Source organism: Myotis lucifugus, unplaced genomic scaffold (genome assembly GCF_000147115.1).
Source record: "Myotis lucifugus unplaced genomic scaffold, Myoluc2.0 scaffold_108, whole genome shotgun sequence".
Classification (NCBI taxonomy): domain Eukaryota; kingdom Metazoa; phylum Chordata; class Mammalia; order Chiroptera; family Vespertilionidae; genus Myotis; species Myotis lucifugus.
Window position 1 is genome coordinate 670,843 of NW_005871156.1, and position 71,069 is coordinate 741,911.

At 44.7% G+C, this 71,069-nt stretch overlaps 3 protein-coding genes across 11 annotated transcripts; 1 reads left to right on the forward strand and 2 right to left on the reverse strand.

Moving 5' to 3' along the window:
• Positions 1-8,512: 8,512 nt before the first annotated feature.
• On the forward strand, positions 8,513-10,323 carry ASPRV1 (aspartic peptidase retroviral like 1). Its single transcript, XM_023757433.1, is given in 2 exon segments — positions 8,513-8,824; positions 8,827-10,323. Coding segments are annotated over 2 exon segments (1,110 nt in total). The 5' UTR covers positions 8,513-8,650; the 3' UTR covers positions 9,763-10,323.
• Positions 10,324-24,660: 14,337 nt separating this feature from the next.
• Positions 24,661-49,653, reverse strand: MXD1 (MAX dimerization protein 1). Of its 2 annotated transcripts, none has more exons than XM_006092966.3 (6): positions 49,369-49,653; positions 48,574-48,673; positions 43,980-44,009; positions 31,381-31,495; positions 29,435-29,594; positions 24,661-29,194 (listed from the first exon to the last, which is right to left on the reverse strand). In XM_006092966.3, exons 1-6 carry the CDS (start codon positions 49,439-49,441, stop codon positions 29,007-29,009), a joined length of 666 nt encoding a protein of 221 aa, XP_006093028.1. In that variant the 5' UTR covers positions 49,442-49,653; the 3' UTR covers positions 24,661-29,006. The 2 variants fall into 2 exon arrangements, with proteins under 2 accessions (XP_006093028.1, XP_023613202.1); XM_023757434.1 differs by having other exon boundaries at positions 48,574-48,770.
• Positions 49,654-58,213: 8,560 nt separating this feature from the next.
• On the reverse strand, positions 58,214-66,285 carry SNRNP27 (small nuclear ribonucleoprotein U4/U6.U5 subunit 27). Of its 8 annotated transcripts, none has more exons than XR_001349105.2 (8): positions 66,150-66,285; positions 65,072-65,192; positions 63,688-63,791; positions 62,110-62,189; positions 61,083-61,182; positions 59,886-59,950; positions 58,462-58,637; positions 58,214-58,375 (listed from the first exon to the last, which is right to left on the reverse strand). XR_001349105.2 is itself a non-coding variant. In XM_023757437.1 (7 exons), exons 1-6 carry the CDS (start codon positions 66,181-66,183, stop codon positions 59,926-59,928), a joined length of 378 nt encoding a protein of 125 aa, XP_023613205.1. In that variant the 5' UTR covers positions 66,184-66,285; the 3' UTR covers positions 58,382-58,637; positions 59,886-59,925. The 8 variants fall into 8 exon arrangements, 4 of the variants coding, with proteins under 4 accessions (XP_014314871.1, XP_023613205.1, XP_023613206.1 ...); XR_002830319.1 differs by lacking the exon at positions 58,214-58,375 and adding an exon at positions 60,040-60,139 and having other exon boundaries at positions 58,571-58,637; XR_001349106.2 differs by lacking the exon at positions 61,083-61,182.
• Positions 66,286-71,069: the final 4,784 nt, after the last annotated feature.

The following is a 71,069-nucleotide window of genomic DNA, read 5'->3' on the forward strand; positions in this document are numbered from 1 at the left end:
GAACAGAGGAGCGGGGCTGGGCCAGGGAGACAGATGAGAGAAAGCCCATGAAAGACTGAGGGAAGTGGTCTTTCTATTTTTTAATTTTAAAAATTGTATTTTTCAGTTACAGTGCACATTCATTACTATTTTGTGTTAGTTTCAGGTGTACAGCATAGTGGTTAGACAGTCACGTACTTTACAGAGTGACCCCCGCCCCCGTCCCCCCGATATTTCCAGGACCCACCTGGCACCATACATAAGTGTTACATTATTAACTCTATTCCCTGTGCTGTACTTTATATCCCCATGACTATTTCGTATATCGATTATGCTTCTTAATCCCTTCACAAGATCCAGAAACTTGGGTCACAGGAGCCAAGGGGGCAGAAAAGACCTAGGAGGAAACACAGCGATGCAGATGCTTCAGAAAATCAAATTCCTGAAGGGGCCATGGGATGTGGCCGTGGGAGGACACAGGTGCCCTGGGCAAGGGTGCGTGGAGGGTGTGTGGCAGGAGCCGGGGCTTTGGCAGTGAGTGGAGATGTCACACTGAGGCGGAGAGAGCGGGGCTCATGTAGACCATATGGTGCCTTTGTGCGAGTTAGAAAGGGACACGCCTTCCTCCAGGCAGATCAAACCCTCTTGCCAGCACTCGGGCTCGGTGAGAGGGGTGCAGGCTGGATTTCAGCCCCCACAGGCCCCACAGTGGAGCACCCATGCGTGCCGTGGCCCTGCAGATGTACACCAGCCCTTCTAGAAAACTGACTGGAAAAGGGAGCGAAGTAGTCCTTGACCGAGTGGGGATGCTGGACCATGCGAAGGGGTTAGTTTTTAAGCTGTGAGAGATTGGTGCATGCTGACTCGGGTGAGAGAGGGGAGCCCGTGAAGAAAAAGAGGGTACGGGTCAGGGAGACCTGCAATGGGAAGCTGGGTGGCAGCCCAGGCAGGCGGGGCGGTCCATGGTGCGCCGTGTGCAGGGTCGGGGCTGGTGCTGCGGCCATGGTTGAGGGTTGGGTGCCCACCTGGAGCCCGGGGCCAGTGTGCAGGCCGGTGCTGCAGCTGAGTTCGCTGAGAATCTCTGTGATGGGGCAAGGGAGCGGACGCCGAGCAGGGACACTGAGACATGGCTGAGGCGGCCTGTCCTGATATGTGGGTGAGTCTAGAGCAGTTCTGGGGCTCTGGAGAGGTGACATGCAGCAGGCCTAGAACTGGGCAGGCCAGGCAGGGTCTTGGCACAGAGTTTTGTTTACTTATTATTTTACTTTTTGTTGTGGAAAAATTTCAAACACACCCAAGAGCTGTGGGAAATGCAAATGGACATCCCTCTTATACCTATCATTTAGCTTCAGTGATTATTACTATTGTTAATGTTATTTAATGACACCCCCTTTAAGTACCTGTTTACTATTTTATTTATCTATTTTAAGTACCTTTTTAAAAACTTAAAAACATTTTTTAACAGTCTTCATTTTTTAGATCAGTTTTAGGTTCAGAGAAAAATTGAGCGGAAGATACAGTGATTACCCACTTACCTATAACTTTAAGCTTACAGAAAATTGCAGGAACAATTTTTAAATATTTTTAAATGCTGTTTTCTTTTTAATTTTTAAATGCTGTTTTCTTTTTAAAGAATATATTCTCAAAATGTATATAGAAGAAAATTTAGTACTGTCACTGTTTTGGGGTATTTCCTCCCAGTTTATTTCCCTACACTTATACACATATATTTTTTAAAATATATTTTTATTTTATTTATTTACTTATTTATTTATTTATTTAAACGTATTTTTATTGATTTCAGAGAGTAAGGAAGAGGGAGAGAGAGATAGAAACATCAATGATGAGAGAGAATCATTGATCAGCTGCCTCCTGCACACCCCTTACTGGGGATCAAGCCCACAACCCAGGCATGTGCCCTTGACTGGAATTGAACCCAGGACCCTTCAGTCCACAGGCCGACACTCTCTCCACTGAGCCATACCAGCCAGGGCTTATACACATATTCTTAACTGGACTATTTTATCCAGAGAATAACCCCACCCCTCAGCTCCCTCCTTTCAGTGTGTCCACACCAGTGGCTCAGTGCCATGGCCTTCACCCCCAAATCCCTCCACAGAGAGTCTGCTTCATGAGCAACAATGGAGCCACATTTGTGGCTTGTGGTGCCCTGTCTCCCCGAGTTCAGTGCTAATGCAGGCCTCCCCTTTAACATTGGTTTCATGGTTCTTCTTAGCTAACATTGGCTGACTTCTGGTGGGACAAGTTGCTCAATGCTCCTTGGGCCCCCATCTTGCCCACGTCCCATACTCATCTCTGTATCTGATCCTATCACCCCACTCACCTGAGCGCTATGTGAGGGTGGGGCTCAGGGCTGACTCACCGCGCTACATGAGGCAGAGTTGGCCTTAAGAAATATGTATGGAATTGAATCAACCCACTTGTTTGGCATTGCCCATCCTCATCTGTGCTGCAGATTCTCAGAGTGCCTTATACTAATTTACAGCCTCCAGCATGGTGTCTGGCACGTAGTAGGTACTCAATAAATGTTTATTACTGCTGCTACCAATGACCTGGAGATTTCCATGCATGGTAGCTGTTTTTTCCTTCTGCCCATTCCTGCCTCCCCCTACTTCTCCTGGGTGGTGAAGAAGGGAGGCAGCTGTGACATGCCAGAGGGAGCGGCCCTGCTTTGTCCCCCATCTTCTATAAGTTAGGAGCAAAGCTAAGTTGGCAATGGATTCAAAAGAAGCAGTTCTTCATGTTGAGGTTATTTTATATGTTTGCATTGCTCACAATACCAGTTATCATTAGCAGCAATTAAACTATTTCAGGATTAGTTCAAAGCTGCCTTTGAGGTATTTTAAGTTGGACAAAAGTCTCCCATGTGTCTAGCTCTGAGCCAAGTTCCCTAGTGTCATTAGAAGCCCTCTTGTATCTAGAGAATACCCAGTCTGTATATTTTGATTGTCTGGACATTTCATAAATTTCAGGAGTGTTTGTTGGAAGTGGGTTAATGTCTCCAGAGCTGTTTGGTCTGTGTTACAAGTCCCACTTCCAACCTTAAGTGGAGGAGGGGCTCTGCAGAGGGTCTTCCCTTAGAGACAGTTCCACTGGCCACGCAGAACCCTGGGCATCCGTGGCCCGGGGGGAGCATGGCAGAAACCAGAGCAGGAAGGGATGAGGGCTTGTTCTAGGGTGGGGGCATCAGGAATTGGGAAGAAGGCAGAAACCTAATTTACAGGGCTGGGCTGTGAGGAGGGGAGTGGGGCGGCCTTCAGAACACCTTAAGTAATCTTCAGATTTGATTGAAAGATAAAAACAGGGAAAGAACCGGTTTTGGCGTATTGGTCTGCTAGGGAGTAGTCAGCACCTTGCTCTGACCCACTCTCAGTTGGCCCTGGCCCTGGCCCTGGGCCTGGAGGGCTGGCTGTGGCATTGAGGCCCAGGACCACTATTGCCTAAACACTCCAGCACCCTCCAGGGCCACGATTGGCACCAAGCATCTCGCTGGCTGCTGACACGGGGTGCCGTTGATGGGCTGAGCTGGGCTGCTTTGGATGGGAGTTCTGAAATGGGTGGCAACCCAAATGGGAGGAAGAGCCTCTGGAACAATGGAGAACGGGGAAGGCCCTGCCAGCAGGCGGCCTGTGTCAGCGAGGCTGTGGCAGGGACCAAGAAAGGGACCAGTTAAGACAAAGCTGTCTTTGCCCAAGTGCGCTGGGCCGTTTGGCCGTGTGGCCGTGACCGACGTGACCGCTGGGTCGTTCCTGCTGGGGAACAGCGGCGCTGGTCGTCCGGGTTTGTGGTTGGGGAATAAAGGACCTGCTGCTGCTTTGGGTTTCCCACACGCCTTGCCTTGGTCCGAGCCACCAGACTTCACTGGGCTCCGATATGCACTCCTGGGATTTTTGTGCAGAAGTCACCCCATTGCTCCTCCTTTCAGCTTGAGGACCCGAGGCCATAACTGCTGACACAGAATGCTGGGAGCCGCTGTGGCCCTGCTCCTAGGACACCGACACAGTCACACCAACCCGGGGCTGGGGCGTCGGAGGGCTGGGCGGGAGCTGTGCAGACAAGTGGGACCTCTCGCGTGGCAGCAAGTGCCCAGAGGTGGCAACCACGGAGGGATCCTGTCCTTGGCCCACACCGTGGGAGGGCAGATGGCAGGATGACCCACTTTCAAAGCGGCGTGGCTGTGATGGGGCTGCTTCAAGTGGCCGACCTGCACATACATGTTGGTCTTAAACTCTTCAAAACTGGGCGGTTAAACATCTGAATCCTGTTTTCATTGGCTTGTAAGCCATGGTGATGGGGACCTACCTAGTCTTCTGAGCCAGCAAGTGTGCCCAGAGGCTAATAAACAGCAGGTGCCTCCAATAAATATGATTTTAATGCTCAATGTAAATGTGTGCAAATAGATATGTAAAATGAAATGTGGGAGCTGAACCTATATGCAGGTTACACAGTTTCTCAGCTGTTTTGAACTGTGAACTGTAGTGACTGTGTTTTACATGTGCCCAGTGTATAGTGGTGGGGAGTGTGTTTTTTTAGACAGTGTATATGTGTGTGGTAATGAGTGTTTGTGTGGTGTGTGTATGTGCGTTTGTATTGTGGTGTGTGTGTGTGTGTGTGTGTGTGTGTGTGAAGGGAAGTCCCCATTAGGTTGGTTGGAGACAACACCAGCCACATAATTTACAGTGTCTGGTGCAAAACAAAAGTGTGGGCCCCTTATTCAAAATTATTGGGAATTTTACCCCAGCCGGTTTGGCTTAATGGATAGAGCAATTGGCCTGTAGACTGCAGGGTCCCGGGTTTGATTGTGGTCAAGGGCACATGCCTCGGTTGCAGGCTCAATCCCCGGCCTTGGTTCAGACACCTGTGGGAAGCAACCAATTGGTGTGTTTCTCTCACATCGATGTTTCTTTCTCTCTGTGTCTCTCCCTCACTTCCACTCTCTCTAAAAATCAATGGGAAAATATCCTCTGGTGAGGATTAACAAAAAAATAAAATAAATAAAAATAAATTATTGGGAATTTCAAGATAGCAACAGCAGAGCAGCAGACCAAGCTTAGACCTTTCTGAGTGAGAGCCTGTGTGACTTCACAGGTCAAACGGAGACTGTGCACTCTGGTCTCCTTTGCTGTCTTGAGTCCTTGAATCCCCCTTCCCTCTCCCCCATCCCCCTCATGAGCCTGGAGAGGAGCAGCAGCGCCTGTGCCCTGTGGGGCTTGCTGCACCTTTCCCGACCCTCCCGCTGTTCCAGTCTGGGCCTCACCGGGCCACCCAAATCCATAAGGTCTCTCAGCTCTTTGCTAGAAAAGATGTCCTGAGAATGTCCAGGTGCCCTCCCAGCCCACCCTGCATCACTGGGCCCTGCCTCCACCCTCAGGACTTGAAGGCTCAGGCTCCTGCCAGCACCATGCCCTCTGTGCTCTCAGAAATCGTCAGGCAGCAGAAACAGCACAGAGAAGGCGGCCCATGGTTTCCAGTTGCGTCCTCATTGCCCACCAAGTGCTTCAATTCTCAGGGGCCCTAATGGGCCCTGTCCTGGGTGGGATGGGGTGGGGGTGGGGGGAGAAGCGGCAAAGGGGTGCTGGGAAGCTGGGGCCACATGGTGCAGGCAGAGTTCGCAGCCTTGAGATGTCAGTGAGGGTGTGGAGGTGGGGACTCCCTCAGTCCTTCCTGTTTACTGTCCTGATTTGCCTCCTCTCGGGTTAAGTGCCCGGTGCCTGCTTCAGAACATGCTCAGGAAATGCTAATGGGTAATAATGAGGGTGTTCCCGCCCCAATACCTATACTTGTCAATAATTAGCCACGATTTCTGAGGTTCTGGGAGGAGACACCTGGTTTGCCCCAGCTGGTTTAGCTCATCAGTGTAGCAATAGCATGGCAATTTTGAGGTCCCTGAGTGGTTTTGGGGTGTTGCACTGGCGGGCATCTCCCAAAGGACTTGAGAACTTACTTCACCCTGTTTCTGACCCTAGCCAGAGACTAGTCCCTAAACTCAGCCCATCCAGGCTCTCCTGGTAACCACCAGTTCCATGTGCTTCTGTCTTAGGGATCCCAGATGGGACTGTGTGAACAGCCAGCCTGGGGAGCTCCCTGCGGAAGGCCCCTGCCTCAAGCCAAGGGACCCAAAAGTGTAAAGTTTGTGAGTAACATGGGGCAAGCTAGGCTAGAGAGGGGATTTCAATAAGTGGCCAGGCATGAGAGGAGATTACTATAAACTTGTCAGGCACTGGCCATGGGGCTTTGTCTGCCAGGGAGAGTGGGAGGCAGGGCGGGGGGAGAGAGGGAAAACAAGTTCTTCCTCATGCAGGGGTGTGATGATAAATTGGATTCCCAGAGGGGGGGAAAGTCTTACTCTAGAATTTGCCAATTTCTGTGGTGTAAATACTTCCACAAAGCTACCAGTTGGTTTAACAACTGGCTTATGAAATTCTTGACTCCACAATCAGCTCTTGCTTACTGCTCATTAGATCTTTGTCCCCATCAGAGGCCATCAACAGCACAAGCCCCCAGGCCCTAGCTGCACACCTCCCTGAGCCCAGCACGCTCACTTCCCAGATTTTATTTACAGAATGCCCTTCTCCATGCACTGGGCATCTTGGGTCCTGAAGCGAGCCATCCAGATATTCAAGCTCCCTGTGCTTCAGACCCTAGAGGAGGGTGGGCTGGTCTCCTCACAGATTGTTATGAAGTTCAATGAGGCGATGGATAGGAAATGACTTTGCCAAACCCAGTCAAGTGAAGTGCCATGACCCAAGTTCCATGGCTGCCTCCTTCTAGTCCAGAGCACCGGGGAGGTCTGACTTCAGTGTGGTGTGAAGAGCCACAGTTGGGGCATCTAGCAGCTCTAATTCGCCCGCTGATTAGCCACCTGCCTCTCACCCCATTCTCACTGCCAAGGGACCAGGTGTGTGTGTGGGTGACAAATACCAGGGAGCCAGGAGGCCACTAGGTCAGGTCCCTGGGCCACAGAACAACGCCCATTCCAGGGGCTGGGCGTCTGTCCACAGAAGTCCGCCTGCAGAAGGGGCTTCCTGGTCCTGCGGGTGGCCTGGGCATTTCTCTGGGTGCGGGATTATTTATTATGCAATCTCTCAGAGACCCACCTGCCCTTGACACCTTCCAGTGACTTCATTCCCCCTCCCCTGGGCTCCTGGAATGGCCCCACCTTAGCTTGGCAGCTGTGATGAGAGGTGTTGACCCAGCTGCCTATCTGCTGGCTCACTGTGTCAGGTGGAAGGGGTGAAGACAGTGACAGGGATGAGGGTCTTTCCGCACCGTCAGGAACCTGGACTGTCTCCAGGCAGGATTGGGGCCAGGAGTACCCATAGTACCTGGGATTCAGCCAGGTACTATGATGGTGGTGAATGGTACAGGAAGCCAGTGAGGAATAGGCCACGGGCCAGGAAAACAGCCCAGGGCCACAGGTATGCCACTGGTTCTTGCTCCTCTCCTGTCCTAGTCTCTCCTGTTTGGTGAGAGCACTCGGCCAGGCCTGGAGCCCAGCAGAGAGCACCTGCTGACCTCAGAATAAGTTTCTGTGGGGGCTGGAGACAGTCACACCTGCCTGATATGTGTGAGCCTCACACCCCGGTTCATCGAAGGAGACAGTCTGGTGAATAAACCAGCACAACACACTGCAACACACTCGACTGGGAGTGGGCACCCGTGCAAGGGACAGGGTAGAAGGCTCCATGGAGGAGGTGTCATTTGAAGGGGTCACAAGAGTGCCCCCCCCAACAGCCCCAATCTCCCTGCACAGGCCCAAGTCAGGCTGCAGCCCTGGGGCCCACAGATTCACCTTCTGGGCATCCATGGGGTGACCCTGCACCCCCCCCCCACCTCCCAGCAGGAGGTTATACAGCTCAACCTCCTCCAGCCAAAGCTTCACCAACATGGCAGACTTCCCCCTTCTGGGAACAGATGGGAGTAAAATTCCCTGGTTGCTCTTTTTATAAATGATCAGGTGGGGGGCGGGGGGAAGGGGCTCTTGGGAGGTTCCGGGAAGGTGAGAGGGGCCATCGGGAGGAGACGACACACGTGGCACGCCCAGAGCTGGAGCTGGAGCTGGATCCCGCTTTGGCTTCCGGTGGCTTCACTCCCAGAGTTCAAGGTCTGCACCAGCCCACTTCAGGGACTTAGTGAGGGCACAGGGCTAAGGCCAGCCTGGAAGAGTTCTGACTCTGAATTGGATGTGATCAACGAGGGAAAATTACTGTAGCAATCGAGTTCATGGAAAATGCTGTGTGTGTCCCATCATTTAAAAACTATGTCTGTGCATTCTTGATTCTGGGACCCTCTTCTCTCTCCCTCTCTGGGGAATCTTATGGGATTCCACACTTGGTTCAGAAGGTATAAGAAAACACCTACCCCATGCGCACACATAGTAGAAGTGCAGTTAATGTAAGGTCCCTTCCTTTAACCACTCACAGTGGTCACTTGGGGCTGAGGGCAAAGGGTTCCCCCATTCTAAAGGTTGATGGGCCTCTGATCCCTGCCTCCCCCTTCCTTCTCCAGCTGATGACAAACACCTGGATGTCATAACGTCTTCTGTGTCCTCATGTGTTATTCTGGGGCACAGTCTGGGGAGGGTACCTGAGTGGCCCCCCTCTGACTGAGGCTGGCAACGTGGGCTGGCCTGTGCCAGTCTCATGGATGGATGCAGAAGGGCGAGGCACTGATCCTGCTCGTTGGGCAGGATGCTGGCAGAAGGGCAGGACAAGCAGGGGCGGAGCTTCTAGAACAAAGAAGAAGGGGAGCCCTGGGGGCCAGGCTAGGCATCAAAAAGGCTCTGCAGAGTGAGCATGCCACAGTAGCCACCTCTGCACCCAGCAGTTCGTCAGACAACCCTCACCTGGTGCCTTCTGCCTGCCCCAGGCCGGGCACCTCAGCAACACTAAAGAGGACTTGTTCTCCAGCGTGATTGCGCCGGCACTGCTCTGTGGCTTTCTCTACTTGGCGTGGGTTGCTGCTGCCGTTCCAGTCAAGAGCAGAGGGATGGCCGGTAGCGGAGCCAGGAGCCAGGGAGGCCGTCGGGAGCATGCCTTCATCCCGGAGCCTTTCAATGGAGCCAATATAGCCCCCCACCTCTGGCTGCACCGCTTTGAGGTCATCAACGACCTCAACCATTGGGACCATGCCACCCAGCTAAGGTTCCTGAAAGAGTCCCTCAGGGGAGATGCCCTGAAGGCCTACGATGGACTCAGTCCCGAGGACCAGGGGGACTACGAGGCTGTGAAAGACGCCCTGCTGAAGACCTTCGGGGGGCCCACAGCCGCCCGCAGCCACCTGCCCAAGGAGATCGTCTTTGCCAACAGCATGGGTAAGGGCTACTACCTCAAGGGGAAAATTGGCAAAGTGCCCGTGAGGTTCCTGGTGGACTCCGGGGCCCAGGTCTCCGTGGTCCACCCGAACTTGTGGGAGGAGGTCACGGATGGGGACTTGGACACCCTTCGGCCCTTTGAGAATGTGGTCAAAGTGGCCAATGGGGCAGAAATGAAGATCCTGGGCATCTGGGATACGGTGGTGTCGCTGGGCAAACTGAAGCTCAAGGCAGAGTTCCTGGTGGCCAACGCCAGTGCTGAAGAAGCCATCATCGGCACCGATGTGCTCCAGGACCACAACGCCGTCCTGGACTTCGAGCATCGCACGTGCACCCTGAAAGGGAAGAAGTTCCGCCTCCTGCCTGTTGGAGGGTCCCTGGAAGATGAGTTTGACCTGGAGCTCATAGAGGAGGACCCCTCAGAGGAGGGGCAGCAGCCCTCCTGCTGAAAAGCCCCCATTTCCTTACCCCCCGAATACTGGTGGAAGACCCCCCACAGCGGAGCGGAAGGGCAGGTCCTCAGGGGATCCCTGGGCTTGGCCAACCCTCTAAAACCAACTCTTTCCCTCCTCTACTCATCCCCTCCTCCCTCTGCAGGGACCTAATCTGCCCTGGTGGGGGAGGCTTCCCTGGGAACCGCACGGGTGTGGGAGAGCAGGCGGGCTTTCTTAGAGGGAGAGCGGGTCCTCACGGTTGCCAAGCTGCTATTGGTGGCAAAGACTCAAAGGCTGGAAGAAGGTTCCATGAAGGCTAGAAGTGATTGTCTTTGAGAGAGGACTAGAGGACCTCTTAGACCCCTGAGACATGGCTGCTTCTCCCCAGGTCTGTGCAGCCTGAATCCGCTGGGCTGGCTGCAGGGTCCTCACAGCTCCTCGGGGACTCCTCCCTGTCGGGCCTTCCCACCTGTGTGATGTATATTTCCTTCTGTCATTTACTTTGAAACCCATGGAGTCCTGTGCCAATAACTCATTACTTCCAAACCCAATAAAGATTGACTCATGGCAAAACCACATCATGTGTTGATTGGGGACGAATGGGATGGATGTGAGAGGGTGAGGAAAACAGGGTGTAAACGTCAAAGAGAAGGAAGATTCCAGTATTTACTGAGTGCCTACCCTGGATATAGGAGAATACATAGACGGTGACTGTGTATCTTGGATTTTATGACAGCCTCAATTTCAAATATTTTGACTTATTTTCTCCATAATTCCTACCATCATTTCTAATGGAGTCATAATTCCTCTAATCATTTCAAACTATAATATTGTAGCATCAGAATTGCCCCTTATACCCTAAAGTTATTTGTGAGGTGTGTTGGTCGGGGATTGGAACATTACAGTGCGTGTTAACAGATGGGAAAGGATCTGCCTGGCAAGTAGGTTCCTATAGCCGCCCGGGAGCCAGGATTGGGGCCGAACACAAGGCCAGGGACAAGTGCTGGCCTGCATGGGCCACCCAGGGGAGTTCTGGGAGACGGGGATGTGGCGACGCCAGGGTGGCCCGGGTGGTGGGAGGACAGCTTCTTGCTGGAAGGACTTGGAATGAGCCTCAAACTGGAGAGGCAGGATGGAGTGGGGGGAGGGGTTCCCAGATCTGGGAATGGGGTGTCCATCTCTTTTAGGGTCTACCTCATAATTTGCTTCCAAATGCCTGCCCGCCTCTCTGGAATGAGCAGGGCCAAGAATCTGAAAATCCCAACCAAAAGGGGACTGCGGTACAAAGCTTTGAGAGCTTTCAATGGGAGGTGGGAAGGGCCTCGTCCCCTCCCTCCTGATTGTTCGATAAGCCTGTCCTGAGGTTTCCCCTGGGACACCCCGAGACAAGCAGCCTGCCCGGAGGGTGAGTATGACTTGCCCCTGGACTTCTGGAAGCTAGTCTGAGCTGAGAGCCGCTGCTCCCCCTCGAATTCCAGCTGATTATCTGTAAACCGAGGCACCTGCTCAGCCCCTGGGCAGCCAAACATCGTCAGGGGAATTAGCTCGTCAGCCCCAAGGAACTTTGGGTGATGGGCGGGTCTGCTTCAGGGGGAAGTCTTCTCCCAGGAAAGCGAGGCCTGGAGGAGGGTGGGCCCAGCGAGGAGCCGTGAAGTGGAGACAGAACCAGAGAAGGAGGTAGGAGAACGGGGAAGGAGGCCCTCTCCTGTCCCCCACCTCCCAGGTCTCCCTTCTTAGGTTTGGTTTTAACTTCTAACAGAAGCTGCTTGTCTACTAGGCCAACCCCTCCCCTGAGGGGACAGCCCAGGTGGCACCTCCCTGTAACCTATTTCCTCTAGGTCCTTCAGCTCCTAGCCACAGGCTGGGCTGAGGCGGGGAGGTTGTGGAGTGGCGGGTGGGGAAGCGGGCAGGGGTGCGGGCACAGGGAATGGGTGCCAGGCCAGAATTCCAGGCAGCACCTCGTGTCAGCCTTCTCCCTGCCCTTCCCTGTGCACAGCCGGCTGGTGGACCTGTGTCCCAGCTGCAGGGACCTCTCCTCCCTGCTCTGAGCCACCGGTTCTCCTGGGGGAGCATGAGGGCCCAGCTGGGGCCCGCGTGCGGAGGGGGCCCCATGGAGGAAGGAACGAGGTGGTGGTTCTTACTAGAGCGCCGTTTGTCTCACCCCGAGTGAGACTTAAGATGGGTACAGTGCGTGTGTGCGGGGGTTACCAGTGCCACCCACCCCCCAATGTGTGAAGGTGAAACCTGGGCTGTGGGTGCTGAATGCCGCTCTCCTAGGAGCAGAGTATCAGGGGGAGCCCTGGAGAGCAGCCAGGGAGTGGGTCGGCCACGTCGCCGAGGGCTGATGCCTGGACGAGGAGTTGGGGCTGGCTTTGCAAGGAGTGTTTGAATGGTGGAGGACAAGAAAGATCTGGCTTCTAGGTGTAGGTTGGAGTAAAAGAGCAGCAAAGAATCTAGCTTGAAAGCCGTGGCAGTATTCAGACTTAGGGCCTGCGCTTGAGATGATGGAAAGGAGGAGACAGGCAGGCGTCAGTGTGAAGCTCTAACCTTGGCTGCATTGGAATCGCCTGGGAAGAGCAATTAAAGCTGGTTCAACAGATGGGCCCAATGCGCCCGGCCTAAAGCTCAGGTGTATCCACCTCCTTTGGTCCTGGGACCAGCAGGAAGGTGCCTGAGCACCAGCTGGGAGCTGGTTAGAAATGCAGCATCTCATCCTCGCCCAGGCCGGCACCTGCCTCGGACCAGATCTCCAGGTGACTCGCATGCACACGAAAGCCCTGGCCTAGAACATTCTGATCCCACTAGGGAAGGGGCAACTCACGGCCCCACAAGACCCCTCTTTTCTAACAGTGACCACCACAAAACTAAGTGCCTCCCAATTCTCAACGGTGCTAGGTAATTTCTCGTGCTTTCATCCAGCAAACATTTATTTTTAAGCTTGTGTTTATATGCAGGCTTACAGAAAATTTGCAGAGTAGTACAAAGAATTTCCATATATGTTTAACCTAATTTCCCCCAATATTAACATTTTACCAATTAACATTATCATTCAATCTCTCTCTATCTATATGTATATGAACTGTTTGAAAATTGCAAATATGATACACATTTACTCCTCAACACGTTAGTGTTTATTTCCTATAGAAGGAAGGAATCCTCTTATGTAACCACAATAGAATGATCAAAATCAGGACATTGACATTGGTATAATCCTGTTATCATCTGCAGAGCGTATCACATTTCCCCAATTATCCCATTAATGATCTTTATAGCAAAAGGAACCAATTGTTTTCTGGTCCAGGATCCAATCCAGCCACACAATGCATTTTAGTCATCACATCGCTTTAGTCTCCTTTAATCTGAACAGATCCTCAATCTGTCTTGTCTTTCATGACCTTGACATTTGTGAAGAGACCTGGTCACTTACTATGTAGAATATGAACCTTCATTTTCTCATGATCAGATTCAGGCTGTACATTTTTGGCAGGAAAACCCAGAAGCGCATCATGTCAGGAGGCACGGGATTTGATAACGGAATAAATGCTTATTCATTTCATTACTGGTGATTCAACTTTAATCAGTTGGTCAAAGTGGTGTCTGTCAGGTTCCTCCATTGTAACGTAACTTTCCTGTGTAGCTACTGAGTGTCTTCTGGGTTGGTACTCTGAGAAATGTATGTTATAGGTAAAATATATAAATAGCCTGTTTCTCGTCGGACTGTCCCCCACCGGGCCCACTGCTGGGCCTTGCCTGCCATGTGACCTTTCAGTTCTGCCCCTCTCCATTTGCTAGCTGGCCCTCAACTCTAAAGAAAAGCTTTCCCTTCTGTCTACTTCTTTACTCTCTGTGTGTACCATTGTGGACTCACAGGCTTATTTTATTCCATCAGTTGTACTCTGTTACTGTCGTTGTTTATTTTGATGCTCAAATGTCTTCAGATTTGACCTCAGGAGCCTTTTCACACTGGCTCCTGACTTCTTGGGACGAGTCCCCATCATCATCTGAGCCCTTCCTTATTTTCTGTCACAAGATGTTCCAGGTTCATCCTGTACCTTCCTTGCACCAGCCCTGGAATCAGCTGTTTCTCTGAAGAGCCCTGGTTCTTTTTTTTTTTAAATTGATTTCAGAGAGGAAAGGAGAGGGAGAGAGAGATAGAAACATCAATGATGAGAGAGAGTCATTGATCGGCTGCCTCCTGCACGCCCCACATTGAGGATCAAGCCTGCAACTGGATCATGTGGCCTTGACTGGAATCGAACCTGGGACCACAGGCCGATGCTCTATTCACTGAGCCAAACCGGCTAGGGTGAGCCCTGGTTCTTTTTGGTAGAGCCTGGTATGCAGAAAACAGGGTCTGGGTGTTAGGTGTGCTCATTGCTACTGAGTGTCATGACCTCTTAAGTCTCTCAGTGGTCAGAGCTGAGATAAAAATGCTCTATAATGTAATTATAAATGTACATTATAAATGTAATATTTTTTGGAGATGAGTACATCTGTATATGCTTCTATTATCTGTCATTCTCTATATTAAAAATCTGAGCTCATACTGACACCTCCAATTCTAGCCCAGCACCATAGGGTCTCTCTTAACCTTCCCCCTTTCCTTGTTTGTAACTTCTTTTCCCAACAATGAGAAACCTGGCTCCTGAAAGTAGTTTCAGAATACTAACCCATATATCTGTGAAAAACACACCTAGAAGCAACCAGTTGTTAAACACCTCCTCAGTGCCAGATGTGGGTGGTCCTTGGCAGCAAATAAGACAAATTATGCCATCAGACTGCGGTCACCTTAAGAAATGCTGAGGCTCACAGCTGTGCATGGCTTTAGGTGCCAGTCTAAAGGGACAACTTTATCTTGAGGACGCAATGTGCCCATCAGGAGGCCAGCTGGAGTCAGAGACCAAAGGCCACAAGTCGTCCCGTGGCGATGCCGAGGGAGTGGCCCGTCTCCATGCCCCAGAGAGGTGACCTGGCCTGCCCACCTGGTCCTCAGCCACCGAGGCAGCTGCCAGCTGACGCCACCGCACATTCCAGTCCTATCAGTCACCGGCCTCTCCAGAGTCCCCTGTTGCCAAGCAACCCAGGGTAATAAATGTGGCTTCCCTGGCTGGGCTGCAAGGAGGGCAAACTCTGGTCAGGCCACTCTGAGCATCGACTCCACCCAGCTGGTCTGTGCCTCACTGTGGGTTCGTGCATTCGTTCTCAAGTTCTGACTGCTCAGATACGGCAGGCAGGCCTTCCCCAGGCCTGGACGGGCCACTTCTCCAAGGCACGTGGGGCCAACCTCGTCCTGCTCTGCCTCTCTGGGTTCCCGTTAGAGCCTCTTGGTGCCTGGGAAGTGCGTGAGGTGGGCCCTGGCCTCTAGGGATTTGTCCCCTCCCATCTGTGCAGGACTCAGGGACAGGCACATGTGGGGTTGGAAGGCTCCACAGAGGAGATCTTTAAGCTGAGTCTTGAAAGACAAGTGGATATTTCCCAAGAAGAGGTGGGAGAGAGGGAGGAAAGTTAGGAAAGGGAGCAAGGAAGAGCGGGGCCGGTGCAGGTGCAGGTGCAGGCTAACGGGGGCCTGGGGAGGGGCACAGGCTGGTGTGGAGGATCCTGAAGGCCTTTTGAGGAAACCCCAGGCCCGGGATAGCCGGTGCTGCGTTTCTTCAGCTCTAAGATGCACTCCATTAAAACGTACATTATAAATGTAATATTTTTTGGAGGAAGAAAAAATAAACCCTGTAACATAAATATACATCCCAACGGTCCACCCTGGTTTAAGGAGCAGTAAAATGTGCGTGGGAGTGGTGATGGTGGGAGTGGCTCCTAACGTCCAGAAAATGATTGACTTCAGCTCCATGCAGCGGCCTGGTGGGTGGTGCTGAAAAGGATTCTGGGACTGTGTTCAGACGCAGCCAGAAAGATGCCATGATTGATTAGTGATGTCTGCCCTGGGAACAAGCGTGGAGAGTGAGCCCTGCTGCTCTGCTGTGTCGTCAGGGCCTTCAGCCTCAGGTGGGAGCCGGGAAGGGTTGTAGGCAGGGATGTGACATGCTGACATCTTGTTTGTGACGCCTCTGAGCCTCAGTTCACAAACTCAGTGAGGTGGGAGGAATGTCATTTTTAAATGATTTTCCAGAATTAAAGCTAATTATGTCCCACTCTCAGCCAGCCTGCAGACAGCCACTCTCAGTCTTCCCGGGCACTCCCTCCTTGCTCGGACTGGGGAAGGAAGGTCCCGGAGTCTTATGCAGCATTGAAAGGGGGGGGGGCCTACAGATGCCCTCTCACACGGAGAGCCCCGAGCTCCTGTCCACGAGATCCCTTCAGGCCTTGCGGCTGTGCTGCTTCCGGTGGGGAGATTAGAAGCCCCGGTCCCAGGTCCTGCCTTCCCAGGACACCCGCAGCCCCTCCCTGTGAGGTCCTGCCACTTCCTTAGACTGAGCCGCTGGGTGACGTGTGGGTGCCTGTTCTCTCTAAGACTGACCACCATCCATTTGGTCCAGCCCGACTGTCTTCCTCATCTCCTCTTACGCACCCCAAGGCCACCCCAACTCCCCGACCAGGGCCCTTGAACATATTCTCGTCCGTGGGGTTAGGCAGAGAGAAAGGATGGGGAAGAAAAGTGTCATATCTTACAGGCAACACTGGCTCAGTGACTAAGAGAGTCCCAAAAAGCCCGCTCCTTACTGAGATGGAAGAATCAGAGCAAAAGCACACATTAGTATTGTCCTGTCCCTCAGCCTGGGGAGGGGACCGGCAAGGAGACTGGATGGAGGGAGTGGGTTGAGGATCTGACCTGGCCCCGGGCAGGCTGAGGAGGCTCCGTGAGGAAGGGCACGGATTCTGGAGGTGAAAGGAGGAGGAACCAGCAGGACCTGGGGCATCAGTTATGGGAGGTGAGAGAGGGACAAGCCTACGGCAGCAGTTCTCCCTGGGGACAGCTTTGCCCCCAGGGCACATTTAGCAACGTCTGGAGACAGATGTTGTCACAACTTGGGAGGCCTCGCTGCTGGCATCTGTGGTATCAGGGATGCTGCTGACCCTCCCACAATGCACAGGGTGCCCCTGCAGCTCCCCCACTGGCAACACAGAATTCTCCAGCCCCAAACGTCCATGGTGCAGAGGCCCAGAAACTGGCCTGCAGTGACATGCAGGTTGCCGATTGGGCAATTTCTGAGTCTCACAAACCCCCTCAACATCGGTTTTGTCCCCATTGGACAGATGGGGACACTGAAACCAGGGGAGGTTAGTCTGCCCAACGGTCAGTTGCTCAGATGGTCAGTGCTGAACCAAGGCTGGAGTTGAAGCCGACCTGACTCACAGTGTTCAGTTCATCTGCTGGAGCAGCTGGACAAAGGCTCCGTCCAAACTAAGGTTGTTTCATCCGTCATGAACAGAGCAGGGCAGGACAGAGTGGGGGACATGAATTTGAAAGGCTTAAGTATCTAACAAATAGATCTTGTTAACTGAACAGTGTATAAGGTATTTATAAACCTCACAAACATGGAGACATTCATTGTTATTTGATCAATATATGAAAATAAAAAGTTCATCAAAATCATCAGCCAGGCAGAGGAGACATAGCTGGGAGAAAAGACTCCTGAAACTTCCACAGAATCAGACCCTGCTCTTCGATGGTTACTTACCGTCACATGGTTAATTTCTTCATCGTTTAAATTCCTTTTTGTGTGTTTTTTGTTTTGTTGTTCTTTCTAAAAAAAAGCAGTGAGTGCCCATTTATAGAAAAACCGGAAAATGAGGTCACTCCAATTACATACACAAATAAACTCCACGGGGAGCGCGGCACCCGCTCTCCCTCCGTAGGTCAGACGTGGCGTGTTTTTCCAGGCCTTTCTCTTTAGACATTCATACGGATGTATTCTTCTTCTTCTTTCGTTTTCTCTCACTCTCTCATTCTTTTTCCTTCTTAGCAAAAGTGGGATTATGTAATACTCTCTATTTGGTAAACACCCAGATTTGATTAAACCAATCCCCCGCTTTTTGGACATTTCGCTGTTAGAAACCTCACAGAACAGTAGTGAAAGGAAAGGACTGCAATCACGTACAACACACCTCTCACAGCCGGACACAGGCTCGCACAGCAGGAGTCCGTTTGTATGCGATTCTAAAACAAATAGGCCAAACCGAACCATGGTGCACAGAAATGCAGGCTCAGGAGGCACAATTACAAGGCGAGAAAGGGCGTGATGGCGGCAGAAGGGCCTGCAGTGTCTCCCTTCCTGCCTGGCTGTTCTCCGTGTGATAACTCACCAAGCGGCACATTCGCCTTCTCTGCACCTTTATGACACTGCACAGTGCATTTTAAGAAATGAACAGGAGTGAAATAGTTGGCTGAAATATTAACTGGAAACTTAAAGCAGAGGGTAAAATTGATTTAAGCCAACCACTTGAAGAGGTGCAAAAGGATGCACTCCACCTCCGTGCTACATAAAAACCCCAATTAAAAAAAGAATAACGTGGAGTATAGTTTTAGACCAAATTGTCCTTTGGGCTGAATTGTCTCCCCCCCACCCCCACCCCGCCCCATGTTCTCAACCAGATTGTTTTCTATCAGGTAGCTCTTGCTTTCGAGCAGTCATCTGGATTATGCGAGAGCCTAGGATTTCCCGGGCCCTCACTGTGGTGCTTTCCCCTGATGCTGATCAAGTCCTTGATTTGCAGTGAAACCTCACTCACTTTGTTTTACCATCTTCCCTTGGGGCATGTGACATGGAGAGCACTGGTCTGCCTTAGCCCTGAGACTGAAGTTTGTCTCTGTCTCTCACCCACCCACCCACAAGTGTGTCTCACTGAGCATGCCCCCCCCCCCCAATGTACGGGTGCTGTTCTAGGTGCTGGGACAGCCACAGTGGCAAGTTGTCCCTGCTCTGGCTCAGCCCCATTTTTACATCAAACAGACACAAACATTAATGTGTCATGTGGTAATGAGAATGGAACCAGGGCCAGGGGGATAGCAGGCAGAAGTGATGAGGGATGTACAATGTTATGCAGAGGGACCCAGAGGGCCTTGTGGATAAGGGGACATTATGCAGAGACCTGAGTGTAGTGAGGGAACAGCCAGGTGTCATGGGGAAGGCATTCCAGGTGGAAGGAGTAACATGTGCAAAGGCCCTGGGTGTCTGGGAAGAGCGCACAGGCCAGGGCTGGTGGGGTGGAGTGTGTGGGGGAGGGTAGTCAGGAGGGGACTTGCCACTGGAGAGACTCAGATGTTCTGCTGAGCGGATGGAGCTCCATAGGAGGGTTTTGTGTCAAGGAGGCTGGGACCTGATGTCTGTTTTCAAAGGATCTAGGCTTTGGGGAGAGCCTGGGAGGGGGGGCGCAGAACCAGGGAGGAAGCAGGGAGACCAGCTCAGGCTATGCCAAGGCCCAGGGCTGCCCCGATCTGGGCCGGTGGCCCCTCTTTCACTCTGATTTGCTCTCCAGCCTCTGCATGTGGCACAGAAGGTCTTCCCTCTGCGATGGTCCCTTCACTCTGAGACTCAGCGTTGAGCCCTTTTCTCTTTGACCCTCTGGCTGTAAACAGCTTCCCTTTGTCCATCCGTGGCCAAGTGCAGGAGCCTCACTTATCTCTGTCCAAGGGGCACCCTCCCCATCAATCTGGCAGCTGTCTCGGGGTCGTCCTAGCTGTGGGAATGTGCCGTCCATATCGGACTCCAAATTACTGTATTCATGTCACATGGACGGGGCTGGGGACAGTGGCCCAGTCACGCCACTGGATGCCTTCTTGCAGATCAACCAGCGCCCACTAATTTAATGTTGGTGGGGTCACGAGTAATTTGTTAATAAAATGCTGAAATTTGCAAGTCACTTTCTTTTTTAAAATATGCAACAGAGCAGAGTCCAGGCAAGTCCTGTAAAAATGTCATTCTCGTTTATTTGCCATCCAGCACACTTTCTCGAACTGGGAGAAAGGGTGGTGCTCCTTCCGCTCAGACAGGTGACTCAGACCCAGGTCAGCTCTGCTGCTGCCTCCAGCCTCTGTGGAAACTCCTAGAGCCCCGGTTCCTCTAGACCAGCGGTTCTCAACCTGTGGGTCGCGACCCCTTTGGCGGTCAAACGACCCTTTCACAGGGGTCGCCTAAGACCATCCTGCATATCAGATATTTACATTACCATTCATAACAGTAGCAACATTACAGTTATGAAGTAGCAACGAAAATAATTTTATGGTTGGGTCACAACATGAGGAACTGTATTTAAAGGGCCAGAAGGTTGAGAACCACTGCTCTAGACAGTGAGTGGGGATTGCCTTCAGCCCGAGGCAGCTCCCTTCTAGTCTGGCAAGTTTGCTTCCAGTACTTAAAACACACACACACACACACACACACACAAACCTAAAAAAAACCCCACACACCTTTCCTCTCCACTCTCTCAACTCCAATAAACTCACTCCTGCTTAGTCAGGCTCACTTCCCTCTGCGTGCAAAAGAAAAGACCAGAGCATTATTTATCTTATACAAACATGCCTTCCTGTTCTCTACAAAGGTGGATTTGAGATGTCTTCCAAGATTACATGCATTAACACTGGAAAAAATTTAAATAAAAATCAAGGTCAGAGAATTTCAGACAAAAATATACAAATCAGGGTGTCTCACATCATTACTAAAGGTGAGGTGTGAATTTGGCTCTGAGCTTCCTGGCAGCCAAAGCAAGAAGAGGAAAAGGGTGCATTTAATGATTCACTGTTTCCCGGAGGAAACACACACCCGTTCTTCAGGGAAAGCGATGGGATTCCTGGACTGAGTTCTGAAAGGTGGTTTTGCCCAACATTAGTGTGATGGAGCGAAAGCAGTGCCTCATCGGGTCCCACCTGATCCTCCATTTCCACGGATGCCCCTTCTGGGCTCCGAGGCTCCGAGTTGTTCCGTGCCCGGTGCTGGTCTGGGCGTGGCTGGCAGCTGCTTTGACCAAAGCTTTTGACTGCAATGTCACGACGTCTGCAGTAACTTGGAGTTCACACTTAAGTGCGGTGTCTTTCTTGCTGTCTGGCTAGAGCTCCAGCTACTGTTGTTCTGAGTTGCCTTTCTGTTGGGAAGGTGCATGCAAACGCTGGGGCTTCGGGCATCTGCCATGTTGCAGATGAAACACTTGCAGCATGTCGGCATTTTAGCCAGGGCCTCTCGCTGAGCCACCCCGGGTCTTCCTCTTTGAGAGTCTGAGCTGCCCTGCAGGGCTGGAGGGGTCTTAGGGCTTATGCCTTTCTGAACAGCACCTAGATGAGGTGCCACCTGGAAAAGGCCCCGACCCACTGTGGGCTGCCTGTCCCTGAGTCACCCTCTTCTCCGCTCCCCCTTTCAGCTTAACCACTTCCTGCCCACGACTTGTCGTCTGAATAGCACAGTCAGAATGACATATTTGAACACTCCCCTACCATCTGGTGTCATTTCCCCTTAAGGCTGATTACCTGTCCGAGTGTCAGAATTTTGTCTTCTGGAAATCTGTAGTCCTGCCAGCGCTCCGACTCTTCTCCTTGTCAGTATAATCACCGCCATTGCTCCCATGTCCTGGATGCTTCCTGACGCCAGGCCCTGGGCTCGGCTCTCTTTCATCCCTTTCCTCTCGAGTCCCCCTCCCCCAAAGCCCTGGGAAGTACAGTTAGCCTTCTCCATGCACAGGTTTTACATCCGTGAATTTAACAACCAATGTGAAAATATTCTTAAAAAGAAATCCCAGAAAGTTCTGAAAAGCAACCCTTGAATTTGCCACGTGCCGAGCACTTGCTCCGAGCCCACCTGGATGAAGCGATGTGTAGGCACACCTGCTCAGCCCACCTGCCAATGCAGGTTCTATGCAAATACCACGCCATGTGATATAAGGGGCCGGAGCATTCTTGGAATTTGGTGTCGGAGGGGGAGGGTGTCCAGGAACCAATCCGCTTGGATGCTAAGGGACGACTGGACCGTCCTCACTTCACGGACAAGGAGAGCAGAGCCCAGGACAGCTGCCCAGGTCACCGAGTGTAAAGGGTGGAGTTGCCACTGGCCCTTAGATCCATCCGACTAGTCTGTGTGCTTGACCAGCACCCAGGACCCCTTCCCAGGTAACTACAGGGTGTGGCAGCCGTGGCACCCCTCCCTCCAGAGCCTCTCGTTCTGCTTGGCCAGCTCGCTCACGTTTGATCATAATGAGCTCCAGTGCTTACGATAACAGCATTTTCTACCTTCTGGGTTGGGACTATTGGCAAGGCAAGAGTTTGTCCAACACTCTGACTTTAACCAGGTGACCATTTTAGCAGGTGGATATTGGGTCTTCCATCCCCACTGGCCACTCTGTGGGGCTGGGGGTGGCCCCTAGGTGTTACCCAGCCTGGCCATCCGGGTGGCCAGTAGGGTTGGTGAGCTGGTGTGTTTCTCCCTTTCCTCCGTCCCATTGGCCTTCCCGGGTCTTTTCTCTCCCAGGCCCATGGATTCCTTAAAGGTAGACACATTCTGACCCAGAGCTTTCCGCCTTGAGTCACATTGCTTTATTCCCCTCTGGACGATACACTCACCCCGAGGCAGCAGTCGGCAGCCCCATCCACCTTGACTGGTCTCAAGGCAGAGTGGGCAGGTATCTTACCACCCAGTTAGTGCCAAGCCCTGAGCAATGCTTCCTGTACAGTCCCTGCCTGGGGGGCCCTTGGTCATTGGAGCCGAATGTCCCTAATTGATGGGAAGGCCCAAGAAAGCAATAACGAGGAAGTGCTATTCCAGAGACTCTTGGCAGAGAGCCTTGATGTCCCTCCTCCTCTAGGTCACAGTGACGTCGGAGAGGCAGACCAAAGAGGGACTCCAGGCCTCCGGGGAAGTTGTGTTTAGTAAGTCCTGGTTGGATAAGTACGGTGATGTCATGGGGTCCACAACCAGAAAGATGTGGTGTAGAAAGAATGTCTTCAATCCGGACAGGATGTCTTCGCCCAGGAGCATGCTGGGTGATTGCACAAGACGCCCCAGGAGGTTCAGGAGTCCGCGTTATTCCTCACGATCGGCAGGGAGGGAGTTAGAAAGAGGGAAGCGTGATGACTTAGCAATGAGAATCCACAGTTGTCTTGTGCACTCACAATTTCTGCCCCATTAACTGAAACCTGAGGCCGCTCTATGGTACATGAATAGCTGCATTCAAAGGCTTAGAAAAGGAAAGTTGCTTTACTTGGAAAATTGATTACAGTTGGACATCGCTTTTGCAGGAACGGAGGCAAAGGAATGGGGCTCTGGAGTCAGAGCTCGCTGGCTCTGTGGATTGAGCAATGCCTCACCTCTCTCCCTGCTTCGCGGGCTATGAAATGGGGTCATGATGGCACTCCCCCACCCCCACCCAGGGCTGTGTGAGAGGTCATGGAGGCACCGAGCACTCAGGAGATGTGGGTTAAACAATATTGTGACATGGGCCGTATAATATAACGAAGGACACTCTTCATCAGGCAGCTGTGGACAAAGTCAGGAAACCTTGGATAAGATTTGTCATCGTGTGGGGAGGCGCTCTATACGTGAGAGCTGTCTGCCCAGTTATCTGTGGTGCAGAGCTTCCTCTCCTCGGCCGGGTGAGCAGGGCCCCCGGGAGAAGACAGTTTTCTCCCATGTTCACTCCTACAGGTCACTCTTTCGTGGGTTCAATTTGGAGCCTGTCCAGAGGGGGACCCTAGAATCGCATCCTAGACAGGCCCTGCACGTGGCTGCTCAGTTTTGGAGAAAGTGGAAGAGCCAGGCCACTTTCCCCAAGTAGAACTCGCAGGAAGATCCTTTCTCATAAGACCCGCAGGCTGCAGGCCACAGAGTTAACTCCGAGGGTGCCATGAAACCTTTCCAAAGTTTTAAGCGGGCCCAGCTGGTGTGGCCCAGTGGTTGAGCATCCACCTATGAATCAGGAGGTCACGGTTCAATTCCTGGTCAGGACACATGCCTGAGTTGCGGGCTTGATCCCAGTGTGGGACATGCAGGAGGCAGCCGATCGATGATTCTCTCTCATCATTGATGTTTCTCTCTCCCTCTCCCTTCCTCTCTGAAATCAATAAAAATGTATCAGGTGGTTTTTAGAATAAGTCACTGGTCACGGAGAAAGACACCCTTTTCCTTCCTCTTGACTCTAAGCTTGTGCTCTCTTGGGGGAGCCAGAGGAGTCGGGTCAGCAGACTTGCCAGGCCGAGGAAGGAGCTCCGTGCCAGGCAGTCCCTGGAGGCCGGCTCCAGGGGGCAGGGTTTCGTGGTGTGTGCTTCCGTGTGTCTTCCGCTGTGACGGAGCCCAGCACAGAGCGGGCGTTCAGTCCCTCTTGCTAAAGGAATTAACACACTAAAATGAACCGAAGGGGTTAATACGTAAAAGAACCTGCTCCGCTGGGTTCCTTCCTCCTCTCAGTGAGTGGTGTCAGACACGAGGTCTTTCACAATGTGGTGTCCTCCCTGCACGTGTCCCATCGCTCACCACACGCTCTCGGCCTCCAGGCCGCCCCTGAACACCTGCCTCTTCCTTCTCGGCACGTCTCCTTTCCTGTGAATACCCCCCCTTTCTCGGGGGCCCGACTCGGATGCCACCACCCGATTTCTCACAGCATGTCCCTGCCCAAGTTTATTCCACAACTAACTACCCTGGTGTTCTTCCCCGTCAGACCACGGGCTGCTGGGAAGACAGGAAGTCTTGCTGTCGCATGCTGCCTGTATGGGAGGTGTCACAATGACGAGGGAGCCAAGAGGAGTGCAAGAGCAGGGGACATGGGTAAGTGGAGCAGCCGGTGCTGTTACTAATTCTGATCAACAAACAGGCTCAGCTGAAGCCACACAATTGAAACTCTCAGCACAGGATTCAAGGGCTGAAAACTTTTGGCCAATGGATTTTTCCATGAAATGAAAAGAAAAAAGAAATCTTATTAACTCAGTTTTGTAAGTAAAAAGCATGAGAGGTTAAATTGGGGTACAAAACATCAAGACCCAGATTTCTTTAATAATGAAATAATTTATTATTTTTAATGGTTGAACAATACAGACGTTTACATATACACAGCAAAGGTTCTCTAAAACATGTAGTCCTTCTAAAAACGCATGTGCTAACTGTAATAAAAAGCACCATTCTCTATGTCTTGACACAGGATTTACATTGGCGTCGTATTTACATAAAGAAACATCTGGAAACAGAATTGCATACTGTCATCTCCCTGTTTAGTGTGTGTTTACCATGAGGAAAATGGCCCCCAACACTTGATGGTTAACAGCAACATTCCCAGAGCACCAAGTCTAGGGACAAGGGGGAAGGCAAGTTTGGTAAAATCAAGAATGCCCCCTCCTCCCCCCAGCCCTCTAGAGAGAATAAGAAATCAAAATAAAAGATCTGGATCAACGTTAGAATTGGGTGTCTTACTAATTCTCATTTTATGATTTTTGTGTAAAGACAAAGATACTCGATTTCTTCAGCCATTCAATAGCTGAGTAGCAGTGCCAGGCAATTATTTCTTCTTTCAGAAGAATGTAAGAAAATCGCCCATGTAATATTAATGAAAAATCATGATAAATCACATATTGCAGCCCTCCCCACAACCCCCAGGTATCTTCAAAAACAAAGAGATCTGATCAAGTAGAATGAGAAATACCAACTCATCTAACAGGGCCTTTGGGTCATCTTCTCCCAGAAGAATTTTTAAAATCATGAGTAGCCAGCTACCTAAACATACTGCATCCAAGAGTTAGACATAGAAAAAATAATAGATTGCCATGCAGGAAATGCCTTGCAGCCTTTGGCTTCCTGGTGCCAGGGCAGGTAAAGGGGAAGACAAAAAAAAAAAACCACTTGGGAAAACAAGGACGGAGAATTGGGGAAATAGATTATAAAGCACAATGAAAGCGATATTCTTGCCAATACCTTATGGTATAGAAATCTAAATGATAATGTGTATGTATATTCTTTGCAAAAATAAGTTTTCTCTTTAAATGATGGGGAGAGGCAAGAAGAAAAAAAACCCACAAAAATCCATTAGCAAGCCCCCAAATATTGCTAGTCATTTTGAACATCAGAATCCTACCTAGTTTACACTTTTTTTTCTCCCCACACCCTAGGATTTGCTCTTGGCCACGTGAGGGATGAAGAAGAGAGGCCCATTGGGAACCCAGGTAAGGTTCCTTTGTTTCTTTTTTAAAAAAGTAGAGGTTAAAGGAAAATGGCCACCTTAAAAAAACACACCAAAAAACACTCACGTGGCCAACTGCAGGGTCAGGACCTGCTTAGACTTAAGTATTCAATTTTGAATGGAAACTGAAATTATTCTAGTCTTGGGTTGACAGGGAGAAGAATCCAGGTCCTGAACCAGTCACTAGAGGAAGGTGCCAGCAGTCGCTGTCAGCACCTTGAAGGCTTCGCATCCCTGCTTAGCAACAGAAAACACACAAAATGCCCGGGGGCTCTGCCGCCGTCCTAAGCCAGAAGGCACGGGCAGTTGTGTTTCCTGGATGCTAACAGAAGCATACACATCTACCTCCTCACAGCATAAAACGAAACTGGACGACACACTCTTATTCCCCATTTGCATTGCAATGGTTTCCGTAAGAATGTAGTTGAGATTTCCTTTCAGTTTTTTAAAATCAATTTTCACATAAAAATATGCATGTGCCTATAGTTATACACAGATCTGTTTACGTACAGTTGTCAAAATCTTAAAGGCTGGGGTTTATCTCTTTGCTCATCCCCTCCCCCCAACAACCCGAATAGAAAGGTTTTTCATTTTGCTTAAAAAACTCAAAACAACCAAGAGGACTGTATAGTTCTCAACAGTCAAGCTGGTGGATCAGTGAATGAGAGGACAGACTGGCAAACCGTGCTGCCCATCAGCCGTGTGGGGAAGGGGATTAGCTGCCGTGGGCTGAGTTTGCTGGTCCTGAAGGTTACAGTTTTGGTCAGAGAGAAGCCCATCTAGCTTGCCGATTCCGTTTACCTCGAGTTTAGAAAGTAACATCTAACCCTGGTGTCAGTTAATCTAGCAAGTTCCACATTTCTATGCAGTCAGATTGAAAAGGACCAGACAAACAGTGCAAAGGTCAAATAATTACTGTTTTATATCGGGACAGTACATTTCATATTTCAACCAAAAGACAAAAAATGCAGTTTAACTCAAAGGCACAACAATTAAAACACAGAAAATAATGGCATCTCTGAGATGCCTTATTTCTAAATTAACAAATACACAAATTTTGTTCCCTTCCCTCCCCCAATGCAAGCCCACAAGCTTCTCCCAGAGTCTTGAGTTTCTGATGCCATCCAGCATCGTGGACTTGTGAGGCGCTTGAACATAGCTATTAAACAAAATGCTTGTGAGGTCTAGCGAATGGCATTCAAAAAGGACCTCAAAGTGCAGACATATCTTTTCAAACACGTTACAGGCTGAGCTGGTTCTCTGAACACTATCACGCTGCTTAAACTCAGGAAGCAGGCTTTAAAAATGCAGAAGGCATACAAATTGTATTTCAGTGCAAATCTTCAGCTGGTAATTGGAAAAGATTCCAACAATAAAAAAATCCTTTGTGTCACCTGCCCCGCCCCCACCCAAAGCTGAAATGAAGGAAAAACCAGAACAAAATAAACACAGGAGAGTTATACATGACTTTGGGATCATTTAGCAATCCACTGCTTCCAATTAAAAAATTTTTTAATCATTAATTGAGAAAACACAAAAGTAATCTTGCTCTGTTTACATTGCTCTCATGTCTAGAATGAGCTGCTGTGCAGAGTGTGTTTGAACACTTGGTTGTGTGGAGGTGGAGTGGTGAGGCTGTGGCACGCTAGAGACCGCAGGCCAGCGCGGGCACGGCTGGCCCCGCGCTGGTTCAGCTGTTGAGCCCTTAGGTTGCAGTGCGTCTGTGGGTTTTAGGAATGTTCTTATCACTTTGTGACATACACTCTGTTTCAGCGTCACAGACTTTACAAATGGTTTAAATTCAATGGAAAAGATTCGCCAGAGGCTGAAAATATCAAGACCTCAAAAATATGAATGCAAAAATATTAAGGGGAATGAACCAATTTGTAGATACCTACATACAAAGTTTCTAGGACATCTATAAAAGCACAAAGTCATAAGAATTTATTTTCCATTACATTAGTTTATATAAAATGAATAAATAGTCTTTATAGATTTAATGTGTCTTATGTACATATACATGTGCTCTGTTTTAGCTTAAATAAAAATGCTACAAAGTGGGAGACCACGTAAGGGAGAAATCATAACCAAGAAGAAAAAATCAGCCTTTTAAACTATCAACCCAAAAGCCTTCATGAAGAAGTTCCGGGTGAGTCCAAAAATAACGAGGGATTCTAGTAACACGTACCAGCCCCTCCTGTTCCCCTGCAACACAGAGCAGAAACGTGGACTTTCCTTTCACTGGTGGTAGGCACTAGCTCAGCTAGTGTCAAAGCTCAGTTATTGCTGAAAGTTAAATAGGAAAATAGATTAGAATTGGACCAAATGTCACTTATTCTGGGGGGAAAGAGGCATAATCACTTTGTGTTAAGTGGGAAATGGAGATCTAATTTATCTCTGAGGTAGGAAAAAAAAATGTTCCAGAGACAAGTAGCATAACAAACTTGGAGAAGAATGCGCATTGGGGATAGCAGTACACAGCGCAGCCCCAAAAACATCACAAAAATAGACGGTGCTATTTTGTTTGTGAGAACAAACAATATTGGAACTTTGATGAGCTGTGCAACCCCAAAGCCATACTCTCCAGGTGTCCACTTCAGAGAGACAGACGCCCATCCGCACGGGGTTCTGGGACTGAGCACGGGGTGCGGGTGTCCCCTGGAGGTATTCCTGCCTCCTCCCTGGGGAGAGGTCTGTGGGTAAGTGCTCTTAAATGCCACTGTCAAAGCCGACTTTGGAGTTCTGAGGTCAGGCTCTCAACTTTGAAGCTTGTTTCCTTCAATTCCTAAGCACAAGACACAGTCATACATTTCTGCTAGGCAAGTAACACAGTAAGCCAGAAAACGTTAAGCAAGGTCTGGTAGGCTACGTGGGGACAGTAAATAAGAGGGGAAACTGCTGAGATGTGAAAATTGCTTATTCGGTCTAAGAATTCTTGGGTGCTTCAAATTGATTGGAATGTACAGTCTCTCAGACAAATTTTTGTGGAGAGAAAGAGAAGCTAGTGGATGAAATCCTAAGCACTCCTTGCAAACGTTTACAGAGCTGATGTGGTGAAGGTGGTACACGGAAGTTGACGTGCAAGGGAACCGTGGGCAGGTCCAGTACACTACCTACTCGGAGCCGACAGGAGACCAGGGGCAGCCGCAGCGACCTCTCTCTTATAGCCCGAGGCACGTCTTGCGATTGTCCTGGAGCTTTATTCTCTTGATGCTGGCGCTGGAGTAGCCCTCGTCACTGCCGAGGCTCTGCATGCTTCCCCGCTCGTCAGAATCACTCACGCTGCTGCTGCTCCAGTCCAACTCGCCCGTGAGATCGTCTGTGCTTTCAACATCCACATCGATTTCTTCTGTGGGAGGACAAGGGAGACAGGGGTAAAGGCACCCTTCAGAGAACTCAGGCGGAAAACCCCAGCGACTCCAGGCCGAGCCCTCTGGACTCTGGGGCCTAACTGCTAAAAGGAGAGAGGGACTCGCTACTGACGGTCAGCTCAGCTTCCCTACATCACAAGCAGGTTCTTAGTTCCCTGTCCTGCCTCTGGCCGGTGGTAGAGGGGGAGGGGGGTGAGGGCACAGGGATCGGGGCTCACCCCTGTCGGAGTCGGAGCGCTCGGATGAGACCGTGGAGCCGATGCTGTCCATTCGTATCCTCTCGATGCCCAGCTTCTCCAGCTGCCTCTTCAGGTGCCGCTGCTCTCGCTGAAGCTTGTCTATTTGGTGAATGGCTTTCCTGTCACAATCTTCAAGTTTCTGCAAGTCAAAGGGGTAGTGAGAGTCCACAGGCAGATTTCACAGTTGGCAATGACCCTGCATCTTCCTCTCTAGCATCGGCTTCTGAAAAAATTGGCAGATTTCCTTCGGTGTGTGAGTAGCTTCGCACAGAGACAGGAAGTTGACTGGCTTGGGGACTCCTGTTTTCGCCTGACACCTTCGGCACTGACAATGCTGTGCCTGTGCTGTCACGAGGACTCTAGGGGGGAGCTCTGAGACTAGCCTCCTGGTGCCCCTCACTTTTGATACGGAAAAGACTGCAGGCAGGAACCCCCAACCTGGCCTCCCGTGCCTGCAGCGACACCCTGAACACCTAATCTCCGAACTAGAGCAGTGCATGTGGTGGGAGCTTAGGAAACAGACTTCTATTTAAATGTGTGTTTATTCAAGTGCATGGCCCAATTACATAAGCACTTTTTGCATCATGCCAAATCTCAATTAACTTCTGTTTGTTAGGAGGAAATAATAGTCCCTTTTGAAGTCCTGATTCCAAATTGTCCAACATAAGAGCTTTGAAAACACATTTCCGTAGACCACTTGTTTTTACAAATATGTCCTCTAGCTTCTCATATTCTTCAGATAATTAAGAAGATTGTTTAATTGTGATTGTTTTGCTCTAAACAGAGATTCTTCCCCCGCCACCCAAGAAATGTCATGAATGTAGGCTACTAACCATAATTAAAGTGACATTTTCCAATCCTATATAATAAAAGGGTAATATGCAAACTGTCCCCTAGACCGGTAGTTTGGCTGGAGTTCAACAGGGGGAGGGGCCAGCCAGACCCCAGCCGTGCATGAATTCATGCACCGCGCCTCTAGTCATGACTAGAAACACATGCTGCAAGAGCCTGAACAGAACTCACTCCCCCTTTGCTATCCCAGCTCCGTACTAAGGCTACCTCTGTGCCAGCCCTCTCGGAAGTCCTGGGGATACAAGGTGACCACAGAGACCTGGTCCCCTCCCTGGGGAGTCTATATTCTAAGGATGGAGACAACCAAATAGTCACACAAACCCCTGCTGCAATGCCAACTGTGACAAGTGCTAAGAGAATCACCCGGTAATAGGACCACCTGTCACAGAAGAAAGTAACCAGGTCAGGGAAGGTTTCCCTGAGCTAGTGGTATCTGTGCTGAGATATGAAGAATGACAAGAAGTTAAGTAGGTAAAGAGGGGAAAGCATCCAAACAGAGGGAACAGCATGTACAAAGGCCCTGTGGTCTGAGAACATGACAAGTGCTAGGGACTGAAAGGAGGTCTGGGGCAGAGAGGGTGATGCTGCACACAGGTGAGGGGCAGGCCTGGTGGCAGAGTATGTCCTGAACCACAGAAGAATTCTAAACAGGGTGACAGAACTTGAGCTCAGGACGGATTGTTCTTGGGAAGCACAGAGATCAGCTCAGAGGAAGGCACTGCAGGATTTATTACAGTAGATGATGGGGTGGAAAGGGAAGGAGACAGGCTGTGAAATATCTAGGTCTTGGAGACAACTTAGATATATGGCTAAGAAGCAAGAGCTAACAAGGATTGCCCCGAGTTTCTGGCTTGTATAATCCGATGGGCAGTTGGATGGACCACTTAACTTCTGGTGCCTAAGGGTAAGAAACACGCAGATGGGTCTGGACGGGTTGCGTTTGGGGTGCCTGTGATTCATCCAAAAGGCGGGAAGGAAGCGCTCAGAGGTCCTGCAGATATACATTTGCTGTCCTCGTAACAAACCCTTACTGCTCAGACAAAGATAAACAGGCATCTCAAGGATACACTTACCTTTATGTGCAATTTGGCTGTTGTTAATAAACTCAATGTAGTGTGTCGATTTGATTCAGGCCCGAGCGGCACTAGCCCCTTCAACTTCTCCAGGCACAAGCGAAGTTGGGCCCGTCTATAAAAACAAGATCACAGTAGCATTTCAGAATTTCATGGCAGGCCAAGAGGTACGCCTCAAGAACAAGTTCTGAAAGAGTATGAAGTTGCCCAGGCCCAGTGATGTCCAAGACCACCAATGACCTCTTGCCCAATATATACCTCTGGTGAAAACCAAGGAGAAGCAAAATCCAGGGTTTTCTACAGTTAAATCTATTTGAAATACCTGTGTTGGAATAGGGACTAATATCTACTGTTCACCAGGCATATTTATCAGGTTATCTCCAGGTTTCTGAATAGAGACTATCCAAATTCAGAAAATAATGATATGCCAGGTGAGAATCCTTTTAAACCATACTTATCTTTACCCATTCAGGACCACTAAGTCACTATAATTACATCATTGCTGTAGACAGTATTTATACATGTGAATGACATATTATTCATTAAGTTTTATCTGAAATAGCAAAGACAGAAACAACCCCAATGATCATCAATAGGGAGTAAATAACTAGGGTATATCCATGTAGTGGAGTACTATGCAGCTATGAAAAGAGGATATGTTCTATGTGCTATTAGGAAAGAACTCTCAGGTATATTAAGTGAAGAAAAGCAAACTGCATATAACATGCTATCTTTGGTAAAAATGGAGGAAATATCTGTGTCTTCTTGTATGGACATAAAATCTAGAATGATACATAAACTAGTAACAGTAGTTGGGCAGAGAGAAGTCAGGGAACAGTCAGACTGGGATGAAGAAAGGGGGATAATTTTCACTGAATAAAGTGTTATACCTTTTGGTTTTTCAACCATGTAAACTACTGCTATTCAAAAGTTAAATATATTTTTTAAAAATAATGAAAAAGTACCACTGGTAATGCTACATGAACAAGCATGCTGAACAGCTGGAGAGAACCACGTGTATGTCGGAGAGTGGCAGAATGGAGCCATGGGACAGAGCGGAAGAGGAGAGAGGCTGGATGAGGCAGAAGCCACAGCAACACACGGAAGAGAGGGCCTTTCGTCAAAGACTGACCAGAAGCCCAAAAGTTCCTGCATTTTTGGAAATTAATACTTCATTGAAATCTTGGTTTGGGTTTTATTCTAGAACAGGGGTGAGGAACGGCTGGCTCGCGAAATCATTGGGTCTGGCCCTGCCAAGGCATTAGGGGTGAGTTAATTAAATGTTTGACCAAATACAGCAGGCTAATTTTTAATGATGTTATAAACGGCCTTGGGCAGGAAAAAAGTTCCCCACCCCTGTTCTAGAACATGGCAGATTCTATGAACATGGCCAAGATTCAGAGTTTTTCTTTCAGCTGCCACCTCCTAAAGCCTTCGCAAGCCTTCCAGCCCATGAGATTCCGTTCTCTGAGTACTTCGTTGTTCATGCTGTGCACTGGGAGTTGACTGTGCTGATGTGGTGTTTGGCATTGTGACTGAACCATTCATTGCAAGCTCCTCAGAAAGTGGGGACTGCAGCTTCATCACTGCTGTTGCCACAGTGCCTCCCCCTCCCACAGGCTTAATAAATGTTTGCCGATCGGAGGATGCCATCTAGTTAACTAGACTTCAAGCCCCTCGAGGAGAGGCCACTTCTCCCTTCTCTGCGCCTTCAGCAGTGCTCAGGGTACTGGGGTGTCAGACACAGGCCATTCCCTACACACAATGACCTGAGCAGAGCTCCTAGGAGCCTGGGAGCCTCCTTGCAGCTGAACTTGAAGAAAACCTTAAAGCTTAGTTTGCCCTTTTCCTCCCTCTTAAAAACTTTACTGTATTAATGGAAGCTGGGAATGCAGACCAAAAGGAGAAAACCGTCAGAAAGCTCTACGATAGGTCAGTATGCAAGGAAGTCAGTTCACACCCTTCATATCAAGACTTCAGGTGACACCCCAAGGCAGATCTGACCAGGGGTGCACTCGACAGCCTTTTGAGCCCCTGCCTCATCTGCTTCTGAGCCTCCTTCCTCGTCTGGATCTTAAAGGAGCTGTTCTACATTCTCCAAGGGCCCTCTAAGCCTTAATAAGCTCGAGAAGAACCGCACTCATTCCTGAGCCAGGAAGACTGAATGGGACAAATGCCTAACTATATTATAAGACTTCCACTTGCTCTGAAAACCTGTCCATTTGTTATGGTCACAAGCAAAGACTCACATTAGAGGTCTGTTCCTCCTTCTGCATGGGGGCGGGGGAGCAGAACCTGTGTAAAATGTACTTGTTCACCGTGGATAATAATATTCTTCAAAAAGAGCAGTGAAAATCGATCGTTACTAGAAACACCATAAGAAAGTATACTCAGTCACATACTTATGCATACAGTTATCCAACTTATTTCTTACTACGAAGTTTATAGACTAATTGTTGAGTTAGGAAAAAAAGCTCAAATTAAAAAGAGTTGGACATTTTTCAGTTGGCTTGTTATTTGCAAAGACGGCATGATTCAGAACAGAGTCACATTAGTCTTTATGATGTAGGTTTATCTACAGATGAGTATGTAAATTTTTTAGGAAGTTTGTCTACTGATAAAAATATAATAATAAAGTCATCTTTCCATGCACCGTCATTCTAGTTACACAGGGAGTCTAGCCCAGAAAGTATTTTCACTACCCAAATGTGGGTTTCCAAAGAACACTCCCAGTTGTGAAACTAGAAATAAGCAATTTGACTAATTTGAGCTGAAGGTAATACATGTTCACTCGGTGTCTTCTGGTCTCGTTCTATGAAAATAGGACCGAAGTGCTTTCTGGCACGTTCCTAGCACCTCACTGCTCCAGCCTGAGGGCCACCGTGCCCACCTGCCACCTGCCTGCAGACACACCCCTGGTTGGTGCCTGGCTCAGTTCCGTCACAGAGCAGTGATATTCAATTCCTGAACCAGATAACAAAATTCTACAGACATCTCTGTAACAACTCCCCCTGAGGATCCTCAACCCTGAGACACAGACAGACACACAGACACACCCTCCACCCTGGGACCTGGACTCCTGCAGCCAGCCCTGAGCACCATGGAGCTCCCAGATCCAAAGCAAGCAGAACAAGCCCTTGTCTCAGCTCTCCCCTCAGTCCTGACAGCCTCCTGCCCAGGGATCTGGTTTTGCAGGAGGGGCCTGGTGACCACTTTTGAACCAGGTCCAACTCCCCTTTGGGGAACTGGCAGGGGGTCTGCCACATATCCTCAACAGGAAGCCATTAGACACCTCGCCGTGACCCCTCCGTGCAGCTCCTCCCATCACATCTTCAGACAGTCTCGCCTTCTGCTGCCAAGAGCTGCCTCCCCACTCCCCACCCCCAGCAGAAGAGGGTTTTGCCAAATCCTGGCTCCTTTTGGCCCCAGACTGCCTCTTCCTTTTGCCATGATCCAACTGCTCTGTACCAAGGTCATGAACTTTGACAACTTCACCTGCTGACTCTTCAGAAATGTTGCTTTAATTATTCTGAATGGGCTGATACACCTTTGGTCTATAGTAGCATAAAGAAACCAATCTTTGATCTGAGCTATAATCAGTAACACTCGGAATAAAGTGTGGCCTATAACTAAATTAGATATAAACTATAGTTTCTTGTCAGTAAGTTTTTAATATCTCAAATTTTATTTACTTTTGTTTTTAATTATTTTAAAATCTGAATCTGTCAATCTCTGTAAAACCAAATATTAGTATAGTGATGAAGAGTCAAGTTTTGGGACCCTGACTCTGCCCCTTCCTCCCTGTGTGACCTTGAGCAAGTTTCTTTACTCCATGGAGCCCTCATTTCCTCAGCAGAAGGGTGGCAATGCCCACCTGAGGGCCGTGTGATAACTGAGACAAGGCAGGGAAGCCCCTGGGCCAGCTCTGACATGGAGTACTCCATTTCTGGTAGCAGTTATTCTTTCAATCCTCGCTTCCTCTGTAGAAGAGTAATTACTGGGAGCAAACCCATAATCATAGCTCTATATTATTTCTTTAAAATCAGTAGGGAACTCCGTGTCTCACTAGGTAGGTAGAGGCTAGCTGATAAAATCCAATCACTAAACTCGTCCTTAAAGAAAATAGATCTCTTCTGCCATTAAAAGATGGACAGTCTTAGCCATTTTCTATGGAAACACAGATCTTGCTTATGCTAAAAGCACTTTTGTTTTACATTATAAAATTAGCACAGAGTTTATAAAGCTATTGCATGCGAAAGAAGAAGATTCCTTCAGGCCACCCACATCACGTAGAGGCAGGGGAAGGAGGGACTCAAAGGAGGGAGGGCACGTCCGAAATGCTTGGCCTCCCTCTCACACCTCTACTGCGATGGCCAAAGGAAAGGAAAGATAGGGGCAAAGTGCTGATCTTGGAACTTCAAGCACATCTCTACGTGTGTTTTCAAATCCAGAGACCCTAAAACACCTAGCACAATAGCAAGAAGAAAGGATGGCATGTTCCAGAACAAACTTAAAACAGTCTGGGAAGGATCTCTGGAAAGAAAATGACCAAACTTTGCTGAGAGACATAAGAAAATATGAATAAATGGAAAAAACAGCAAATTCCCAGATATGAATCCTCAAAGTAAAAATGTCAATCTTACCAAGTTTATCTATAAATTTAACATAATTCCAAGAAAAAAATCCCAACAGTATTCTTTATAATACTGGGAAATTAGTTTTAACTTCATCTAGAAGAATAAATGTGTGAGAGAAAGACTGCCAAAATTTTTTAAAAAGAAGAATGAGGAGGAAATGTGATATTGAATTGTATTATAAAGCTTCAATAATTAAAAACAGTATATACTAATACAGGACTAGACAGACAAATCAAGTGAACAGAATAAAAAATTCCCAGGAACAGACCCAAGAATAGATATGAATTTAGCATTTAGTGGGAATAGCACTGCAAATCCTTGGGGGAGGGGGAATGGATTAGTCCGAAAATGGCAGGGAAGTGGGGAGACTAACATCAAAATAAATTCCAAATATATTAAAGATTTAAATATAAAATGCATCTGGATGCCATGCAGTTCCGTTGTTAGTTTTCCTTAACTATTGTCAGCATGAGTCTGAGAAAATAAACAAGCAAGTGAAGGAAGCCACTAATGACGAGGCTCGGGCTCTGAGGCAGTCATCCCGAGCTCTGGCACTGGCGAAGGCACCAGGCTGACCAGCGTGCTCTTAGACGAGCCTGAACGCTGCTCTTTTTATTTCTGCCTCCACACTCTAGCTTCCTTGATTCTACCCATGTGTGTCTCAGGCCAGCAGGTTTGGTAAGCTAGGGAACAGGTGCAACAAAAGGAGTAAGAATCTAGGTAGATGGTGCAATCTGCAGAGAGTGCTTATGTATTTGCTGTGTCAACCCTAAAGCTCTTCCTCACGTGGACAGAGAGACTGGGAATGGTCTCAGGTCTGTTCCGAGTGCATGCCGTGCTTCTCTGTTGTGAGGGAGGCATTGTTATCAGAGATTAGTCTTTTTTATTGAAGGTGTGACTGAGCTCTCTCCCTTAGATTTTCACAGTAAAGTGAAAATGATACAAAAAAGAATTATAAGGTCAAGGCAGAGCAAACAACATGGAAGCCAGTGAGTGAAGAGGGTAGGTAAGTAGGTTTATAGGTGGGAATCTTGAAACACACACTGAGCTCTTTCATGCATTTACTCCACTAGTATTTCTCAAAGGACAGTAGTCTATGCACTGCTGCCTTCCTAGGTGCAGGGGGGTGTAATGTTGAGTAAGACCAAGTCCCTGCCTTGGAGGCACTTAAAATCTAGTTGGAGTTGTCAGACACGTCAACAAATTATTGCAAGATTACTTATCTGAGGGACCTTCAGACCATGACCAATACCAGCTCCCACCGAAAATTCCAGAATGGACCCACTTTGCCCTCTACCAAACATATTTCTTCATTTTCCTCAATCATATCTTGTTTGACTTCTCCATAAAGGTTTTTAAGCTTTTAGAGCTTATCATAAGTTTTTTTTCAAATAAATCATATTCCTTTATTCACATGCTACAGACCTCCTATGTATCCAACTTGTTCTGTTTCTTTCGTTACCAAATAATGGAAGAGACCAAGTCTTCTAATTTATATTAAATAGAAATAACAATGTGTCTGCAGATATTGACCTAAGAGTAGAATCTGCTATCTTCGGTAATTCATATCCCTTCTCTTTGAAGAAAGCCTTACTTAACAAACATGATACACTGAGTACTAGTTTTCATTAAAGCTGGGCCTAAGATTATTAACCAAAGAAGAAGAAAAAGTTATATAAACAATAGTCTATTTAACGCCAAGGTTTCACCATTTTATCTCCTACTTTTGTGTGGACACAGAGTTAGTCAATTAAATAGCCTTATAAATCTTAAAGGATAATTGGAGAGGAATAAAAATAATTTCAGATGTAGGTATATAGTAAGAAAAAGAGGTTATTTAGTATAAAGTAAGAAGAAACAAATCTTAAGGGGTCAAAAATTACTCCCTAAAAGTGATGATAGGGCCTAACCTTCTCCAGAGTTTGGTTTTAGAACAAAACCTTACTGGGTTAAACAAAAAACCCTGATGAAGGCTACATACAAGTCATGCTTTGAGGAAAAAAAAGGACTTTCTTCCTTTTTCTAAAATGATCCCTTTATAAAAAATTGCCAAACACTTCATTATTACCACCTTAATTAAAGCTTTGGAAGGTCTTGGAGATTTTTCAGAATTGTGATAGTAATCTTTGTAAAAATTTACAAAGGTAGTTATATATGCTAGCTGTACAGGAACTTGGCACTCAGTGAACAGTGAATGTATAAATAGCAATTCATGGTGGCTACATTTAAGTTATAAAATCACTTCTCTAATAAAAGTATGAAATACATAAGTATGCCTCATTAATATTTCCTTTCTAAAGCCCAAATTAAATATATATATATATATATACATAAACTAGTACTTGCTTGCTCTATCTCACACTTTGACTATCAATGCCTATGACAAAAAGTCAGGGAAGCCCCCGTGTTCCGGGTAGGGGATTGGAAACTGATTGAATGACCAGCATGTATCTCTTCTCCAAGTTCTTCCAAGGGCAGATCCCACCTACCCAAGAGGAAAGATGGATTCTAGTGGTACACATCGGAGTGCTCCTCCACACCATCAAATACGGCACACGGATACCTATATACTTCCTGTGTAATAACCAGGTCGCGCCCTTAGCCTCATGTGGCAACAAAGCAATGTGGATGTGTTACAACATCCTACAGTGAGATCTGAATGTACTTGAGGGAGTTCAGGAGCAGTAAGAGTGGTGCAATACATACCACAACTCAGACCCCATGCAAAGTCAGTCCTCTATCCCTTTGATTGAAGGAGCTTAGCTATTTGAAAAGCCAAAATGCGAAAGTAACAACTACAGGGACCTGCAATGAATTAGAATATCCTGCTAGAAAGGACCTGGCTGAAATGGTTTCATATGCCAGACCAGATGCCACTGAAACACTGTTTGACAAAACGAAAATAACAGCTTACATCAGGCTGCTGAGTCCTCCCCACGGAGCACACACAACAATCTTCGTCATGGGGTTCAGAAGACTCTGGCAGAGGTAATCTCTCTAGACCAGCTGCCTAATTCCAGCAAGGCCTGCGCATGCACCATTCCAGAAACACCAGTGTCTGCTACTAACGGAGATGCTAGAGCCTTCTTTTTTGGGGGAAAAAAAAAGAGTCCATTCTAGCACCTGACTCCTGACACTGGCTGCAGCTTCTGTGCATTCACTCAGTCTCCATTTGCTAAGGGCTTATTGAAAGGTATTCAAACCAGAGAATTCCCAGTGAAGAGAAGGAAACAGCAGAATTACCATCAGCAAAGAGAATAACAAAAGATTAAAATATTTTCTTTTTCCAATAAAAATCAATGAGTAATTACAATGGGAAACCAATAGCAATAAAAAAATATGTAAACCAGGAATATCTTTTACAAAAAATGTGCAAGATCTACATGGAAACATCTAATATATAAATAAGAACTTTTTAAGGTTAATTTATATTGGAATTATTTAATTTTTATTTTGAAAATCCCAAAAGAATTTATGGGGATAAGGAATTGATGGACTGATTATAAAATCACCAGGAAAAACAAACTGATGAAAATAGCTAAGAACAGGGTTAAATAAAAGAAGAAGGGGAGGAGAATAGAGATTTGCTTTACCAGATCCTGAAGTGCATGATAAAACCTCAGTGATTAAAACAATGTACACTAGCCCTAGCTGGTTTGGCTCCGTGGATAGAGTGTCGGCCTGCGGACTGAAGGGTCCTGGGTTTGATACCGGTCAAGGGTACATGCCCAGGTTGCGGGCTCAATCCCCAGTAGGGGGCGTGCAGGAGGCAGCCAATCAATGATTCTCTCTCATCATTGATGTTTCTATCTCTCTCTCCCCTCTCCCTTCCTCTCTGAAATCAATAAAAATATATTTTTTTAAAAAAATAATGGCCAAACCGGTTTGGCTCAGTGGATAGAGCGTCGGCCTGCGGACTGAATGGTCCCAGGTTCGATTCCGGTCAGGGGCATGTACCTTGGTTGCGGGCACATCCCCAGTAGGAGGTGTGCAGGAGGCAGCTGGTCGATGTTTCTCTCTCATCGATGTTTCTAACTCTCTATCCCTCTCCCTTCCTCTCTGTGGAAAATCAATGAAATATATTTAAAAAAAAAAAAAAAAAAATAATGTACACTGGCACGGGAAGACTCAGCCATAAACTGGTTGGTGGGCAATCCAGCAGTCAACATCAAAACCCATATCAACTTGTACACCATTAATTCCACAATTATAACCTTACCCTAAGGAAATAATTATGATGTTGGACAGAGATTTATCTACAAGGTAAATTAAGGAAGCATTGCTTACATTAGCAAAATACTGGGAAGAACCTAAAATAGGTGATTGGTTATATGAATTATGGTGCATTCATATGATGCAATACTGGGCATTCTCTAAAAGTAATGTTAGGAAAGGAGATTTAACAACATTGGAAAATGTTCCTAACGTAACTTAAAAAGAAGATTCAAACTATTTACTATATGATCTGATGTTAATTTTTAAAAGTATGCACAGAAGTCTAGATAAATATATAACTTAGCAGGAATGTTAGCAGTTGTTACTGCTGCAAGGTCTATTACAGGTGATTTTTTTTACTATTCCATGTGCTTTTCTGAATTTTTGAATTTGCTACACTAAACTAGATTTTTAAAGTTATTTTCCAAAACCAATTGAAAAGATACATTTCCAAGGTCCCTTGATTTCCTCTGGCTGCTAGATTCATGGATGATTTAATTTTTAGTATGATTTTTCTGTATTTCTCAGAAACTTCTACAAGATTAGTTTTTGAAAAAAAAGAAACACACCATCTCCTCACCAAGGGTGTTTCCTTAGGAGGCTGGACCCACAACATTAGTTAAAATGCAGAGAAGCCAGGGCCCAGCATCCACAGCGACACTACACTGAGCCTCCACCCGGGAGCAGGTCTGTACTGGGCTCCGGGTTCCCCACACCTAACACACAGCCTCTTTGGTGGTCACGGCACCTAGTCCACTGAATGGAAAATATCAACTGCCTTCACCATTCTAGGTCTTTTCTTTTCTCTTCCCATCAATGCCAGGATTATTTAAGTGGTACATTGAATACAGTATCCTCAGAGTGGAGTCCTGATGAGCACCAATTATTCAGAATCTCTAAAGTGCCACAGAAAAGATTCAGAGAGAAAAAAATCCCAGTCAGAAGTTGTGTTTTTCTAAATTACTACTTTTTTTTTTTGAGAGCTATGCCAGTCTTTGTCACATGATGGTAAGGTAAAAAATGGCTCACATGTAGTAGCATTTAGCAAAGCAGTGCTCTTGTATAGCATTCAGTTACTAAAACCAGGGAGGCTGTAACAGCAGTTGTTCAACTGACCTCAAAACCCTAAAATCTTAGGCAACCACACTAATAAGGGAGAAGTGCCCGACAGCTTTAATCTCCTCCCCTGGACTGCAGCAACCAATGCTTGGCTAAATTAAGTAAATTTGAGTCCTTACTTCCTTCTCTTCTGTTCACAGGCTCTAGGCAAGAGGAAGAATTATCAAGACCTTAAAAGACCAAATTCCAAAAATGAAAGGACAATAAGGAAACTAGATAAGTAACCCTTCAACGAACAAAAGTTGACGAGTCATACAGAAGCAGCCGGAATTATAAGCAGCCTGCCCTGCCCAATGGTGACTTCAAATCCAGTCTTCTAGAACTCTAGCCTCCACAGCCACCTGTGCATACCTTGATTTCAGCACTCAGCATATTAACTGGAACTCTCTGTGTCTAGCTCACAGACAATCTACATTTCTCTAAGGTGGGGACCATGCTGATTTAATATCCCAGTATGAACTCATTTAACACCTGTGCGGAGCACAAGTTCTTGGGCCACTGTTGGTAGAAAACAAACATCTTTGAACTACTATAATAAATGATAAAAATTGACATTCTGGTGGCATTCCTGCAGAGGCGCAAGGCACAAAGCTGTAGTAAGCCTAAGAGCCCTTATGAGGAGGGATGAAATTTCAATCATTAAAATAAATGCCTAAGTAAAATGTTAGAGGGGAGAAGGAAGACTAGAAGAATTCTCAGCAGAAAAACTCCCAATTTACCCAGTTCACTCCAAAGGCAGGAAGATGGGAGAGAATCTAAAGATGGAAAACAAAAGCTAGGCTCCCTTTCCTCCAGAAGAGACACTTTTGAGTTTCCAGTTCATGATATATAAAGCCCTAAAGCATAAAGGAAGCTCAGACTTAAAAAAGCTCTGACTTAAAACATGTGCAACAGAGAAATGAAACGGGAAGAAGAGATGGGGAGAAACACGGGCCCAGCAACACACTTGCTACCCCACCACCACCACACACAATGGAATAATACTAAGCGTTTGCCCTGTTCCGAGATTTGCCTTCCTAGTAAGGGTCTGGTCTGCCCTTTCACTGACGAAACATGTCACTCAGGTCCTGACTTTCACAGTCAGGCTCCCTCGTCAAAGAGGGTGTGCATGACATTGTACGCCATCTTCTCGTTCATGCCAGGCACCCAGAAAGCCCGTCAGTTTGGACAGGGAGCCCGTACTGCACAATGAAGGGAGCGCGGCAGCTAGAATGAGGGTTGTTCAGTGACTTTAGCCCGGAATGGACACGAGAATCACCTGAGAGCTTTAAAAAAAAAAAAAAAAAAAAGGCTAGTGGACAGTCTCAACCCAAACCAATTAAATCAGAATTGTTAGGGGTGAGGTCTGTGTTTGTTTGTTTTTTTAAGTTGCACAAAGAATTATCATGATTTTTCTGCATAGTAAAAGCAAGTGTTTATGGTTTTTTGTTGTTGTTGTAAAAAGTCTACTAGAGACAGATTTGCTTTAAAATATCCCATGAAGAGGAGTGGTTTTAGTTATACAAGATTGGCAAAATATTGATAACTGTTGAAGCTGGGTGATGGGTACATATGAGTTGATTACATTATTTGCTCTATTTTTGTCAATTTGAAAAATTCTATAATAAAAAGTTACTTTATAAAATTAGTAGAAACAACAATTTGTTCTCTTCCTCCCAAATGTATAACTATATAAGTATAATGTATTTAACATGAAAAATAATTATTAAAACACTACAATAAAAGCTTTGCAAGTGCTTCTAATGTGCAACCAGAGTTGAGAGCCACCAGGCTGTGTCCTAGAAGGATGGGCACACTTGCTGTGGAAAATGAAGATGTAAATACACAGCACAAGGCAATCCCGGCGAGAGAGCAACTAAGGCCTGTGGCAAGACGGAACCCAGTGAGGGTGGCAGGCTCCTTTACAAGGCACTAATCCAGTGGTTCTCAACCTTCTGGCCCTTTAAATATAGTTCCTCATGTTGTGACCCAACCATAAAATTATTTTCGTTGCTACTTCATAACTGTCATGTTGCTACTGTTATGAATCGTCATGTAAATATCTGATATGCAGGATGGTCTTAGGCGACCCCTGAGAAAGGGTTGTTCGACCGCCAAAGGGGTCGTGACCCACAGGTTGAGAACCACTGCACTAATCCAATTTCTGCTCTGCATCTATTTGCCCGAATTCTGAGAATCTCTATTCACAAGGATATTATAACTACACACATACAGGTGCCACGTAGCTGTGGTGTTTGAGGGAAAAAGCCTGGCTCTGAGTATATAGTATATATATAGATATATCTGTGTGTGCATGACTTAATACAGCACTGTCAATTATATTCAGTAGCACGTAATTTTTAAAAAACACCATTTGGGAAACACTGCCTAGGACCTAAAATGCTCTGGCCTGTGGAACAGTCACACGGAAAGGCATTCCTCAGGAGGCTGCAGGGGTGAGGGTGGGGTGTGGTCTTTAGAACTAGCAAGCCCTCCATCTACCTAAGTGATTTCTGGGCAGTGCTGCTCAGAGGGCCCAGAGTGAACTCTTAAATCAGGTCCTATTGTAGGAGGAGTTAAGAAGAGCAAACAATTCCTAATTTAATGAATAGAAAATGCATCACAACTCCCCCCAAATCCCCAACTCACCGATTCTTCTCCATTTCATTGTGAGTTGATCTGAAAGAGGGAACAAGAAAAGGGTAAGTTTTTTTTTTCTTAAAGGACTACTTCAACACCAACAAATATTTTTAACTTCTTTCTCTCCAAAGTTGATAGAAGACAGAAAAAGGGAGAATAACGCAGTGGGTTCTACTAAAGAAACCAGTCCCTTTGGGGGTCAGGTGCATGTAAATATCTAACACAGAGTTCAAAGAGAAGTGAAAAACTAAGAGGCATGCATTCCCTAGTGGAAAGGTAATCCATTTTAAGAAAGGAAGTAAAAGAAGTCTATTTATACAAAGACAAAACAGCTGCACAATGTGATGTGAATTTGGGTTCTATCATTCCACAAGCTTACTTTAGGCTGAGGGTCCAACAGTGGAGGTGGCACCCCTACTCCAGCCCTGGAGTTTTTCTAGGTGTAGTATTCACCAAAATTTTATGATAAGTTGTTTGACTACAGGATTCAGTTTTAAATGAGTAAAAATCACCCCTCTTCCCTCAATCTTTGTATTCCCTGAAGTAACTATTTTATCATATACAACCTCCTGGAAGGAGCTAATACTGAATGGCTATGAAATGATTTTAGGGAGGAGTTTCCAAAACTCATTTCAACATAAAGACGACAGACTGGTTAGAGCTTTGCCACTGACTGGTACCTTGGAGGAAATGAAACTTTTACCATTCTGTCCTTGGTTAACCCCTCCGTAAAATGGGAATAAAAAGCATTGCTAATTATCTACTGAACAAGCATGGATCAATGAGGCAGCAACTGTAAAAGTGATTAGAGAGCCTTGGGTGAAAGCTGTGGTGGACGTGAATTCATATTATTAGTGTATTTATAGCTGACCTTGAATATAAGGTCTGGTCTAAAAATTTATGGACAGGTTTCACAAAAGTCACAAGCAGTCAGTCAAGTGGTCACTTCAGTGTCCTGCTCACACAGTCCCTCCCTGACTAGTTATAAATAAACCTGAGGAACTCCCCAGTGTTACAAGGGCACTGGATCCTGACCTTATGGAAGCTCTCTAGAATCTAACCAGTTCAGATTATGCCCTGGTTCAAGTCATGAGATTCTGTGGGGCCATCATTAGAACCTTACTGTGCCTAGGAGATAAATTCTCAGAGTAATCATGGAGGATCACTACTCCCATGAATTCTCAGACACTCATTTACATGGGGGGGGGGGGCATCAAGTTTGTTCACATCAGAGACTAGGTGTGTGTGTGTGTGTGTGTGTGTGTGTGTGTGTGTGTGTATGTGTGTGTATGTGTGTGTAGTCTTGAAATGGGACATTTCCAATCTGGCATTTAAACTTCTCTTCTACGAGGAAAAAAAACTAGAAAAAAATGACAGCACTTTCAGTTTTAGAGCATTTGTTTTCTGGATAAAGGACGTGCGAACTTTAAAACTGGTTAACTTAAAAGCTTTAGATTGAGTCCCTTGGTTATCCCTCAGCATTCTTCAGTTACATTTTTCTGAAGGTTTATTTCTGCAATGGCCAGCAGGACATCACAGTTAACAAGAATCTGGCTTACAGTGCACACCTTTGGCTTAAAATCACGTGACATTTTAGTTTTAACAGGGAATAACAAGTTCAAAGTCTGACAGATTTTTTAAATGGATGGAAGTATATGACCACAACTGGCAAAGATTTCCCTGTTTAACCGCAGACAAGGACCTTCCTCAAGTGCCATTCTTGGAAGGTGGTGGTGGAGGAGGGTGGATATTTGAAAAGAACATGGTCTCCTGTCAGAGAAAATAACAGCACACGGGGCACTCGTACCAAAAATTTCTGGATTCTTTGAAGATACATATAAAAAAAATTCTGAATCCTCAAGAGAGACTTTTTAATAGATTCCATAGGAAGCACAACTCCTTCCAAACTTTGAACAGAGTTTTGGAAAGTAAAGATCTTATTTGATTACTTAGGGGTGTTGAACACATTGTGATGTTTACAAGGGGACTTATACCTAATGGCTTGGGCATTATTGAAGTGCATTTGGTTTACTGAAACTGAGTTTGTTTTTAATAAAAAGCAGACCTTTTAAGAAATAATCAGAGATTGCCTGCAAACTCTGTTGATGGGTCAACATTAATATTTTTAATTATAACATTATAAGAGACAGATACTTTGTATCACAATGATTTTCCATGTGATTACTGAAGATTTGATAAATCTGTAATAATTGAAGGTCAATGTCACCATTTAAAAATATATTCTAACAGAAAGATAACTAAACCAAACTACATAGTATTTGAGAATGAGAAAAGTCCTTGGTTCAAAAAGACTCCCCATGTCAGGTCAGCTATATAGCCACTGTCTCATAAAAGAACTGGGTGGCAAGTCCTGGACTTCCTCTTTCAAATGAGTGCCAAAGTCTGCTTTACCAATTTAACATACTTTTTAAAAGCCTGGATTTCAATTCTACATATTTATAACTTATTTCAAAAACCAGGAAGGGAGGAAAAAAAGATTCCATCTCCCTGTATTCCAGTAGTTCTCTGGATGATTCCAAAAGAATCAATATTCACAATTTCATTTGTGGTTTTTTTTTGTTTGTTTTTTAAAAACAAGCAATTAGAAAAACTTCAGATCTGCATTTTCAGTTCCCAAGAAATTTGATATGTGGCTAAATCTTATTTTTTATTGTCCAAGGAAAAGTATTCCCCCCACCCCAGCTCTACAAACAAAGAGCACAGCATTTCAACCCGAATTAACAAGAATAAACTGTTATCCAATGGTTATGTAAACCAGCAGCAATCTCTCCACAGCCCTTACTTCAGTTCACAATCCCGACGATACAGAGCTTTGGATATAAGTCTAATTCAAATCAAGGGATCAAACTGCATTCTCTGGGGGGGATGGCTCTCTGCTCAGGTCAGGAAGGAAATGATTACATTTAAATAAAACAACCTGCTCCTGCTTCATATGATTGTTTGGCGTCTTCTCCAGGTTTAATCATGGTCTCTTAAGAGATCCTCACATCACTGAAGATATCACACTAATTCACTGCTAGTCAAGAATATGGGCAACTGTGAGAGCCTCCTATTTCTTACCTTGAAAGCAAACCAAATCCATTAAGAGAAGTAACAGAGCTTTTCAAAAAATCAGGAGTTGCAGCCATTTTTTTTTCAGGAATAATGCTTCATATTAAAGAGAAGAGAAAGGCTGTTTCTTGGCTTGAAATTCTCAACTCTCATTATTTTTCTTTCCTAATCACCTTCTGGGACCAAGCCACGTCTCTTCATCAACTTCCTCTTCTTTTCCTCTCCCTATCACTGAACATCCCCTGACAACTTTCCTGTGAAACTTAGGAAAAAATTAATTGCTAAGGACCAGGCTTGACTATTAATGTGGACAATTCCTCTCACATCATGAGTAGACAAGAACAAATGAACTACACTTTTCCAGGAAAATAACCCAAAAGGCTTCAAAGTTCTTACAAACAAAAATTTAAAAATTAACACTGTAACAAAATGCAACATAGCTAAATTGTCCTATACCACTGTATAATCCAAGTAAGTATCAGCATCCTTATTAAAGGCCCGGGTAGTATCCATGCACAGATCTATTAGCTACCACTTTCAGGTAATGCTAAGGAAGGGAAGGAAAACAAAAAAATCACCAGGTAATTAATTACCAGGTCCGTGCTTCACAAAGTGCCTTCCTATTCAAGAGCTCAGCACCTGTGTGCTGCTCACATCCTGTGGTTCTACCAACACTGAGGACAACTGGCAGAATCAAGGACAGAGGAGACAGCAAGAACAAGTGAGTTAGGTTTAAGTAGGAACCTTCTGGTTTCCAGTGGTCTGTATTATACCATAGAGGCTAACCAAATACAGCTACTTTCAGGGAGTTATTCATGAGGATGGGAAGGGGATAAGGATTCTAAATCAGCAATGAAAATGTCAATGGTTTTAATTTACTGGAATGAAAGGTATAGTTGAATGGATCTAATAAAATAGATTTCCTAGCTAACTTATATTTGAAGAGCAAGGAGGGGGGAAAGGACAATAGCATTAATAGAGTATTCCTATGTGCCAGGAACTATGTTCAGGGCTTTAATATGTGATTTCACTGACCACCAGTCAACTGCTAGTACTTCCTAGTGAGACTCACAGATTTTAAGAACTGTAATAAGGCTAATATAAAAGGGTTGTGGCATATTAATATTTTGATGTTATATGTTCCTCCATCACCAAAAGGCAGATTTTAACCTCACTCATTCCTCTTTGTCATTATAAATAGGTATGACAAACTAGATTATCAGACAAACCATTGTATTTAATGCACATATCAAATATGAAATCCTACCACCCATGCCAAGTCAGATACTTTAACATGATTATAAATTTTTCATTATGAAAAGTGAAAGAAGTGGATAATGTCCATTTCTCTTTTCAATTCCCTCCACCCAGAGGGCTGCTTCCTCCAATGGCTTACGACCATGTGTGCATGACTGAATCATGATCGCCACTTAATTTACTGGGTTATAATCACAACAGGTAACTTCCATTCTGCAGGTTGTGTCATCTGCTGTATAACCTAAAAGGGAAAGAGAAATATTTACCAAATTACCTGCTACTGCTGTTGTTCTTCTTAGATTTGTTCCTCCGTTTGAAGGCATCTCTGTCCTTGTTATTGTATGGTAACATGGAGGCATAACCATGTTCAGCTTCTAGAAAACCGGAGGATCCAGTTAATGAATGAGCCTGGAACATTCAATACTCTCTCTTCTCTACAGTATTTCCTTTTTACATTTTACCTATATTTCACTGAAAGAATAGAGTGGAAATAATTAAACGCAGCCAGGTGGAATCCTTAGAACAATGATTGTTTTTAAAATTGTGTGAATGCCCTCAGTTCGGAGCAGGTGTAAGGAGCATTCCAGCTGCTCATTGTTGAGAAAGACCCATCAAGTCGCTAAGCGCCTGGAGCCCGGACTCCCCACTGGCAACGTCCAGCAGGTGTGTTAAGTGAAGATGCGGGGCAAACGCCGGGCGCGGAGGTGGGAGGACAGGGGAGGCGCTGCTCCTCCGCCTGAGACGGGCCAGCAGGGAAGAGCCCGATGAGGTAGACCCAGGGCCTGGCCGAGGGGGCCCCCGGCATTCCACCCGCGACGGGGTGGGGAGGATGCGACACCCGGACCCCGGGGTGCAGCGGCCCCCTTTCCACCCCCCCTCACTGCCTGGGGGGCAGCGGGCGTCCTCCCTCCCGACCGCGCGTAGGGAGAGCTGAGGGGTTAGGAGCGCTCGCGGTCGCGCTCTCCGCGCCTCCAACTACCCCCGGAGCGGCCGGGCGCCCGGACCCGCAGCGGGGACCCTCAGAGCCCCCGGCCCCTGTTGGGGTCCGACCCCTCCCGTCCCCGTGCACCTCTCTCCCGCCGCTCCAGGTAGTCAGCCGCCTCCAGCAGCATCTGGATGTTCATCCGAACCGCCGTCGCCATTCTGCACCGGGGGCCGGAGCCACGGGACCAACCCCCACTGCCCACGGGCTCGCTGCCGCCGCCGCCGAACACCCGCGACCCGCTGTGGACCCGGCAGAGCAGGGCTCACAGAGCCTCTGTGGCGACCACGCTGGCCGGAAGGGGGAGGGGGCCGGTGAGCTGGGCACCGCCGACACCGTGACAGAACCCGAAGAAGAGCAGCAGCCGCCCCCGCCGCGGAGTGTTTATCCCCGACTCACCATCCCCCCGCCCCCAGTCCCTTCTCTTGACAGGCCCGCTTCGCCTGCGTTCCTCATTGGGCACCCCAAGACTACCCCGCCTTTGGCTTTGCCCGATTGGGGAAGGGCATTAAGGCCACGCCCCCTAGAGTCCGCTCCTTTCGCTGGTTGGTCATGCTTGACAAGGCCCCCTCCACCCCCTCTTCCCAATTGGTGACAGGATTCGCAACTCCGCCTCGTGCTCCTTCCCAGCTTTCATTGGTTCTACACGACAACCGGGCCCCCCGCCGCTTTGTTAGTATTGGCCAAGCGCTACAGAGCCAGCCACTGCGCCCGCCTCCCATTGGCGGGCTCCCGAAACCTCCCAGCTACCATGACGTCACCCTCCCCAGCCGGGCGATCCCTGAGTGGCTGGTAGTCAGCGGCCCCCGCTTCTCCTCCCCAGAACTGGCTTCGCCAGGGAGGGCGACCCGGCGCCCGACGGCGCTGATTCACCGGCCGTCGCGGAGCTCGGCTCCACCCGGCCCCTCCCTGCTCCCCTGGGACCTGTTGCCAGGACCTGCCCCCGGGGAAAAGTTCCCTGGAGTACGAGGCTGGCGTCACGCCTCGCCTAGGCAATCTGCCCCGCGCGGGGTCGGCCGGAGCCGGGTCTGCGGCAGCTCCGAGGTTCCAAGGCTTCCCCGGACCCGGGCGGCTGAGCCCCCCGCAGTGAATCCCTCCGAAGGGAGAGCGATGCTGGCAGCCCGGCCAGGGGCCAGTGGGCACCAGGCTCCGGCGGGTGCCACGTAGCTGTGTTGTTTGAGGGAAAAAGCCTGGCTTTGAGTTGTTAAATGCTCGCCTCCCTGCGTTTCTCTTCTCCCAGAAAGTGCTAGAATCGGGCGGCTGTATTCAGCCCGAGCTCCTCTGCAAAGGCACCCTCTACACCCCAAGTGCTGGCAGGATGACCCTTACACGAGTGGTGTTTAAAAGCGCAGAAACTTCCTGTACCTGACGTTGAATCCCGGGATTATTTGACCTAAATCTCTCAGGGTCTTGCTTTCCCCTTTGATTCTAGATGAAAATATTTTTTAAAATACTTTTCAAGTCGGCTATAAATGGTGTGTTTGTGTGTAGGGTGGTACCAATAGAAATGTATAGAATAAGTTCATTTAAGGATTGTTCCCTAAGCCTGTCAGATTACTGAAAGTTATTTTGAGACCCAAATTACACTGTTAATATAATGACACTTCCATTTTAAAAAGTATAAATAAAACTTAGTAAATTTAGAGTCCCGAATATAGAAATGAGTAAAGCAAGAACATATTTCACAAAGCTTTTTTTTTTAAAAAGTTTGCAATTGCCCTAACCGGTTTGGCTCAGTGGATAGAGCGTCGGCCTGTGGACTGAAGGGTCCCAGGTTGGATTCCAGTCAAGGGCATGTACCTTGGTTGCCGGCACATCCCCAGTAGGGGGTGTGCAGGAGGCAGCTGATCGATATTTCTCATCAATGTTTCTAACTCTCTATCCCTCTCCCTTCTCTCTGTAAAAAACAAAACAATAAAATATATATATTTTAAAAAGTCACCAAAAAAAAGGAAAGAAAAAATATTCTGAGAAACCATAATCTTTTTTTTTTTTTAAAGTTGGCAACTGTTGCCAATATATGAAAATAGAGCTTACTTTGTGTCAGGTAGTTTACATAAATTATCTCCAAACCTCACATCAGGTAGGTTACTTATTTACATTTTGCAAATGAGGAAACTGAGGTCCACAGAAACTAAATGACTTTCCTAGTCATCCAGCCAGAGATGGGAACTGTACCTTGATCTGCTTCACCCAGAGCCCATGCAATACCAATGCTCCCATTAGTAGTTTGTTCTAAAGAAAATGAAATAGATTTCTAGATGAGTCACAAAACACTGACACTTAAAACTCTGAGGAAAAAGAAAGGAAAGCATTTAAAGGTAATTATGGGAAATTTTAAAAGGGTTCTTTTTAATGGTTGACAGATCCATTAAAATTAAATAAACCTGATAGAATAAGTAGAATAAACATTGTAAATTATGCCTAACATATAGGAAACACTTCTGATTTTAATGGTTAATTGGATCTAAAAGCTGATTCTTTAAAAAACACTAGTATATACACATACTGAAGGCAACGTTTTCCAACAAGCACAAAAAATTGGAGAATGAGGATATAACAATTTTAAAGACTATTTTTAAGGACTTTTTAAAATTACAAGTTATTTGTAAAACGAATTAGGAAATCATAATGAATACGCTTTGATGTCATCTTAATTTTGGATTTTGTATGCTTTTTAAAAATATCCTCATCTGAGGATATGTTTTTACTGATTTGAGAGAGGAAGGTTAGAGGGAGAAAGAGAAACATTGATTGATGTTTTGCTTTGGGGATCAAGCCAGCAAACCGGGTATGTGCCCTGACCAGGAACAGAATCCAAGACCATTTGGTGCCCAGGACGACACTCCATCTAACATTCAGCATATCTCTTTATTCTTCCTCTCTTACCTTCAATTCTTTTTTTTTTCTAACCTGTTCTTATTTTTGTAGCATGATCTTTCCCCTAGAATAACCCTGATTGAAAATCACACATAAAAAATAAAGAAAACATTGAAATCTGAGTCAGAAATAGCAAATTAAAATTTGAACACCAACAGGTCTATCTTACACTTCACAAAAAAAATACTAAGTTATGTAACAATCAGAGGATTAGACCAAAGAATGGATCATTACTGTTCCCTGGTGGTGGTGGAAGAAACATGAATTAGCCAGCAACACCAACTAGGAATTAGTATCAAGAATTTTAAAGGGTATTTGGTGCCATCTACTGGAAATCAAGCAGTAAATACAAAATAAAGGTTGGGTTTTGTTTTTCTAGAAATTATTTTACACAAATATATACAATGACCAAGTAAATAAGATAACTTGAAGGTGCAGATTTTGAAGTACTGAAAATCCTAAAACAAAGTAGAAGTGATGACCCCTAGCGCCTAGAACCTCAGAGCATTACCTAAGCATTGACTGATAGGCACAACCCCCAAAATAAAAATAGGAAATTCTAGAATGTTTGAACCTTTTATTATCAGAAATTTAAATAAATTGATGTGTCACAGCATAAATATGGCATGACAATAGTTTATATATCTTAGAGAGGCATTAAGATCAACTAATAGAATTGGGAAGTAAAAAGAAAATGTTGAAAATGGGAAAGCACAAAGACATAAGCTATATTACCCATCATATAATCTTTACTGCATCTTTTAGAAAGCTAAGACTCAGTCTTCTGACTTGGAGGGGCTTACATACCCCAGGTGGGCATGGGACAGTATGTAAATGCTGAATGAGCAGCAGGTTCATTAAATGCTATGGGAGTTCTGACAGAATTCTTCAGCGAGTACCTCAGAGTGGCAGGGAAAAGATAGCTGGTGTATTACAATTTTAAATGTCTAAAAAGTTCCAAAATAAAGTAAAACACCTTATTTGTAACAGAGTTTGACACTTCTTAACCACTATGACAATAAAATAAAAATTGGTAAATAAATTTTTAAAATATATATATATTTTTTATTGATTTTACAGAGAGGAAGGGAGAGAGATAGAGAGTTAGAAACATCGATGAGAGAGAAAGATCAATCAGCTGCTTCCTGCACACCTCCTACTGGGGATGTGCCCGCAACCAAGCTACATGCCCTTGACCGGAATCGAACCTGGGACCTTTCAGTCTGCAGGCCGACGCTCTATCCACTGAGCCAAACCGGTTACGGCTGTAAATAAATGTTTGAGGAACTTATTTTGTTCTTTGAAGTGTAAAAATCAGGACTGGAATTTCCTACTTCAATAATATCAATCCTCATCTTTGTGGTTACTTTGGACACCTCAATACCATGACATCTAATGACATGATATTAAGTTTTAAAAGTCTTTAAAACACTGCTTTGGCCGGAACTGGTTTGGCTCAGTGGATAGAGCGTCGGCCTGCGGACTGAAAGGTCCCAGGTTCGATTCCGGTCAAGGGCATGTACCTGGGTTGCGGACACATCCCCAGTAGGGGATGTGCAGGAGGCAGCTGATCGCTGTTTCTCTCTCATCGATGTTTCTAACTCTCTATCTCTCTCCCTTCCTCTCTGTAAAAAAATCAATGAAATAAAAAATAAAAAAAAGAACACTGCTTTGCAAAAATTAGTTATTCCACAAATATTTCAAAAACAAAGGAATGACTAACCAAGTGATATATATAGTACACAAAACACTATGTAGCAGCTAAAAAAAAAGAAAGAAAAAGAGTAGAGGTACATAAACTGGCATAGAAACATTTCCAAGGCAGTGACTGTTCATAGCACCACTATTCATAATAGCCAAAATGCCCATAAACTGATACATTATAAATAAAAATGTGGTATGTGATAGAACAGAATATTATTCAACCATAAAAGTAAAGGCCCTAGAGGTTGCTCAGTAGTTAGAGTGCCAGCCCTTGGACTGAAGTGTGGCTGGTTGATTCCAGTCAAGGGCATGTACCTTTTGCAGGTTCAATCCCTGTCTGGGCGCATGCAGGAGGCAACCAAACGATGTGTCTCTCTCACATGGATGTTTCTCTGTTTCTCCACCTCTCTCCCACTCTCTCTAAAAATCAAGGCTGGTGTGGCTCAGTGGTTGAGCATTAGCCCATGAACCAGGAGGTCACTGGTTCAATTCCTGGTCAGGGCACATGCCTGGGTTGCAGGCTCGAATCCCAGAATGGGGCGTGCAGGAGGCAGCCAATCGATGTTTCTCTCTCATCGATGTTTTTATATCTCTATATGCCTCTCCCTTTTTCTCTCTCTAAAAATCAATAAAAACATAAAGAAAAAAGTCAATAGAAAAAATATCCTCGGGGAGAATTAAAAAAAAGAAGTAATAAAGTATTGATACATGTTAGAGTATAGATGAACCTTGAAAACATTATGCTAAGTGAAACAAGTCAGACACAAAAGACTAAATTATTGTATAATTCCACTCACATGAAATATCCATTTATATGAAAATGTCCACATTAGACACATCTTTAGAGACAGAACGTGGTTTCTGGGGTAGGGAGGGCCAGAGGGGTATTTGTAGGGGAGGAGGAACATTCCAGGAGGAACAAGTGGGAAGACTCTTAGGTAGATGCACACTTGTTCGGAAGGAACAGCAAGGAGGCCAGCAGCGTGGCTGAGGGCAGCAGGATGAGGGGGAGGCTGTGGGATGACAGGGTCCAGACTTCAGGCTTGTGGACCACAGTAAGAACTAGACTTATTCTAAATCACAGAAAATTACCAGAGGCAGGAGCAACACGATTTGATGCACATTTTAAAAGGTTCACCTCGGCTGCTGGATGGAGAATAAACGGAGGCAGCAAGAGAAGGAAGGGGAGTTATCAGGAGGCCACTAGAGTAGTCTAGGCAAGAGCGATGGCTTAGGTTATATAGGTGGTAAGAGTGGTCAGTTTCAACATATATCAAATCACTACGATGTATACTTGAAATACCTTACAATTTTATGTCAATTACACTTCAATAAATCTGAACAAAAAAGTGGATTCAAATTATATTCTCAAATAAGAGTCAAAAGAATTGGCTAATGAATCAGATATGGAGTACAGGAGAAAGAGAGGAGTTAAGAATGACCCTAAGGATTTTGGTCTGAGCAGAGAAATGAGTGAAGGAGCGAGCCATTTAATGAGGTGGGAAAGCCTCAAAGAAGGCTGGGCAGGGAAATGAGAGTTCAGTTAATTTTAAATTTGAGGTGCCTAATAATCTAGGTGCATATACAAGCCTGGAATTCAGTAAGAAGTATAAATTCAAGAGCCATGACAGGAGATGTTTGAAGTCACACAAATCGTCCAGGGATTGAGCCCTGAAGCACTCATAACATTTAGATATGTGAAAATAGAAGATTTGGTGTAATTTATGCCCATTGAGGGGCAGCAGCCTGTTAGAGGAAGATGAGGATGTTCCTTCTATCTTTGTTTTTCTTACAGAATCAATCTGCTGGATAAAAGATCCTTCAAACCAAGACTTCTCTTAGAATCAGAGGTGTCTGATCTCTGGATTTTAAAAGATTTCCTCCTTCTCTATTTCTTTGGTGTTAGCTGATGAGCACATACCTATTGACCTACCAGATATTTTCAGATTTCTTAAAAAAAAAAAAAAATTCCTATTGATTTCAGAGAGATAAGAAGAGGGTGAGAGAAAAACATAAATGATGAGAGAGGATCATTGATAGGCTACCTCCTGCATGCCCCCCACTAGGGATCAAGCCTGCAACCCAGGCATGTGCCCTAACCAGGAATCAAACTGTGACTTCCTGGTTCATAGGTCTTCTCTCAAACACTGAGCCACAGTTGGGCTCAGATAATTTCTTTACAACTATGTTGCCTTGAGGATCTCAAGTCAAATCTCTACTAACACCAAACGAAGATGACAATCCAAAGACCTGTAATTTGGTTTGGGTTATATTATTTTATCCCAGAATTTTTAGCTTCCCTATTCAAACAACTGGGTGTGCACATGTATGGTCAGACAGTCCTTGTCCTGGATAATTTACAGATATACAAGTTTTGGTGAGTGGGGGTTTGGGAGTCTATTTAGCTCAGCTTGCAAAAAGTCCAAGCAAAATAATCTGACTAAGGCAGTGACACTCATGCAATGGGTACTACAAGTTGTGCAGCTAATGTAGCACATTCAAATATTTAAGCACTGAAGGCAACCTGTAGTATAAACACCAATTATATCTGCCTTTATGGTCTGAAAAGCCTCAGCTTTCTCATCTGGGAAACGGAGATAATAATGCCTACTGTGTTTCACGGGGAGCAAATGAACCAAGGTGCTCTCTGCACACTGTATTATTCAATGCAGTCATTCTACTACTTTTCTTTTTATTTATTTATTCATTCTTTTTTTTATTTTAAAACCCATATGGTTTTATTAACCACTATCTCCCTAATACATTCAACGAGAGAGAGAGAGAGAGAGAGAGAGAGAGAGAGAGAGAGAGAGAGAAGAGATGAAAAGACAAGACAATCCGTGAGTACTAGCCTCGTGTACTAGTAGGTTACTACTCTTTTCTTTCTATGGAATGACCTGCCAGGAAAGCTTTTAAAGAACTATAATAAATGGTCAAATTTCAGATGCAATGAAGGATTTAAAAATCCAGCTAAAGAAACATAAAATCGTGTACATACAAGGACCATGATTATAGAATTTTAAAAAATAGTAATAGATTACAACAACATTCTGAAATAAACCATACTTGATGATTTTTAAAAAAGAGGCAATATTACATGTGCTGATAAGAAATAATCTTAAGATTTACAAGTGAAAAAAAGGCTTGTTGCAAAATAGTGTGTAAAGTTTGCTTACATTTGAATAAAATATATATTTGCGTATATCTCTGAAAAGATACACAATTAGCTCATCACTTTATATCCTTTGTGCTATCCAAATTGTGTTCCATGTGCTTGTACTCAAAAACAAACAAACAACCCAAATTTAAAATCTAACTACGGAGCTCAAATACCAATGAGATGTGAAATAGAATGGGTAATGTTTATTATTTTCAATATAAAAAGAGTTTCCTTCAAGTAAGAAAAAGAAAACTTGCCAAAACACAAATGGAACCAAGATTTAGAATTAGCATTTTACAAAGGAATATATATGGCGAACATGTTTTTAAAATGTTCCTCCTCCCCAGAAATTAAATAAATTAAAAGCAAATACCAATACTTTACTCATCAGATTAGAAACTTTAAATAAATTACACCCAGTATTAGTACATGTGTATAAAATGGGAATGCCCATACCTTACTGTCAGAGTCCATTGTTACCTTTCTAGCCATATATATGTACCAAAACCCTTAAAACATGTGTGCGCGCGCACAGACACACACCTTTATCTCACATTTAAGAACCGAACCAGAGGAAATAATGTAACAAGTACAAAAAGATATATGTAACAGGGATACTACTTACAACAAATCATAGGAGGGAAGCCAATGTTCACCAAGTAAATGATTTGTTAATAAAAAATTATGGTACAACCAACTACCTCCTAAAAGCTAAGTTTCCAAAGAATATGTAAGAATATTAAAAAGATATTCACAGCACATGGGAGAAAAAGGATTAGCAAAAGAGAACTGCATTCTGATCTCATGGTAGGGAATAGGAAATATACACCCATAGGATCCTGAAAAGATATATACCAAAATAGTAACATTGAGTGTTCCTGGGGGTAGGTTATAGGTGATTTTGGCTTTTCTTTTACTGTTTGGTTTTTTCCCACATTGTTGTTTTGTGTGTGTGTGTGTGTGTGTGGTGTTTTTTTTTTTTTTTTTTAAATAAGCATTTATTGCTTTTAAAAATGGGGGGAAAGTAATAAGTGGTACTGAGGAAAAAACCCTCAGAAGATACAAAAATCCAGTTATACTTTTTCATTCTTTTAATTTTTTAACTACTAGGAATCATATCTAAATCTATGCATGAAAAAAGAAAATGTGTAGGGAGATATTTTACACAGTAATAAAATATTTATCAAATACAGAGAGGTAGAAATAATTGCTTTATTTGAGACACTTACATCCAAATTACTTTTTTATGTATTTTAAAAAGTCCTAACGAGCATCCAAGAAGAAAACATATACAGCTTCCACAGGAATAAGACAAAAAATGGGGTTGATGATTGCCCCAAATGATACTTCCTAAAAGAAAAAAATGTAATATTTAACATTTCTTCTTTTGAGGCAAGGTAAGTGAACTGCACACATCAAAGATAAAATTTTCTTACTTTACAAGAAGAAAGGGCTGTGATCCTGTCCTGTTTTGATGCATATGAAATACAAAATACAAAATCCACTCTTCTGATCATGATGAGGGGGAAAAAAAATCATTCTTCAACATTTCAATTCTCACGCAATGAAATCCAAAGGTCTGTTGAATCCACCTTTGCGATTCATGTACTGCCTATGAGAAGAAGAAAAAATTCAATGTTCATTAAAAAAAAAATTCTGGACTCCTCTTGTGAAAAAATATCCATGGTCCTGGTCTGGCTGCTTAGTTGTTTAGAGCATCATCCCAATATGCCAAGGTTGCAAGTTCTATCCCCAGTCAGGGCACATACAAGAATCAATCAATCAAGGAATAAGTGCAACAACAAATTGATGTTTCTTTCTCTTTTTCCCCCTTCCTCTCTCTCTATAAAAAAAGAGATGCTTCTGAAATTACACCTATAAATAACCTTTAAGATGGCAAAGTATAGGGTAAGAAGTATTCAAGATTATTTAATGTACAGTAAGAAGAGATTACTTCACTTTCAAAATAAGCAACAGCATTAAAGATTTCTGTAAAATACAAATAGAAGTATGGAAATATACTTTCAAAATTATTTGAGAAGATTCCACAGATTTAAAAAAAAATCAATTTATTTATTTTAAGTAACACCAAACACCTAGTTAAAGGATACAGAGCGGAGTTCAAAACAGGTACCTGCCAAGTAAATCTGATTGCATACTGGACTGGTTTTCTCCATAACACTCTATTTAAAGGGAGCTTTACAAAGGAATGTCAGTGATGATTCTGGTTCCTTAAAACGTTAAACGCCCAGTCAGTCACCGGTGACTGACACTATACTTTCTCTCCGGAAGACAAAACAGGCTGGGCGCTTAACGTGTTAACTCACCAGCATTCTCAAATCACATTATTCATATTCTAAATTAATTGGAATATTAGTCTTTTATCAGTGATAACGGTAGAGAGTAAGGCAATGTTTGAAGATGTGTTCTTGACTTTTCCATTCATTAGGAATTCAGTAAGATTTCAAGTATGAATTGTCCCATGCTATTAATAAAATGTGTGTACTTAATATATTTACAGTTGAAATCCTTACATCATCAATCCAAGTGAGTAATTCAGGAGTGATTTATTTTTTAAATCTATAATTATAATGAAATTAAAGTAAAAAGACTTTAAAAAATGTTCTGAAGAACTATCTATACAGTTGTAAAAGATTTAAGCCAACTACCATTCTCTATAATAATTAGTTCACATGTAAATCAGAAATTAACACACCAGAATATAAGCAAGGAAGACTGAAACAAGGGACTGTACGGAAGATTGCTACATTTCCTACAAATAATTATCCGATAATAAATTCTTTCTCAAGCACATGATTTATATTATTGGTTCAAACATAATAATGGGGGTAATGCATACCTGTACTTCCTCTTCTGAGACACATTTATGGCATAGGCATTTACAGAACCATCCAACTTTTTTCCCTGGAGAAAAGCAATATATAAATTATAAAAACAGGAAGGATACATTAAATACCTTGATCAAAAGAACTGCATCCTATAGACAGACTTACATGGCAAGATCCATCTAAGAATGAGGTAAGCCAATGAGAAAAAGAATTTTCAGATCCTGATGATATCTCATGAGCTCCCAAGTATTACACTTCTGTTCACCTTTTTATAGTCACATATAAGCAAATAATACAATATTCAAATCAAGAAACATTCCTGGTTTATGTATTATGTGCAAGGCATGAAGGGAAATAGTGTAGCAGATCCTAACCTCTTTTGGTTAAAGAATTCTTTGAAACCATATATAAGTTAACGGTATTTTCTCTAGAAAAATTCACATTTTCAAATTATGGCTGGATCGGTCACCATTCATCTAAATCCCATTTCTTACACAGGCCTTGCAATTTGGGTTTTTAAATCAGAAATCAGAATACAGAGTAACATATGCTAATGTTGAGTGTCACTTATATCTTGGCCTTTTCTCATGTGGCTTCTACCCTCTTTTTCATTAATTTCTTTATGGGTCTTTTGATTCAGCCAAGTTAACTCATCACTTGCTTTTCCTCATGCCTGAATTACCATCCCAACTCCCATTGGTTATCTTCAACTATGTGGTGCTTATACATCATTCAAGGCTCAATTCAAATGATCCAGAGGCATCGATACCCACCATGTTCCAACCTGCATTATCATGATGTATACACTTGATGTCATTTCCCCTATGAGACTGCAAGCTTCTTGAGGGAGGGATATGCCTTTGCATACTCACATCCTAGGCCACTGCACTTGCAGGTGCTCAGAAAATGATTGTTAAATATATGAACATCATCGGTTAGCGCTCACTTGCATTCTCTCTCTCTCTCTCTCTCTCTCACACACACACAGCCCTCACACACATGACCCTCAATCCCCCCTTTCCTCATTATTACTCATGGGAGTGTACCCTATCATTCTGTGTTAGGGGAAAAAAGGATTCTTACTCACTGGCCTAAAGACATATACAAATGAGGCACATATTTAAAGTGGAGCTAAAATAAATATATTTGATCTTACTTTTCCTGTTTTCACTACATTTTGGGGAAGGGAAGAATAATGCGTAAATTACTTGAGGTGCAGGATTTTGACCTCCCAAGAACAAGTATCTTGAGATGGAGCATGTTCACCATAAGCTTCCTGAAGTATACGATAACTTTCAGCAGCACTTTCTTCAAAATAAAGTAATGAATTAAAACTTTCCGCAGATGCTTTTTTGGCACAAAATTCAACATTTTTAAGCGTAAAAATATCTATGATGTTAACACCTTCAGAAAATTTGACATATGAAGTTTTGAAGCTTGTTGTCAATACAGCAAAACAGCATACATATCAAATCGCATATATATCAACATATGTGTAACTCCATCTATTGAAAAAAATCCACATTATTAACCGGTACACCTAGTAAATGCCTCCCAAATGTGCTCCAAGGCTGCCCTAGGTCATCTGTCTAAAACACATACAAATCCTAGCACTCATTTTCTTAAAAATCTTTGCTTTCTCTCACCACCTAAAGAATCATCTCTTGGGAGGGTGGGAGGGAGGGGGGAAGGGAGGGAAAATTGGAGATATCTGCAATACTATCAATATTAAAAAAAAAAATATATATATATATATATATATATATATATATATATAAAAGAATCAACTCTAAATTCCTTAGCATGGCAAAGGGCAGCAAAAGTCCGCTATGATTTGCTTCCTACCTCTATTTCCAGCCTCATTGTAGTCAGTGGCCCATCAGCATCTTTTTAACAGCCACTGAATTTGAAATTCCCACAATACACTATGCTACTTCATGTCTACAGGGCATTTTCATGAACTCCTCCTTCTACTTAAAATGATCTTCCTCTTCTGGCCCTTTAAGATCTAACTCAACATCATCCCAGGCAAACACTCCCTGGATTCCAATGGCACCTCACTGCTTCCTTCTCTGTACCCTCAAACCCCTTCACACAGTTATTGTCTTTTAACTGAATAAACTTGTATCAATGGAAGCAATTACATAGTCAACAGTAAAAAAATATGAAAAAATGGGACAGTCATAATGGATTAATTCAATTCAAACTGCATAACTGGCTTCAAGTTTTACTTACTTTTGTTGAGTCAAAGGAGGCAAATCCCATTATCTTCATCATTTCTATTTCTTCTTCTGTTTTTCCCTCTAAGTCTTCCTCTGCAAAAATAAGTGAAAAATTTTAAAACTCTATCATTTTATATATATTAAAGCAAAGGTGGCACTAGATTAACAGTCACTCCACCTGACCAGCAGAGAACATACAAAACAATCAGCTAAAGACTTAAGTCTAGCCCAGCTGCTGTGACTTAGTGGTTGAGCATCAACTATGAACTAGGAGGTCATGGTTTGATTCCTGGTCAGGGCACATATCCCGGTTTTGGGCTCAGTCCCCAGTGTGGATGTGCAGGACACAACTGATCAATGCTTTTTCATCATTGGTGTTTCTATCTTTCTCTCCCTCTCCCATGTTCTCTGAAATAAACGTTTTTTTTAATACACACACACACACACACACAAAAGACTTAAGCTAATGAAAAAAATTCCTCTTCCATTTGTAATGTAACTTTTTAAAAAATTCTTTATTGTTTAAAGCTGTGGTCGGCAAACCGCGGCTCACGAGCCACATGCGGCTCTTTGGCCCCTGGAGTGTGACTCTTCCAAAAAATACCACGTGCGGGCGCGCATGTACAGTGCAATTGAAACTTCGTGGCCCAAGCGCAGAAGTCGGTATTTTGTGGAAGAGCCACACTCAAGAAGCCAAAGAGCTGCATGTGGCTCATGAGCTGCTGTTTGCCGAGCAGCAGTTTGCTGACCACTGGAAGTATTACATAAGTCTCCCTTTTCCCCTAGTGTCCTCTCCCCGGCCACCCCCACCCCCCAGCACTGCCCTCAACTCCCTATTGTCTGTGTCCATTGGTTATGCTCATATGCAGGCATATAAGTCCTTTGGTTGATCTCTTACCCCTTCACCCCTCGACTTCCCTCATAGGTTGGACAGTCTGATGGTTCTATGACTCTGGTTTTAATTTTGTTCATCAGTTTATGTTGTTCATTATATTCCACAAATGAGTGAGATCATGTGATATTTATCTTTCTCTGACTGGTTTATTTCGCTTAGCATAATGCTATCCAGTTCCATCTATGCTGTTGCAAATGGTAAGAGTTCCTTCTTTTTTACAGCAGCGTAGTATTCCGTTGTATAGAAGTACCACCGGTTTCTAATCCACTCATCTGCTGATGGGCACTTAGGCTGTTTCCAAATCTTAGCCATGGTGAATTGTGCAAGCAGACTGTAACTTGAGGTGCAAGGAAGGAATGTGCTCTCCACCTTCCAACAGAAGAAACTGCTTAAAAGGACATGTTGAATTCAGCCTTTAGGCAGGACCCCTTTCATATCAGACATGACACTTCTTTTGAAGGTACTTCCAAAATAAAATATGCTCACATTTTTAATTGTCCTCCCAATATCAGGAGCACCATAGATAACCAGGAACTCAAAGGTACAATTAAAACAAAATCTCAATCCATATGCAATGAATACTATTAACAACTTAATATATCTTAATAGTTAAAAATTATACTTTTATGTTATCATGCCTGAAGTTATCTAAACAAGGCCGCACTCTTCCTACAGTTATTTAACTAATAACATTACCAGTTATCTGACGTTCTTTGCTCTTTGTTTCTTTCTTTTCCTCATCTCTTCTTTCTTTCAGTCGAGAAGGAGAAGGAGATGTGGATCTATGTCGTCTTGGGGATCTAATATTTAATAAGTAAACATGTCAGAAACAGAGACATACCTGGCCACTGTGTCAATCAGCACAGATATGCATGATTGCCTGAAAGGTAAAGGCTGAACAAGAGCCAGGCTGCAGAGAACCACGAGCCCATTTCCTATAGAAGAATAAGCTAGAAGGTTCCGCCTAGCCCGATTGTTAGCAAAAATACAGTCTTGCTCAGTATAGCTAGGGCTAAAAAATGTTCTGCAAGGCAGAAAAATGTAACTAAACAGTTTCTAACAACTGCACATAAACACACAAAAAGTTGACTTAAACAGCAATGGATGCTTATTAGGAAATCACAAGTTCATCCTAAGGTACTTCCAAGATCTCACATTTTTTATTATATACTTGAATAAATCTTTATCACCAAAAAGTCAATAAAAACAAAACAAACACTTATTACTTATTTTTGCCAAGCATCATGTTAAGTGCTTTTCTGGTATTATTTCTCATTTACTCCTAAAGGCAACTCTAGGAGTAGAGACTTATTAACCCCATTCACCCAGGGAAATGTTAGGTTTAGATAAGATGGGCTTAAGTCCCCCCATTTCATGGCATTGTAAATCAAGCATGTCAAACTCGCGGCCCACAACAAATATATTTTCAGCCCAGCCAATATAACGGTATGTAAGAAACGTTTTAATAAAAATTTCATAACTTAATTTTTACAATATCCTGTTATACATAATTATTAATAACAACGTTCGCTAATGACTGACCCCTATAATCGTGTTGCATTCATTTCCCTTACACGTCTTACATGCAGGCGCACCATTTCTCTCCACTAAATCTAGCAGCGAATATTTTAGCAGCCGATTGCCACATCATTAGTCTTGTAGTGACTTGTTTGGTGTGCCCAACAGAAAATATTTCACTTTCAGAGAAGAAGAAAAATAAGTTTATTTGCGTTACACTTATTAAATTGTGCAGTTATTCAGTGTCTGGTAAATTAAAGTTCAAGAAAAAATATTAATTTTTATTAAATGTTCTATTATTTAACGATTACTCATTTATTTCAGCCCTTTGTATTGAGCATGTCTCTATCTAAATAAACCCTACATTTCTATGAAAATTTTAAGCTTTTGGGGTTTTTTTGCGGCCCACATAAACTTAAACCTTGTTTATTTGGCCCGCGTTAGCCTTTGAGTTTGACATGCTTGTTGTAAAGGGCCTTGTAAAGTGATAAAAGCAAAGTAAAGGGCAACAACTAGTTTCTCTGGGACTCGTGGTAAAGCTCTGCCCATGTTCCTCACTTACCTGGAGCGTCTTCTGTGCGGGGATCGAGAGCGGCTCCTTCTCCGATCTCTCTCCCTGGACCGAGACCTTTCCCGGCGCCTGCGTTCTCTCTCCCGGGAAGTGGACCGGGACCGCCTGCGTTCTAACACAAGGAACAAAATAGCAGAGCCAAAAATTACCTCAAATATTTAGAGCTGGGCTGTCTCATAGGAATATAATGCAAACCATTTCTAGTATTCACATTAAAAAAGTAAAAAGCAGGTGAAATAAGTTTTAACAGAATGTTATTTGAATATATATATTTCCAAACTATTATCATTTCAAAAAGTACTGCGATTATGTTACCTTTTCCGTACTAAATTAAGGAAATCCGGTGTGTATCCTACAATTAAACAGCACTTCTTAATCCTGATTGGGCACATCTTTATTCTGACTGGGATCCTCAATAGCCATATGTGGATGCCGGCCTCATTTAACTTTTAAGAAAATCACGTCTTGACAAGTTGAAGGTGGTAAAATCCACCCAGGGGCAGAACCGAGGGTCTAAGTCAGAGTACACGGCTCTGCCTCACTTATGGGGGTGGGGATCAGGAGACCTTAGGGGGTGAGCTCACAGGACACAAGATCCCCTATTACAATACACCGGAGAAACCTACCTTGAGCATTAAGACACAGGCGGTATCACATGCTGAGTGCTGTGGAATGTGCCATTATTGCTCACATCAGTTTTTAAAGCTAGGTAATATTACCCCCAATGTCTAATTATGGGAATTCGGACTCGGAAAGGTTGGATGGCTTACACACGGTCACCCAGAAATTAAATGAAAAAACCGTGGTCTGATTCTAAATTACCAGGTACAAGAATAACAAAAGTTACTATTGGAGGCTGATAAAGAGCGAAACGCCAATTTAGAAGGGGAAAAAACCCTGCTTCGGAACCAAAGCGCCGAGGTCTTCGTTCCCCCATCCACAAGACACCCCGCTTGTCTCCTTCTTAGGAGTAAAGGGCCTGCATCTCCGCGGCCCTCGAATAGAAAATAAGGGGGAATAGGAAGCGCCTCTAACCGAGCCCCAGTCCCTCAGAACTGCTTAGACTCACCCCTCCGCGGAGATCGGGAGCGGCTACGACCCATTTGGAAAGCTCCTCTACCTCACACCGCCTCGGAAACGACTGTGCAACAACTTCCGTGAAGGCCGGAAGTGCGCTTTCACTGCCGACTGGAAAACGTTGAAACCACTCACAAGGGTTCCGCGTCTAACGAAGTGCGGCTGCGCAAAGCCAGCCCAGCATCAAAGTGCCCACTGGAGCGGGGAGATGCGGCTGAGAACCAAGTTGTTACTTCTGCTCTTCCAGCCCCATTTTCGCCGAGGCTTTTGTTTCACGGTGGGCACTTAAGGTGTGCTAGTTGATGATGTTATAGAAATCCGGAAAAACCCATATACCCACCACCCTAACACAGTTTTCATTCCACCACTTATCTTGGCAGTTCTTGTTAAATGCACAAGACTTTTCATATCAAATCAATTCTAAACTGCAAGCAGTTTAAGCCCACACCGGGAAGCACCAGGGTGGGTCAGGAGGCAGAGGGAGCCAGAGGAAAGCATGGGTAAGAGACATGATTGTGGTTTTTGCAGGAAGGAATAGGAGAGACAGGGCGAATTTACGATTGGCGAATTTGCATAATTTCAGCGGGTTTGGGGATATAGAGGCTGTGCAGGTTTGTTTGGTACCTGGCCCTGGAGTCATTAGGGCACAGGAATGTTGCCTGGCTTGTGAAAGTTTGGTAAAGAAGGTGGTTGGAGGATATAGGCTAACAATTGAAAGGCACTCTACCAAGACTCCAGGTGTCAAAACATGAGAAAGTAAAATAAAAAGGCATGAGCAATACAATTATTCAAAGGAACATTTATTGCACACCTGCGTACCAGAAGGTTAATAGTTAAAAAGGCATACCTGCTCTTGAGTAGACTGCTGGCCACTGAGAGATACAAACTAGTAAACAGTGTGAATGTGCATTGATGGGGAAAAACATTATGAGGGCACATAAGACTGGTACCTAACTGGTTTTGAGGGGGAGGGTTGTCAAGAGAAGTTTCCAGAAGGAAATGATGTCCAAACAAGACCTTAAGGATGAGTACAAATCAGCTAAGTGAAATGGGGTGACGCTTGTTGTGGTAAAAGGTGGAAGAGGTTGTCAAGGCTGAAAATGCAAGAACAAGAATGGGCTATGCAGGGAAATAAAAGTATGGAAGCCACTTGGAGAACAAGGAGTAGAAATCTAAAGACACGGCTAGAATAAACTTGTAAACTATGGCAGCTAGCCTGAGACAAAGGATGGGAGGGAATCAGATTGAGTTCATTCAGAGAACACTTGAAAAATGTAGAGGCTTCACTGGGGGGAATATAATAGGAGGCTGGTACAATAATCTACATTGGAAATTACAGTGGCCTATAGTAGAATGCTGTCAGTAGGTATGGTGGAACGTGCTAACACTTGATAAACAGTTAGTGAAACCTGAATAATTTGGTGATGTTTAGATGCAGAGGATGAAGGAATTAGAATATTCAAGAAAGACAGACATCCAGGTTTCAGGTTTGTGGAACTAGGTAGATGGTAGCATCATTTGCTAAGATAAGGCATGTAGGATAAAATCTGGGGAAAGATACCTTCAGATCAGGACAAGGTAATTTGAGGTGCCTTTTTGAACACCCAAGAGGAGATGCCAACTAGGTGTGTTTCTGGAATTCAGAAGAAAGATCTATGCTGGAACCACAGAAAAAGAAATCATCAGAATACAGATGTGCATTTGAAGCACAGAGAGTGCATGAAGTCACCCACCTGGTGCAAGCTCAGGAACAAGGGCCTGGAGATAGCCAGAGGAAGAACCCACAAAGTCTAAGGAATGACCAGAAAAACAGGAGGAAAATGGGGTGAGTGTGGTATCAGAGAAGTTTTGAAAGGAGAACAAAGTGGTTAATTTTAAATGTTAGTTAAAAGGAGTGAAAAAAAATTCCAAACACATGGAGACTGTAATAGTTTGCAAAAAAGTCATTGTTGACTCTGGAAGTTTTAGTGAAGTTGAGTTGTGGATGGCTTTTGAAGTGAAGACAATTTGGAGAACCCTTGGAGTTTGGTGATGTGGGGCAAATCATATAGTGGGTAGAGATAAACGTGTGACTGACGGTTTTTCAAAGATGGGAGAATCTTACATCCACTCAAATATTGGTGTGAATGAGTCAGAATAGAGAAAAAGAAGAGAAAGGCAAAAAACCAAAGGATTAAATTCTATAAAGGGGATCAATCTTTGCCAATAAATGGCTCCTCCCCTTTAAGATGTGGGATAGAAATTGGGTTCTGCTAGGGCTTTCCTATGTACTGATCAAGTCGCCCTCTCTTAGGATGTACATTATCCAGCACTGTATATCTTCAGCACTGTATCTGGAAGAAAACCCTCTATATTTGCAATACATGGTTTGAAGTTCTCTCATTCTAAGGCCATTGAGATAGAATTTGAGTGGGGAGGTCAACACTTGTGATCATATTTGTGTTTCTTCCCCAACCAACCAGATTTCCTCAATAAAGCCAAAGTGTGTTTAAATTATGTGTACCTTATATAAGAATCAACATGAACCATCTGTGATTCTCTGCAAATGTACTATCTCTAGCTTTTGTTAAATTTTTTTACCTTTGCAGTCCTGTTTCAGATAAACCTTTACAAAAGTATCCTACTTTACCATTCCATATGGATGTCTGCTATTGAGTCAGTAATTTCCCCTTAGTTAAATGTAGTCTGACCACTAGTTAACAGTGATTGTTGTTGTTTGAGACTTTGCTTTTGTACATCTGTACCCTGAACCTGGGACGAATTTCAGGCTCTGGTTGGGGAAAGAACTGTACTATGCCTTTTTTTTTTTTTAAATGCCACCAAGCGATTAGATCCACATTGCTTGAAATATGACTCAACATATCAGTTTAGGTGATTGGCAAATCATCACCTAATTTGTACCCTGGCTCTATTATCTTTACTGTTCTTTACATGGGTTCACCTTTAAGGGAATAAAACCTTTGACATGGTTTTAATATTGACAGTCCAGCATTCTAGACCAAATCTATTTGATAGAACTTTCTGCAATGATGGGCATATTCTATCTGCACTGTCCCATATGGTAACCAGTAGTTCCGTGAGATTACTAAGCACTTGCAATGTGCTTACTGTGACTGAGAAAGTACATTTTATTTTAATGAACTCAAATTTAGATACCCACAGTGAGTCTTGGTAATCCTATTTTTGCAGGTGATGTCACAAATTGTTCAGTAAACATGGTAATAGTATTCAAAGGCTTGAAATTCAATAAAATGTTAAGCTAATGACTACCACTGTTCATTTAATTTTGGCTTGCTAAGTTTCCAGCCATCCCCTCAATTTTGTGAACCTTGATTTAACGGACTTCAATTTACTGGACAAAATTCTGGTGCATATGTCATATGTGAAAAGTAACACTCTGTTAATTTTAAAATTCTTTTTAACCAAGATCTGCTTAAAATTAAATTAACGGATTCTTCTATTATTAACTCACTGTTAGTTTTTATTTTTTGGTAATCTTTGAAGATATTTTTTCTATTGATTTTTTTATTTTTATTTTATTTTTAAATATATTTTATTGATTTTTTACAGAGAGGAAGGGAGAGGGACAGAGAGTTAGAAACATTGATGAGAGAGAAACATCGATCAGCTGCCTCCTGCACACTCCCCACTGGGGATGTGCCCGCAACCAAGGCACATGCCCTTGACCTGAATCGAACCTGGGACCCTTGAGTCTGCAGGCCGATGTTCTATCCACTGAGCCAAACTGGTTAGGGCTATTGATTTTTTTAAAAGAAAAATATTATTATTAATTTCAGAGCGATAGGGAGAGGGAGAGATAGAAACATTGATGAGAGAACCACTGACCAGTTGCCTCCTGCACGACCCACACTGGGGATTGAGCCCGCAAACCGGGCATATGCCCTGACTGGGAATCAAATTGTGACCTCCTGGTTCATAGGTTGACTCTCAACCACTGAGCAACGCCAGCTGGGTTCACTGTTATTTTTAACAAATTTTAGGGAATAGGCCATATGTTGGAACACTAGTAATTTTGCCAACATAAATAAATATTACATATGTACAACTATATTCTACATATTTAACTGATGTTCTAACATACATTAAGCCACACCCCAGTTATGTGCATTTATTTACTCCTGGTAACTGGTGAATGCATGCATTTAGTAGACCTATTCAATATAAATTTAAAATTACTGCAACACCAGGGATCGGAGGCATCAAGATTGCTGTGGTTCAGAGCACAAAATTACTGCAACACATATAGAAAACTTTACCGTGATATTTAACTTTTCATACAAACTTAATTTTAATTACACAAATGTGTTTACATAGTAAAAATAGGTAAGCTAATTAATGTTTTAACATATACATTTGGAAAACCTACTTTATTATAAAACGGACTAACAGATACCTTGCCTGAATTATTAGTCTGTTAGATTGAGGTTTTACTGTACTGTCAATAAAAAATAAATGAAAAAATATTTAGTTGTAAAATAATCCTACAGCGTATTATTTGCATTTTAAAAATCCCAATGTGTTTTCCTCATTTTGAACTCTTCGTTACTCATATGCATGCACAGATAAAGGTCTGAAAAGATACGGTGCAAAGAAAGGACAATAGGACCAGGATGAGGTGTACTGTGCAAATGGGATTTACCTTTGTCATAATGTTTTAAAATTTTTACAGGGAAAATGTGTCTAGCCCTAGACGGTTTGGCTCAGTGGATAGAGCATCAGCCTCAGACTGAATGGTCCTGGTTTCGATTCCAGTCAAGGGCACGTACTTCAGTTGCAGGTTCCCCGCCATGGTTCGAATGCGTGCAGGAGGCAATCAATTGATGTCTCTCTCATACTGGTGTTTCTCTCTGTCTCTCCCTCTCCCTTCCACTCTTTCTAAAAATCAATTGAA

What these genes read in the sequence shown, in the direction of transcription:
- MXD1 (XM_006092966.3), bottom strand. Translation starts at nt 49,441, where the DNA reads ATGGCGACGGCGGTTCGGATGAACATCCAGATGCTGCTGGAGGCGGCT. An exon ending in CCTGGAGCGGCGGGAGAGAG is followed by an intron (nt 48,674 to 49,368) that starts GTGCACGGGGAC and finishes CCGGTTTTCTAG; the next exon opens with AAGCTGAACATGGTTATGCC. An exon ending in CAGCCAAATTGCACATAAAG is followed by an intron (nt 29,595 to 31,380) that starts GTAAGTGTATCC and finishes TTTGACTTGCAG; the next exon opens with AAACTTGAAGATTGTGACAG.
- SNRNP27 (XM_014459385.2), bottom strand. Translation starts at nt 66,183, where the DNA reads ATGGGTCGTAGCCGCTCCCGATCTCCGCGGAGGG. An exon ending in CCGCACAGAAGACGCTCCAG is followed by an intron (nt 63,792 to 65,071) that starts GTAAGTGAGGAA and finishes ATTAAATATTAG; the next exon opens with ATCCCCAAGACGACATAGAT. An exon ending in CAAAGAACGTCAGATAACTG is followed by an intron (nt 62,190 to 63,687) that starts GTAATGTTATTA and finishes TTATTTTTGCAG; the next exon opens with AGGAAGACTTAGAGGGAAAA.